Below are 72,089 nucleotides of genomic sequence, written 5' to 3'. Positions count from 1 at the left end.
AACAGGAGCTAGGTCCATCCACCTTGCTACCATTGACTCAAATTCATTCCTTTTTATGACTGAGTAATATTCCATTGTATAAATGTCCCACAGCTTCTTTATCCACCCATCTTTCAATGGACAATTAGGTTGCTTCCATGTCCTTGCTATTGTAAATAATGCTGAAGAACATTGAGGCACATGTGTCTTTTTGAACTATGGTTTTCTCAGGGTATATGCTCAGCAGTGGGATTGCTGGGTCATATGGTATTTTATTCCCAGGTTTTTAAGAACTGTCCATACAGTTCTCCATAGTGGCTTTATCAATATACATTGCCACCAACTGTGTAAGAGGATTCTCTTTTTCCCACATCGTCTATAGCATTTATTGTTTGTAAATTTTTTGATGATGGCCATTCTGCCCAGTGTGAGGTGATTCCTCGTTGTAGCTTTGATTTTCATTTCTCTAACCACAGGAAATGTTGAACATTTTTTCCATGTGTTTATTGGCCATCTTTATGTCTTCTTTGGAGAAGTGTCTGTTTAGGTCTTCTACCCATTTTTTGATTGGGTTGTTTGTTTTTGTAATATTGAGCTGCATGAACTCTTTGTATATTTTGGAGATTAATCCTTTGTCAGTTGCTTTATTTGCAATTATTTCCTCCCATTTTGAAGATTTTCTTTTCATCTTGTTTATGGTTTCCTTTGCTATGCAAAAGCTTTTACGTTTACCTGGAAATAAAGCTACCTAAGGAGACAAAAGATCTGCATACAGAAAACTAAAGGACACTCATGAAAGAAAGTAAATGTGACACAGACAGGTAGAGAAATGTATCATGTTCTTGGATTGGAAGAAGCAACATTGTGCAAATGACTATATTACAAAACACAATCTACAGATTCAATGGAATCCCTGCAAAATTACCAATGACACTTTTCACAGAACTAGAACAAAAAACTTCACAATTTGTATGGAAACAGAAAAGATCCCAAATAGCCAAAGCAATCTTGAGAAAGAAAAATGGAGCTAGAGGAATCAAACTTCCTGACTTCAGACTATACTACAGTGCTATGGTCATCAAGACAGCATAGTACTGGCACAGAAACAGAAATATAGACCAAAGGAACAAGCTAGAAAGCCCAGAGATTAATCCACACATCTATGGGTACCTTATCTTTAATTAAGCAGGAAAGAATACACAATGGAGAAAAGACAATAAGTGGGAAAACTGGATAGCTATGTATAAAAGAATGAAATTAGAACACTTCATAACATCATATACAAAAATAAACTTAAAATGGATTAAAGACCTAAATGTAAGACCAGAAACTTTAAAACTCTTGGATGAAACTCTGTTCATAGACAGAACATTCTTTGACATAAATTGCAGCAACATCATCTATGACCCACCTCCTAGAGTAATGGCAACAAAAACAAAAATAAGCAAATGGAGACTAATTAAATTCATTAACTTTTAAAACATTTTATTGCACACAGACAGGGGACTATGCTTGTCTATTGCATGAAGACAAAGAACTAGGCAGGAGTAGAGGATGAGATGGTTGGATGGCATCACCAACTCAAGTTCCAGAAAGCTCCAGGAGATGGTGAAGGACACTTTGACATCAAAATTATTATTATATCTATACAGAAATCTGTTGCATTTCTGTATGCTAACAATAATCATAAGGAGAAATTAAGGAAATAATCCCATTTACCACTGCATCAAAAAGAATTAAAATACCTAGGAAAATAAACCTACATAAGGAAGCAAAAGATCTGTATTCTGAAAACTGTAAGACACTGATGAAAAAAATTAAGCAACACAAACAGATGGATGGAAAGATACACCGTGTTCTTGGATTGAAAGAATTAATAGTGTTAAAATAACCATACTACCCAAGGTAATCTACAGATTGTGTGCAATCACTATCAAATTACCAGTGGAGTGGGGTATTTCACAGAACTAAAACAAATAATTTTTAAATTTGAATGGAAACAGAAAAAAACCCAAAGAGAAAAAATAATTCTGAGAAAGGACAGAACTGGAGAAATCATGTTCCTTGACTTCAAACTATACCACAAATCTATAGCAATAAAAACAGTATGGACTGGCACAAAAAATAACACATAGATCAACAGAACAGAATAAAGAGCCCAGAAATAAGCACATACACTTATGGTCAATTAATCTATGACAAAGGAAGCAAGAATATACAATGGGGAAAAAAACAGTCTCCTAGACAAGTGGGGCTGAGAAATTGAACAACCACATGGAAAAAACATTACAACATTCTGTAACATGGTATACAAAAAAATCTCAAAATGGATCAATGCAATTCTCATCAAAATGTCAACTGCCTTTTTTGAAAAATTTGGAAGACAATCTTAAATTCCCATGGATGTAAGGAACCAAGAATAGCCAAAGCAATCTCTAAAAGGAAGGAAAAAGGAGTACTCACACTAATACAGTGGCATAAAGAGAGACATATCGATCAATGGAATAGAATTGTGAATCCAGAAATATACCATTCCACTTATGGTCAACTAACTTTCACAGCCAAAGATGGAGAAGCTCTATACAGTCAACAAAAACAAGACCGGGAGCTGACTGTGGCTCAGATCATGAATTCCTTATTTCCAAATTCAGACTCAAATTGAAGAAAGTAGGGAAAACCGCTAGACCATTCAGGTATGACCTAAATCAAATCCCTTATGATTATACAGTGGAAGAGAGAAATAGATTTAAGGGCCTAGATCTGATTGATAGAGTGCCTGATGAACTATGCAATGAGGTTCGTGACATTATACAGGAGACAGGGATCAAGACCATCCCCATGGAAAAGAAAGGCAAAAAAGCAAAATGGCTGTCTGGGGAGGCCTTACAAATAGCTGTGAAAAGAGGAGAAGTGAAAAGCAAAGGAGAAAAGGAAAGATAGAAGCATCTGATGCAGAGTTCCAAAGAATAGCAAGGAGAGATAAGAAAGCCTTCTTAAGTGATCAATGCAAAGAAATAGTGGAGAACAACAGAATGGGAAAGACTAGAGATCTCTTCAACAAAATTAGAGATACCAAGGGAACATTTCATGCAAAAATGGGCTCGATAAAGGACAGAAATGGTAGGGACCTAACAGAAGCAGAAGATATTAAGAAGAGGTGGCAAGAATACACAGAAGAACTGTACAAAAAAGATCTTCACAACCCGGATAATCACGATGGTGTGATCACGCATCTAGAGCCAGACATCCTGGAATGTGAAGTCAAGTGGGCCTTAGAAAGCATCTCTATGAACAAAGCTAGTGGAGGTGATGGAATTCCAGTGGAGCTGTTTCAAACCCTGAAAGATGATGCTGTGAAAGTGCTGCACTCAATAGGCCAGCAAATTTGGAAAACTCAGCAGTGGCCACAGGACTAGAAAAGGTCAGTTTTCATTCCAATCCCAAAGAAAGGCAATGCCAAAGAAAGCTCAAACTACCACACAATTGCACTCATCTCACGTGCTAGTAATGTAATGCTCAAAATTCTCCAAGCCAGGCTTCAGCAATACATGAATCGTGAACTTCCAGATGTTCAAGCTGGTTTTAGAAAATGCAGAGGAACCAGAGATCAAATTGCCAACATCTGCCGGATCATGGAAAAACCAAGAGAGTTCCAGAAAAACATCTATTTCTGCTTTATTGACTATGCCAAAGCCTTTGACTGTGTGGATCATGTGGATCACAATAAACTGGAAAATTCTGAAAGAGATGGGAATATCAGACACCTGACCTGCCTCTTAAGAAATCTGTATGCAGGTCAGGAAGCAACAGTTAGAACTGGATATGGAACAACAGACTGGTTCCAAATAGGAAAAGGAGTGCGTCGAGGCTGTATATTGTCACCCTGCTTATTTAACTTATGTGCAGAGTACATCATGAGAAACGCTGGTCTGGATGAAGCACAAGCTGGAATCAAGATTGCTGGGAGAAATATCAATAACCTCAGATATGCAGATGACACCACCCTTATGGCAGAAAGTGAAGAGGAACTAAAAAGCCTCTTGATGAAAGTGAAAGAGGAGAGTGAGAAAGTTGGCTTAAAGCTCAACATTCAGAAAATGAAGATCATGGCATCTGGTCCCATCACTTCATGGGAAATAGATGGGGAAACAGTGGAAACAGTGGCTGACTTTATTTTTCTGGGCTCGAAAATCATTGCAGCCATGAAATTAAAAGACGTTTACTCCTTGGAAGAAAAGTTATAACTAACCTAGATAGTATGTTCAAAAGCAGAGACATTACTTTGCCGACTAAGGTCCATCTAGTCAAGGCTATGGTTTTTCCAGTGGTCATGTGTGGATGTGAGAGTTGGACTGTGAAGAAGGCTGAGTGCTGAAGAATTGATGATTCTAAACTGTGGTGTTGGAGAAGACTCTTGAGAGTCCCTTGGATTGCAAGGAGATCCAATCAGTCCATTCTGAAGGGGATCAGCCCTGGGATTTCTTTGGAAGGAATGATGCTAAAGTTGATACTCCAGTACTCTGGCCACTTCATGCGAAGAGTTGACTCATTGGAAAAGACTCTGATGCTGGGAGGGATTGGAGGCAGAAGGAGAAGGGGATGACAGAGGATGAGATGGCTGGATGGCATCACTGACTCGATGGGTGTGAATCTGAGTGAACTCCGGGAGTTGGTGATGAACAGGGAGGCCTGGCGTGCTGCGATTCATGGGGTCGCAAAGAGTCAGACACGATTGAGTGACTGAACTGAACTGAACTTTCACAAGGGTGCCACAGTAATTCAGTGCAAAAAAGAAAAAAAAAAAAAAACCTTGCTGGACTAATTTAATATCTACATGCATAAAAATTAAGTTTGACCCCTAGCTCATACTATTTATAGACATTGACTCAAAATAAGTCATGGAATTAAATGTAAGAACTGAAAGTAGAAAACCCTTAGAAGTAAACATAGGAATAAATCTGTAACCTTGGATTAGGCCATGATTTCCTACATAAGACTTCAAAAACCCAAGCAACAATAAATAGATAGACTGCACTTCATCACAATAAAACTTCCTTGATACAAAGGTCACCACTAAAATGGTAGAAAAAGCCACAGAATGAGAGTAATACTTAGAAACCATATATTTCCTAAGGGATGTGTTTTCAGAATATTTAAAGAATTCTTATAACTCAGCAGCAAAAAAACAACATAATTTAAAAATAGATGAAGAATTTCAAAAAATATTTCTCAACCTACAGATGACCAATAAGCACATGAAAAGATATTCAACATCATTAATCATAAGAGAAATGCAAATGAAAGCCACAGTGATATATCCATGTACACTAGGATAATTATAATAAAAAGGGCAGACAGTAACAAGGGTTAGTGGGGATTTGGAATAATTAGAATCTTCATAGGGTGCTGGTAGAAATTTAAAGTTATGCAACCACTTTGAAAAATAGTTAAGAAACTCTTCAAAAAAGTGGTACATAAAGTTACCACTTGACCCAGCAATTCCACTCCTAAGTATATAACCAAGAGACTTGAAAACATACGTCTACATGAAAATGTGCCCAAAAATGTCAAAGAAGCATTATTCATAATAACCAAAAAGTACAAACAGTCTAAATTTCCATCAATTGATACATGGATAAATGAAAATGTATCATGTCCACACAATGGAATAGTATTCAGCAACACAAAGGAATCAAATACTGATGTGGACCATCTTGAAAACTTTATGCTAAGGAAAATAAGTCAAGCACAGAAGGCCATGTATTGTATGATTCCATTTATATGAAATGCACAGAGTAGGTAAATCCATATAGATAGAAGGCAGATTGGTGATTCGCAAGGGCTGAAGGGACTCAGAATGGTAAAGAATCCACAGGCAATGTGGTAGACCAGGATTTGATCTCTGGGTTGGGAAGATCCGCTGCAGGAGGGCATGGCAACCCACTCCAATATTCTTGCCTGGAGAATCCCATGGAGAGAGGCGTCTGGCAGGCTATCCATGCAGTCACAAAGAGTCGAATATGACTGAGTGATTAAGATTGTACAGGGACTGCAGGATGAGAGAGAACAGAGGAAATAGCTATTGAGTATGGGCTTTTCCTCTTTTCCAGTATTCTTGCCTGGAAAATCCCATGGATGGAGGAACCTGGTAGGCTACAGTCCATGGGGTCGCAAAGAGTTGGACACGACTCAGCGACTTCACTCTCCTCTTTAGGGTGATGCAAATATTCTAAAATTAGTGACGATTGTTGCGCAACCCTATAAACTTAATTTAAACTTTAAAAGAATGAATTTTATTTGTGAATTATATCTCTAACAGTTCAGTTCAGTTCAGTTGCTCAAACGTGTCCAACTCTGCGACCCCATAAATCGCAGCACACCAGGCCTCCCTGTCCATCACCAACTCTGGGAGTTCACTTAAACTCATGTCCATCGAGTCAGTGATGCCATCCAGTCATCTCATCTTCTGTCGTCCCCTTCTCCTCCTGCCCCCAATCCCTCCCAGCATCAGGGTCTTTTCCAAGGAGTCAACTCTTCCCATGAAGTGAAAGTACTGGAGTTTCAGCTTTAGCATCATTCCTTCCAAAGAAATCCCAGGGCTGATCCCCTTCAGAATGGACTGGTTGGATCTCCATGCAGTCCAAGGGACTCTCAAGAGTCTTCTCCAACACCGCAGTTCAAAAGCATCAATACTTCAGCACTCAGCTTTCTTCACAGTCCAACTCTCATATCCAAACATGACTACTGGAAAAACCATAGCCTTGGCTAGACGGACCTTAGTCGGCAAAGTAATGCCTCTACTCTCCAATATGCTATCTAGGTTGGTTATAACTTTTCTTCCAAGGAGGAAGTGTCTTTTAATTTCATGGCTGCAGTCACCATCTGCAGTGATTTTCAAGCCCAGAAAAATAAATCAGCCACTATTTCCATTGTTTCCCCATCTATTTCCCATGAAGTGATGGGACCAGATGCCATGGTATTCATTTTCTGAATGTTGAGCTTTAAGCCAACTTTTTCACTCTCCTCTTTCACTTTCATCAAAAGGCTTTTTAGTTCCTCTTCACTTTCTGCCATAAGGGTGGTGTCATCTGCATATCTGAGGTTATTGATATTTCTCCCAGCAATCTTGATTCCAGCTTGTGCTTCTTCCAGACCAGCGTTTCTCATGATGTACTCTGTATATAAGTTAAATAAGCAGGGTGACAATATACAAACTTGACATACTCCTTTTCCTAATTTGGAACCAGTCTGTTGTTCCATATCCAGTTCTAACTGTTGCTTCCTGACCTGCATATAGGTTTCTCAAGAGGCAGGTCAGGTGGTCTGGTATTCCCATCTCTTTCAGAATTTTCCACAGTTTGTTGTGGTCCACACAGTCAAAGGCTTTGGCATAGTCAATAAAGCAGAAATAGATGTTTTCCTGGAACTCTCTTGGTTTTTCCATGATCCAGCAGATGTTGGCAATTTGATCTCTGGTTCCTCTGCCTTTTCTAAAACCAGCTTGAACATCTGAAAGTTCATGGTTCACATATTGCTGAAGCCTGGCTTGGAGAATTTTGAGCATTACTTTACCAGCATGTGAGATGAGTGCAATTGTGCAGTAGTTTGAGCATTATTTGGCACTGCCTTTCTTTGGGATTAGAATGAAAACTGATCTTTTCCAGTCCTGTGGCCACTGCTGAGTTTTCCAAATTTGCTGGCATATTGAGTGCAGCACTTTTACAGCATCATCTTTCAGGATTTGAAATAGCTCCACTGGAATTCCATCACTTCCACTAGCTTTGTTCGTAGTGATGCTTTCTAAGGCCCACTTGATTTTACATTCCAGGATGTCTGGCTCTAGGTGAGTGATCACACCATCGTGATTATCTTGATTGTGAAGATCTTGTTTGTACAGTTCTTCTGTGTATTCTTGCCACCTCTTCTTAATATCTTCTGGTTCTGTTAGGTCCATACCATTTCAAATAGAGCATTGTAAGAATATGTTTAATAAATAAAGACAGTAAAAAATAAGTGCCCTAAGTTATTAGATAAAGGACAAATAACTCAGAAATACAGTATGCTTATTCTTAGCCTACATTAATAACCATTCTATTGTGCATAGCCATTACTAAGTAGTAAATTGAAAAAGATCATGAAAAAGATGTGCTCCATCCCTAAGTTTCTTATATTTTATAATTTAGTGTAAGGAGACTCTGTAGGTTTATCCTTTATCATATAGAACAATTTGTGTATGAAGAAGAACAGACCGCAGGGACTTTAATGTGAAATTGCGGGGGGGGGGAGGGGAAGAGCTAACTCTCCGAATACTCAGCCTGAGGATGATGACTGCAGTGTGCATAAGCAAGCAGTTCTCAGCTTAAAATATATACATAGATATTCCCTCCAGTGTGCAAGATTGTTCTTGATTGACCCAGTCCTCTGTCCCTGCCTTACTCACCAAAACCCCACCTTTCAATACTCTGTATGTTAGCAGCCTTAGCAAACAAAATCTCCATCATCTAACCCTTCTACATCCTGCCTCATAAAAGTATCTCCAAGATTCTAAAGGGACTGATTGTGTCCCATAATCAAGTCAATCAACAGGTCAAGAAGTAGAAACGAGTGAGTTTTCTAATCAACGTTTCCCAGATGTTAAATTTGTAAGGCACAGATTTCTACAATTCTACAGAACAGAAAACACAGATAGGAATGATAGTGGTAAATAGGGAGATCATTCAAAGATGCAAAGGCCTTTGCCAGATATTTATTACATATTTATTCTACCCAGGATGCCGAAGAAGCACAGGTGTCCTTATAAATAAAGCAAACCTGCAAACATTCACTTTCAGAGCTTGGAGAGTTCTTATAAATCATCTAGATCAACCCCCTTATTTTATGACGTAGAATACTGCAGAGTTGAGAAGAAAACAGATATGATTAGTTCACACAGGGAACTGCAGATGTGGAACTTCTTGATTTATGGACCAGTCGTCTCTTGACAAATTTAGTTTCACTTCTTCAGAGCAACAGCAAATTGTTTGAAAAAGTTATCCCATCTCTTTTAACAAAGCAAAGTGTGAGCCCTTTATGTAAAGTCCACATGAAAAAGTTTAAATTACTCCTCTTGGGCCCTTAAATTGCTCAGAGACAACCGTAGCACCACAAAAATCTATTTTCTAGTTAGTCTCAGATTATCCTTTAATGTAATACGATGAGGATCATGTCATCTGGTCCCATCACTTCATGGGAAATAGATGGGAAAGCAGAGGAAACAGTGTCAGACTTTATTTTGGGGGGCTCCAAAATCACTGCAGATGGTGATTGCAGCCATGAAATTCAAAGACGCTTGCTCCTTGGAAGAAAAGTTATGACCAACCTAGATAGCATATTGAAAAGCAGAGACATTACTTTGCCAACAAAGGTCCATCTGGTCAAGGCTATAGTTTTTCCAGTGGCCATGTGTGGATGTGAGAGTTGGATTGTGAAGAAAGCTGGGCACCAAAGAACTGATGCTTTTGAACTGCGGTGTTGGAGAAGACTCTTGAGAGTCCCTTGGACTGCAAGGAGATCCAACCAGTCCATTCTGAAGGAGATCAGCCCTGGGATTTCTTTGGAGGGAATGATGCTGAAGCTAAAACTCCAGTACTTTGGCCACTTCATGTAAAGAGTTGACTCATTGGAAAAGACCCTGATGCTGGGAGGGATTGGGGGCAGGAGGAGAAGTGGACGACAGAGGAAGAGATGGCTGGATGGCTGGATGGACGTGAGTTTGAGTGAACTCTGGGATTTGGTGATGAACAGGGAGGCTTGGCATGCTGTGATTCATGGGGTCGCAGAGAGAGTCAGACACAACTGAGCAACTGAAGTGAACTGAACTGAACTGAACTGATGGAGGCAGGTTAACTGTCTCAAAGATTTGACTTACTAGAGAGTATCACAGAGTGAAGTAAGTCAAAGAGAAAAACAAATATTGGATGTTAATACATATATGTGGAATCTAGAAAAATGGTACCAATGAATCTATTTGCAGAGCAGGAGTAGAGGCTCAGAGAACAGACTTGTGGGCACAGTGAGGGGAAAGGCCGGGTGGGACGAGTTGAGAGAGAAGCACTGAAACATATATATTACCATATGTAAAACAGATAGCCAGTAGGAAGTTGCTGTATAACCCAAGGAGCTCAACACAGTGCTTTGTGACAAACTAGAGGAGTCAGATGGGGTAGGATATGAGAAAGAGGTTTAAGAAGGAAGGGACACAAATGTACTTATGGCTGATTCATGTCATTGTATGGCAGAAACCAACACAACATTGTAAAGCAATCATCCTCCAATTGAAACTAAATTTTAAAAAACTATTTAAAAAAGAAAGATGGCATAGATGATCTTATTTGCAAAGCAGAAATGCAGACACAGAGGTAGAGAACAAATATACAGATTTCAAGTGGAAAAGAGTGGGATGGGAGCAATTGGTATACTGGAATTGACACATATGCACTATTGATTGTGTTGTTGTTTAGTCACTTAGCCGTGTCTGACTCTTTGCAACCCTGTAGACTGCAGCCCTCTGTCCATTTCCCGGCAAGAACACTAAAGTGGGCTGCCACTTCCCCCTCCAGAGAATCTTCCTGACCCATGGATCGAACCCATGTTTCCTGCTCTGGCAGGCGGATTCTTTACCACTGAGCCACCAGGGAAGCCCACACTGTGATTCCAGTATAAAGTAGATAGCTAGTGAGAACCTGCTGTACAGCGTCGGAAGCTCTGCTCAGTGCACTGTCCAGAAGGGAGGGGATATGCGTATACGTGTGGCTGATTCATTTTGCTGTACAGTAGAAACTGACAAGACACTGTAAAGCAACTGTACCCTTTATCTAGAAACCAAAAATTCAACCATATAGGGAACCCAAGAGAATAGTTTTCTCATCAATATTCCCCCAGCTTTTCTCTTCTGCTCCTCTTTGATGTTTTAAAGGTCTTTGGACTTCCCTCTTGTCTGATTTCCATCTCTGCTCAGACATCCAAATACATAGCAGAAAGGGCAGGACTGAGACAGAGGGTAGAAGACTGAATGTTTTTCCCTTTGCCCATCTTGAAGACTCTCCCTATTTTCCATGCCCCAAATATATAAACAAGCTTCCCCACTGCCTGGTCTGTTAGCTCCATCCTCACTTATCTTAGGCTGTCAGCACACTGCAGGGAGATACGGTCCTCTCACAATTTTTCATGAAACAAAAGTCTGGTATTGGGAGTGGGCAGGACTGCATTCTGATCATCAATTGTAACAGTCGTTATTTTGGTTTTCTTTTTTAATTTCAAACAAACTGCAGTTTGGAAAAGCAATGTTTTTTGTTTATCATGTCAAGTTCTTATGAAAGTATTTGAGTTGGATTTCATCCAAAATCTATAACTCACCATGTAATGCATCATTTTGCTGTCATATGGCTGCAAATTTTGACACTTATTTTGCCAAAAATCATAGGTATGAATATGAAAGAGGCCCCCTCTGAGATTTATTGCTGAATGTCCCACTAGTTCCCTTTCCTTTCTTTCATTGTCAAAGCTCAACCATCCATTGTTTCATCAAGCAGATTTTCTTGCCCTTTGTTTGTGCACAGATTCACTTAACCACCTTTTTAAAAGTCCGTATGTTAATTTAATTGCTAATTTTTAAAATGTTACTTTTTGACTCCTTTAATACTAAGTGCCTTAAAATGTCTCAGAAAAATTTTCACAGCAAAAATAAATGTATACGATTTTACAGTTCCCTCAAAATGTCCAAAGTTGTGAATATTAACTGTGAAACTTTTATTATTATTTCAATTTTATGTTAATAAAACCTCCTTCCCATTGCGTTTTGCTTTACATTACTTTGTTTCAGGCATATGAGGCACTAATTAAAGAAAATGGATACTTTTTTAACCTGCGAATTATTAAAATTTAAGTAACTCCAAAATTCAGCATTTTCTGGGTTAAATTAGTGCACTGCTTCAGTATCTGCAATTCAAATAAGTTCTCTGAGAAATTGGCCTCCATAACCAGTGACGTGCTGCTGTACTGAACAGATCTCCAAAATATCCTAACAGATTTCTTTCTTTCATTGTAGAATTGTTTCCATCTGGTGCTTAGATATTAAACCTGGAATATGTAAAGTCTCTCCCCTCTCACCCTGTTTGACTTCCAAATGCTGGCAAATAATTTGCATTGTCAATGAATTGATGATTAAAATTGTGAATTTAACTGCTTCGTTGTAGGAGGCCAATTTAAAGTGACATAAAGCAGTAGATTTTTCTCTTAAATTTTGAGACATGGAGAAACTTAAAATGTTGTTTGTAAATATTCTCATTCAAAGCTGTTTAGCTTGAAAAGAATAAAACTTTTCTTAATTTTTCCAAGTTCAAGATAGATATTGAAAAACATTTATGAACAGTTTTAGAGGTTAGCTTTTATACGTATATACTTATAACTGAACGTGAACTTCTAAAAAGACGTGTGTACAATTAGGTAGATAAGTAAATAGATGTTTTACTGTGTGCATGTGTGTGTTAGAAGCTCAGTTGTGTCCAACTCTTTGCGACCCCATAGACTGTAGCCTGCCAGGCTCCTCTGTCCATGGAAATCTCCAGGCAAGAATATTGGAGTGAGTTGCCATTTCCTTCTCCTGTATGCATGTAGAAGTTTCCAAGATCCTAGTTCACTGACAATGATTTCTTCATGAGAAGTTTAAAGATCCTTCACGGTAATAGAAAATGTCTGACTTTTAAGACTGGCAACATTTTTCATAGCATCTTAATTGGAAAGCAGAGAGTTACTTCTAAGAAACATAATTGCTTCCAGAAATGTTTAAACCACTAGGGGAATGTTTATATGAAGTGAGCAATAGTAGAAAGGAGTGAATAAGCCAATTCTATGCACACTGCAATGTAAAAGCCTGGGAGCACACACGTAGAGATATATAAGAGAACCACATGCAGGGTGCAATCATTACGCTCAATCGCTTTCTTCTTTTCACGGGTCCTGAAACTTCAACCCACATCTCATAGCCTCGCAGTGAATCTCACATGCTTTCCAGAGCAAATAGGCATCCAGAAATCTTGTCCAAACCTTCACACGACATGTCTGTCCTCCTCGCACCATTCTTTTCTTTTTGATGTCCCATCATACTTTCTTCACATTGTCTCTTATTTAATTGCTTCTTTTGATCTTTCTCTTAAATTTGATCTGCCTTGATCTTCTGGAATACTCTCTAATGCTCTGAAGTTAAAAACTGCACATTTTTCCATTTCATGTCCATTTCATGGCTTGTTAAAAATGACTATGAGTTTCTACATAGCACATGAGACTCCTTACCATCTCTGTTCACTGTACTCACATTTAACCTAGAAAAAAAAAAAACTCTTAAAGACTCACAGGAAAGGAATTGGCACAACTTTCAGGAGGATAGCTAAGAATGTTTTGCTGATAAGCATGTAATCACTTAACTGATTCTAATGAACATTTGTGGGAATCTTTTAAAGCATGTTAGTTCAGCTAGATCTCAGCAGGACCCATCATCTTGACCCCCAAATCTCCAAAAGAAAAACTATTTATTAAAATGAGTGAGAATTTTCCATAAAGCTTCAAGAGGTCATGGAATGAATTTTTATAGTTGCCTGCCATGCAAAATATTATAGTATACATTTAAAGCTAATATTGGAATGAGACAAATCTCCCAGGACAAGCATTCTCAAAATATTGTATATGCCTTAAATTAAAAACTGAAAAAGACCCAAACACCCATTGCAGTTGGCAACATGTAAATATTGTAGAAAATCACAATGTGTTCTGGCTGAAAGCAGCAAAAACAAAATAGCTATGCTGAGAAGTGACTGATGTGATTGCCGTGTCTTTTCATCCATTCAGAAAACAGAACCGAAAACGTAATTTCATCTGATGAAATGTTACTCTGACTTTTGTCTCCTCTTTCCTTCCTCTCTCCTATCTGCCCTCCACTCCACCCCAATCCCCTGAAGTTCTTCCATTTGTATCAGAGCAGCACAAACTCAGAGAAGGGGTGGAGTCTGATATTTCGGGTGGTCTTAGCAAACTTAATCTTTGGCTAACCTCTCCTTAGATTGGTAAGCAGCCAAGAATTTCCAATATTAGGGAGAGCCACTTGGTAAAGCTGTATATGCCTGTTAGGGTGCTTGTCAATATATTTGCTCTGATATAATAAGCAAAACTGAACAACAACAGGGCCTCAGCAGCCAAAGTAACATTTCTCCCAAACTTAAAACATATCCTTGTGTAAGTTATGGTTCTTATTTGGTTTCAGTGTTCATTTATTTCAGTTTATTGTTTGACATCTCCCACTAGCTGAGCCAGGAAACCATGGCAGGGCCTCAAAAAAATAACTCCATCCCCACATTTATTTTTCTATTTGTTCTGATCCTTAACTCCCTTGCACTCACAAAGTCTCATAGAATAAGGGCTTAAAAAATATATAAATAAAAAAAGATAGTATTTGCCCTTTGTAATGAAGTATAGTTTTAGAAACCATATGTAAAATCTCCCTTGCAACTTCTCCTTTTTATTATAAAATTATATTAGATTCAGATTTGCTTTGAAAGGCCAGCTGTATTTTTTTAATTAAAAGGAGAAATAAAATGTCCTTTTTCCTAAATCAGATTTACAAAGAATGAAGGAGTTATTTCTCCCAGTAATGACTTAACAAAAGAGATTTAGGTTCCTCGAATTAGGGTGAAGATTAGGGGGAAAAAATCATTTACACAAGTAAGCATATAGCCTCATGGAATTTGGAAGGGCCTATCTTTTTGGTACTTGGCAGCACAGAGTAAAAATATCCACAAGGGAAAAAATGCCAACATCATTTCAACAAAAATAGCCAAGCTGCTGCCAGATGACAAAATAGCAAATTCATCTAGGCTCATTGATGCGTGTCTGGACTTTCCAAATGAAACCTTGCATCAAAGGAAACTTTGAGCACTTCCTATAAGATCAACCAAAACTAAACTACAGTTGATGCAACTTTTAAGAGTTACAAATTCCCACTATTCTAATCTCTCTATCTTTTAAAAGCAGTCTTAGTTTGTTTCATTGCAGTTGAGTTAGAAATGAGAAAAAGAGTATTTTAAATGGAGAATTTGTAACACATTACCGATTTCCTTTCTTAAGGGCTTTCCCTACAAAGAGTGCCAAAACTTTGTAAACTTGATTGGACTGGTACTGGAAAATGTAAACAACGCTGCAAAATAATGATGGGAACATTTTATCCAGGTTAACAGAAATGGATAAGACTTGTTTTTGAATGAAAAATTCCATGGAAACTGATGTACAAAAGAAGGGAGCAATTCAAGCTCACACTAGAAAGGTCATGGGCAGAAACCAACTACATAGTCTTTCGTGTATCTATTCTGGAAGAAAATAGGGCTAAATTGATTGAGCAGAGACTTAAGCTTACAAAGAATAAATCTAGGTATTACAGAGTAATGTTTAAAGAACTATAAGCTATTTTTTTCCAACATTCTCCATATATGTGTTGAGCTTTTGAAGAAGTTCTAGAAAAACTCCATAAACCCAGCCATCTTCAAAATGATAGTGCACAGGAAGTCCTCAAATAAATGTGCTTCCATTCCAGAAGAATGTGAGAATCAGGTTTCTCCAGAAAGTGAGAAACCTAATTTCAATGATGATGACTTTTCCTTATTTCCAGTTGAGAAAGGAACAAAGAGCTAACCTTTTATTTGAGGTTTCACAAGTCTACAATATGAATATCTTTTTATTCTGAGAATATTAAGAATGCTAATATTTAATAGTTATTAACATTGACTCCATAGATTGAGCACATGCCCGTAATTGCAATATTTTTTGAAAACTAAATAAAAATACAATAAAACATTTTTAAAAAACACTTTATTGAGGTATACTTTTTTATTTTTGATTGAGATGCAAAAAGCTGCACATATTTAATGTATACAACTTCATGAGTTTGAAGATGAGCACACACCCAAGAAACCATCACCATACTCAATCTCATAAACATACCCATTACCTCTGAGAGTTTCCTCCCAGTCTATTTATTTATTCAATATCTATTTGTCTCTCTATATATGTATGTTTGTGTGGTAAAGAAGACAATATCAGAGAAATGAATATTAAAACCAGAATGAGCTATCACCTTAAACCAATTTGAATGGCTATTATCAAAATTAAAGATAAACAAGTATTGATGAGGAGAAAAGGGAACACTTATACACTTGTTGATGGAACTCTAAGTTTGCACAGCCTCTATGTAAACAAGCACTGAATGTCCTCAGAAAAATTAAAAATAGGACTACCACATGATTCATCAATTTCACTTTTGTGCATATACCCAGTAGAAACATAAGCACTATCTTGTTGAGGTCCTTTAATGGACCAGAACCTGGTGGTCCAGAGTCGAAGATGAAAAAGTGAAAGAAGGAGAGAGGCTAATATTTCCTGGGTTACACAGCCGGCGTTCCAGGAAATTAGCCAGAAATAGAGATAGACAGAGAGAGAGAGAGAAAGAAAGAAAGACACAGGGACCAAAGCTCTGACGGAGCAAAGGTGTTTCAATCAACATGGTGTGGGCATATATACTGTAGTTATCCTCAGCAAAGATAAAGATTAAAATTCCAGACTTACAAAACATAGGTGATCCATATTAAAGAGAGAGAGAGTTGTAAACAATCACTTTTACCATACAGTTCATAAGAAGGAAGAGGGTACTTATCACTGTATTAAAAAACTAATGAAGGAAATGCCTGGATCCCTCAGCCCCAGGAGAGGCTTGCCTCTCCTCTTAATTTGTGAATATTCAGGAATTCATAAGGAACAGAGGATTCCTGACAGATCCGGGACAGCACACAAGAAGCCTCCTGTTAAACGCTTCCTGACACTATCTCTAAGAGTTCTCTGCACTCTCATGTTCATTGCAGCATTACCCACAGTAGCCAAGATATGGAAGGAGCTTCCCTGGTGGCTCAGTGATAAACAATCCACCTCCCAAGCAGGAGAAGTGAATTGGATCTTAAGTTGGGAAAATACTCTAGAGAAGGAAATGGCAAGCCACTCCAGTATTCTTACCTGGGAAATCCCATGGACAGAGGAGCCTGGCAGGCTGCAGTCCATGAGGTCGGAGACAACTTAGTGACTAAACAGCAGCAAGATACAGAAGCAATGCAAGTATCCACCAATATATGAATAAAGAAAAGGTGATATATTTATACAATGTATATTGTATAATTTATGCAATAAAATATACAATTGATTATTCTGCATTAGAACAGAGGGAAATCCTACCATTTGTGACAACATGGAGGAAACTTAAGGACATTATGCAAAGTGAAATAAGCCAGACAGAGGAAGACAAATACTGCCTGAGCTCACCCATATGTAGAATCTAAAATAGTCAAACTGGTAGATGCAGAGAACAGAATGGTGGTTACCAGTGGATATGGTTTTGAGGAAATGGAGAGATATTGGTCAGCACAAACTTTCAGCTATAAGATGAATAATTTCTGGAGACCTAATGCACAGCATGGAGACTACGGTTAGTAATAATGCTTTGTATATTTAAAGTTTACTGCGGTTCACAGAAAAAAAGTTTTATGGGTGCTACATGAGATGATGGATAAGTTAATTTCCTTGATGATGGAAATCATTTCACAGTGTATTTGTATGCCAGAGTATTAAATGTATACAATTTGTATCTGTCAATAATATCTCAATATGGCTGAAAAAAATTACCAGGCATGCAAAAAAAAAAAAGAGAAAATATGACTCATAGTGAGACAATGGATCATTCAAAATAATGACTCTGACCCATAACTGATACAGATGATGGAATTAGCAGACAATTACATTAAAAATGACATGAAAACTATATTCTATATGTGAGAAAAGTTAAAGACAAAGATATTTTTAACCCAAATCAAACTCTTAAAAGTCAAAAACTATATTGTCCAAGGTGAAACATTCTCTGAATGAGGTTAACGGTAATTATAAATTGAAGAAGAAAAAATAGTGAACTCAAAGATGTAATAATAGAAAACATCAAAATGAAACATGGAGAGAACAAGGAAATGAACCCCTCCCAAAATATGAACATAGCATCAGTGAGATAGGAGACAATACAGGCAACCCATGATATGTGTACCTACAATCTTCCATGGAGAGAAGAGGAAAGAAAACAAAACTATATGAAGAAATAAACTGCAAAGCTTTCTAAATTTTATAAAAACTATAAATCTGCAGTTCAAAAAGTTCAATAAACCCTAAGCACAGGAAACATAAAGAAAGCTATGCCAGGGCAGATCATAATAAAATTACTCAAAACCAGTGATAAGAAGAAAGTCTTAAAAGCAATCAAAGTTTAAAAAAAAAAGAAAGAAACACGTGATACACAGACTAAAAATTGTAAAAGTGACAGTAGATTTCCTGTTAGAAACAATGTAACTGGGAAGACACTGGAGCAATATGTCCAGAGTACTGAGGGGGAAATAAACCCATCTACCTGGAATGCTATGCCCCATAGGAAAAGTATTTGAAAAATGGTCAAAACAAAGATTTTTTTCCCCTGGTGGCTCAAACTGAAATGCAGGAGACCTGGGTTCAATCCTTGGGTTGGGAAGATCCCTTGGAAAAGGGAATGGCAACCCACTTCAATACTCTTGCCTGGAGAATTCCATGGAAACTGTGGCCTCGCAGGCTCCTGTCCATGAGGTTGCGAAGAGTCAGATACAACTGAGCAACTAACACACCCACAGACACTCAAAGACTATAAGAATTCAATCACAAAAAAAATAATTAAACTGAAAGTCCTCTAATATTTGAAAAGTAAAACAAAAATGCTTTTAAATAACCCATAGGTCAAAAACAGAGGTCAAAATACAATTACAATGTTTTTTTGAACAAAATGAAAATTAAAAAGCAATTTTTATGGGTTAAACTGTGCACTGTGCACTGTGCCCTATAAAAATTACATTCCAGTTCTAAATCCCCAATACCTCAGAAAGTGATCTTATTTGAAAATAGGGTCATTGCAGGTATGAATCAGTTCAGTCACTCAGTTGTGTCTGACTCTTTGCAACACCATGGACTGCAACACACCAGGCTTCCCTGTCCATCACTAACTGCCAGAGTTTACTCAAACTCATGTCCATCTAGTCAGTGACTCAATTCAACCATCTCACCCTCTATCGTCCCCTTCTCCTCACACCTTCCATCTTTCTCAGCATGAGAGTCTTTTCGAGAGAGTCAGTTCTTCACATCATGTGGCCAAAATATTGGAGTTTTAGCTTCAGGATCAGTCCTTCCAATGAATATTCAGGACTAATCTCCTTCAGAATGGACTGGTTGGATCTCCTTGCAGTCCAAGGGACTCTCAAGAGTCTTCTCCAACACCACAGTTCAAAAGCATCAATTCTTCAGTGCTCAGCTTTTTTTTATAGTCCAACTCTCACATCCATACATGACTACAGGAAAAACAATAGCTTTGACCAGATGGACCTTTATTGGCAGAGTAATGTCTCTGCTTTTTAATATGATGTCTAGGTTGGTCATAACTTTCCTTCCAAGGAGCAAGTGTCTTTTAATTTCATGGCTGCAGTCACCATCTGCAGTGATTCTGGAGCCCAAGAAAATAAACTCTGTCACTGTTTCCATTGTTTCCCCATCTATTTCCCACGAAGTGATGGGACCAGATGCCATGATCTCAGTTTTCTGAACGTTGAGCTTTAAGCCAACTTTTTCACTCTCTTCTTTCACTTTCATCAAGAGGCTCTTCAGTTCTTCTTTGCTTTCTGCCATAAGGGTGGAGTCATCTGCAAATCTGCGGTTATTGATATTTCTCCCAGCAATCTTGATTCCAGCTTGTGATTCATCCAGCCTGACATTTCACATGATGTGCACTGCATATAAGTTAAATAAGCAAGGTAACAATATACAGTCTTAATGTACTCTTTTCCCAATTTGGAACCAGTGTGTTGTTCCATGTCCAGTTCTAACTGTTGCTTCCTGACCTGCATACAGTTTTCTCAGGAGGCAGGTCAGGTGGTCTGGTATACCCATCTCTTTAAGAATTTTCCACAGTTTATTGTGATCCATGCAGTCAAAGGCTTTGGCATAGTCAATAAAGCAGAAGTAGATGTTTTTCTGGAACTCTATTGCTTTTTCGATGATCCAGCGGATGTTTGCAATTTGATCTCTTGTTCCTCTGCCTTTTCTAAATTCAGCTTGAACATCTGGGAGTTCATGGTTTAAGTACTGTTGAAGCCTGGGTTGGAAAATTTTGAGCATTACTTTGCTAGCGTGTGAGATGAATGCAAGTGTGTGTTAGTTTGAGCATTCTTTGGCATTGCCGTTTTTGGGGACTGGAATGAAAACTGACCTTTTCCAGTCCCATGGCCACTGCTGAGTTTTCCATATTTGCTGGCATAATGAGTGCAGCACTTTCACAGCATCATCTTTTAGGATCTTATTTGAAAATAGGGTCATTACAGGTATGATTAATTAAATTAATATGAGGTAATACTGGATAAAATGGGCCCTTAATCCAATATAACTGATGTCCTTACAAGAAGAAAGGAGACACAGAGGAAGATCAGATGATGAAACTATATACAAAGTCACTATATGCAAAGTATTATACACTATGATCAAGCATGGTTCATCCAAGAAATTGAGTTTAACATCTGAAGATCAATCTATGTAATTCACCATATTAACAAACTAAAAAGGACAAAACATGTGCATTTCAATACGTTAAAAAATCATTCTACTCAATCCAATTTCTATTCCTAATAAAAACTTGCAGTAAACAAATAATAGAAAGTGTTTCTCAACTGAATAAGAATTGCCTATGAAAAATCCACAACTAACATCATACTTAATGATGGTAAATTGAATGCTATCCCCCTAAAATTAGGAACAAGGTAAGGATCACACTCTCATCTCTTCTATTCAATAGTATTAGGGCTTCTCTCCATGACAATTAGGCAAGAAAAAGAAATAAAAGCCACCGTTACTGGAAAGGAGCAAGAAAAACAATCTTTGTTCATAGAATATGTGGTCATCTATCTAGAAAATCCTTTGGAATACATGCATGAAAACTTCCAAAACTATTAAGTGAGTTCAGAAAATTATTAGGATATAAGCTTAATATAAAATACCAATTGTATTTCTGGGGCCTATCAACCAAAAAAAAAAAAAAAAGTCTTTTCCTTTGGAGAAGAATACCAGAAAATAAATATGACAATCATAAAAATTATCATTTTGCAACCCCTGTATAATTTAATCAAGTGAGAATCAGCAGTAGGTGTTAAAACATGGTTTACATGCTTATGTACATTTCATACATCACACTTTATTAAAGCTACTAGCCTTCTTGGTCTCATAATTTTATGCTTGATGATATTTATCACCCATTTCCTTCACGTAAACTCAACGTGGTAAGCTTTTCTCGTAATGAGCAGGAATCCTGATAAAGGCATGTGTGTTCATTCAGTCATGTCTGACTCTTTGAAGACCCATGGCCCCCCTCTGTCCATGGGATTCTCCAGGCAAGAATACTGGAGTGGGTGGCCATTTCCTCCTCTAGGTGATCTTACCGACGCAGAGATGGAACCCCAGTCTCTTATATCTCCTGTGCTGGCAGACAGATTCTACAGACTTTTTACCAGTAGTGCCACCTGGGGAAGACCTCATAAAGGTATGGTAAACTATAAAGTCACGGCAGCCTCCTCCAGGGAAGATTTTCTTTAATACCAAGGAATAACTCCAATGATAGTACACAGGTTATTTTCAAGCCCCATTTTATCTGTAAAATAACTTAGATCTCTATTTTGAGTCATTTTCACAAACAGTAGAGATGCAATTCACAAGAGTCAATAAGAAAGATGCTTTCTTACTGTGTTTTCTAAGCTTTTCATGGTAATGACAAGGATAAGTATAAAATGTTTTTCAGCTTCTATACATTTTATGAGATGAGATTGAAGCAGAGAATTGGTTATGTTTATTTTCAATGCTTTTTGCTATAATAGCTGGTTTCTCTTTTCTAAAGGAGTAAAAATAAAATATAAAAAAATCTCAAATGTTACTGATATGTTTTCAGCAGTAAAGTACTCAAGTTGAACATTTCATCTCTAGCAATTTCAGTATTATTTTATTTAAATTAGCTAGGGAATGACTGCTTTATATAGCTGCAGGTGTAAAAGGAATAAAATCACTCCAGTGATTGAAACTGCTGTGAATATTCTGGTAGGAATTTTAAATATACATCTTCTGCTTCTCCCCTCTTCTGTCTTCCTTTAAAGCATCAAAATACCAGGGGAAATTAAGTCAATTATGAAGTCCTCTGTTATACTCAGAATACTTTCTTTGTTTAAAAAAATGTTTAAGCTTTACACCACTAGAAAGGTGTATTTGTTGCTATGAAAAGGCTAAAACTATTTGAAAAGCAAAACCACACGCACACACACACAGGAAAAAAAAAGATCATATTAAGTATTTCTGAATTTGAAAGTGGTGTGATAATTCTTAAGGAGATACGACAGACTTGAATTTTTAAAGAAAACTATGATAACAAGAAAAAAAATGTATTTCTCTTTCCTTAATGTTTCTTAGCTTTACTAGGAATATATTTCTCACTTCCTGCTTTCCATGTGCTGTACTTCATGCTAAGTCACTTTAATTGTGTCCAACTCTTCGTGACCCCACGGACTGTAGCCCACCAGGCTCCTCGGTCCATGGGATTCTCCAGCCAAGAATAATGGACTGGGTTGCGATTTCCTCCTCCAGGATATCTTCCTGACCCAGGGATCGAACCTGCATCTCTTATGTCTCCTGCATTACCAGGTGGGTTCTTTACCACTAGCACAACCTGGGAAGCCAGCTTAAAATTTCTTTACTTAAATCTAGGGAAATGTTGATTTATTCAGTGGTGTACCACCTCGTTTCCACTTCAAGTGGTCTAACACCTATTGGGTGCACACTGAAATCCAATTCTGGCCGCAAGTTAGCATCAGACTCCATATTTAACCACTCAGTCTTCCACAAGAATGCTCTCCCTTTAAGAGGCCATTTGTAAGTCTCAGAGGGTCTTCCAGGCCACACACACCGCTGACCAACTGGCTATGAATCCAGGAAGTCCCATGATCCTCTTCAGATTCAATAATTCACCAGAACAACTCACAGAACTCAGAAAAGTGCTATACTATGGAGTATAGTTTTATTATAAAGGGTACCTCCCAGTTCATTTATGTGTTCACCAATCAGGAAACTCCACTGGACTCAGTATCCAGAGTTGTTATTGGGTTTCTTTACATAGGTGTGATCGATTAAATATTGGCCACATGATTGACACCAACCTCCAGACCTCCTCTCCTTCCGAGGTCAGGCTGGCCTGAATTCACAAACTTCTAATCACCTGGTTGGTCTTTCTGGTGACCAGCCCCCATCTGGAAGCTATTTAGGGGTCTACCATGAATCAGTCACCTGGTTAGCATAACAAAGATTCCTGTGACTCAAGAGTTTCAAGAGGTTTTAGGGAGCTCCATGCCAGGAGCACAGGACAAAGACCAGGCAAATTCTTTATTATGCCACATATGCCTGGCTGCCCCTGGTGCCTCTCAGCAGCCATGCAAGCTACTCCCACATTGCCTGCTGTCTAGGGTTCAAAACCCAGAACTCTCCTATCCCACCTGTTTGATGCTCAGTCCATTTGGTCACTTCCTTCCTGTTATAATAGGTTCACCCTTCTATCATCTTCCCCAGCCTCCACCTCTCAGCCCTTAGCAAATATTCTATGATTCTTCCAGATGGCATCTTCATCTCGCCTATCCACAAATTTTCTTCTGTTTAATGAATTAAATAATGTCCTTGGATTAGCAAATTAATGTCTTCAGAGAACAAACTGCCTAAAAGCAAACACCTTAGTAGGATTAATAACTAAGACTGTGTAGACAAAGGGCTCCATGATAGACTTGTGGTTGCCAGGGCAGAGGGGAATGGGAGAGGGACAGAATGGGAGATTGGGAATGGCAGGTGGAAGCTATTACATTTATTTTTAACTGAACCATCTTGCTGTACACCAGAAATTAACACAACATTGTAGATCAACTTAGTTATACTTCAATAATATAAATTTTAAAAAAACAAAGAACTAAGGCTGTGTATATGAACATGACTACAACTGCAGAAAATGCTTGCCCAGTAAGATAAAGTTGCAGAAATAGTGAAAATTTTCTTGTCCAAATAATCAACTCTTCAACTGGCCTCCTCTCAGAACAATAGATTGCTCATCAGAGTAAATAGTTCCTGTGGGCAATATATAACTCAAAGAGGCAAATCATTTGCTTATCAAATAACTGTTTAAGTTTTAAAACTTAATTCATAACCCTCAGCTTGCTATGTTCACTAATTCTAAACTACTAGAGGACTCTCCAATCCCAATTACCCCGTGTTATTGAAAGACTCCATAAAACTAGATCCCAAATTCCTATAAATATCTGCCCTTGATCTCTGCTTTTCCAAGATACTCAAAGTCCATTGAGAAGATGGTCTCCCTTACCGGAGAATAATAAACTTCACTTTGCTTAATCAACCTATTATCTCTGTGGTCTTGCCAGGAAGTTGGCTACCAATGGTAGCCATTGAGAGTTTTCTTCCTGTAAGATTCAGATAAGGATAGCTTTTCATCTAAGTAGTTTGATCTAGTCTCACAGAAATGATTCAGATATGGGATACTGAGGATCCTCTGGCTACTGCTATTTCTGGGAGTAATAAATTTTGACTCTGACCCTGGAGTCCTGCCTTTTCTGACAGGATCCACAAAACTGTGGCAGGCTAACAGCTTCTTACCTTACAAGCAAGGTACAGTCTTAGAATCTTCACATCTCTTGACAACCTGTTATATTAGAAAATAGAAATAAAGCATTTCTAGATAATAACTTGTGAATGATAATACTCTTAGGTGGCTCTTTTATATGAAAGGACAAAATAGAAAATGAAATTGACCAAAAGACATTAAGCTTTCTTCTAGTGGAATTGGATATTTATTTTAACTGCCCTCAGAATGTCAAAGAATGAGTTGGTGACATAAATTGGACTTTTTAAAATTTTTATACGACTATGGTTGATTTACCATGTTGTGTTAGTTTCAGGAATTAAGCGAATAAAATCAGTTATACATATACATATATATATACTCTATTTTTTAGATCATTTTCCCATATAGGCCATTACAGAGTATTGAGTTAAGTTCCCTGTGCTATTCAACAGGTTCTTATTACTTATCTGTTTTATACATAGCAGTGTAAGTGTGGCTTAGATGGTAAGGAGTCAGCCTGCAATTCAGGAGACCTGGGTTCAATTCCTGGATTGGGAAGATCACCTGGAGAAGGAAATGGCAACCCAATCCAGTATGCTTGCCTGGAAAATCCCATGGATGGACAATCCTGGTTGGGTACAGTCCATGGGGTTGCAAAAGAGTGGGACACAACTTATGGACTAAACCACAATAATTTAAAACTATATTAGATTGACTTGGTGTTTAAAAGCAAAGAGTCGGACACAATTGAGCGACTTCACTTTCAGTCTCCCAATTTATCCCTCCCCTGTCCATTCCCTGGTAACCCCAAGTTTGCTTTCTACATCTGTGACTCTACTCCTGCTTTGTAAATAAGTTCATTTGTACCTTTTTTAGATTCCAAATATAAGCTAAATCATATATTTATCTTTCTACATCCCTAGTGGCTCAGTCGGATAAGAATCTGCCTGCAATGCGGGAGACCTAAGTTCAATCCCTGGGCTGGGAGGATCCCCTGGAGTAAGAAATGGCAACCCACTCCAGTATCCTAGTCTGGAGATTCCCCTTGGACAGAGAAGCCTAGCAGGCTACAGTCCATGGGGTTTCAAAGAGTTGGACACGACTGAGTGACTTAGCACAGAGCATAATCCATGCGCATGTGGAGATATAATACAAAATGAACACAGATGAATTTGTTTTTCTATAAAATATCTAGCATTATTCTAAATAATATTATTTATTATCTGGGTATAAATGCCATAAATTTTTGTTTGACTTAATTTTAAATTATTGCAATTTTTAGGAAAAGGACTATTAAGAAATTTTATATTTCAAAAAATGACTGTTGAGGATAATAACCCTTTCTAATTATCTTTGTGTTCTTACAATACAGTGTCCTGAGTATGCTCAGTTCAGCTCAGTTCAGTCACTCAGTTGTGTGTAACTCTTTGCAACCCCATGAATCGCAGCACGCCAGCCTCCCTGTCACCAACTCTCAGAGTTCACTCAAACTCACGTCCATGGAGTCGAGGATGCCATCCAGCCATCTCATCCTCTGTCGTCCCCTTCTCCTCCTGCCCCCAATCCCACTCACCATCAGAATCTTTACCAATGAGTCAACTCTTCACATGAGGTGGCCAAAGTATTGGAGTTTCAGCTTTAGCATCAGTCCTTCCAAAGAACACCCAAGACTGATCTCCTTTAGAATGGAATGGTTGGATCACCTTGCAGTCCAAGACATTCTCAAGAGTCTTCTCCAACACCGCAGTTCAAAAGCATCAATTCTTCAGTGCTCAGCTTTCTTCACAGTCCATCTCTCATATCCATACATGACCACTGGAAAAACCATAGCCTTGACTAGACGAACCTTTGTTGGCAAAGTAATGTCTCTGCTTTTGAATGTACTATCTAGGTTAGTCATAACTTTCCTTCCAAGGAGTAAGCGTCTTTTAATTTCATGATTGCAGTCACCATCTGCAGTGATTTTGGAGCCCACAAAATAAAGTCTAACACTGTTTCCACTGTTTCCCCATCTATTTCCCATGAAGTGATGGGACCAGATGCCATGATCTTCATTTTCTGAATGTTGAGCTTTAAGCCAACTTTTTCACTCTCCTCTTTCACTTTCATCAAGAGGCTCTTTAGTTCCTCTTCACTTTCTGCCATAAGGGTGGTGTCATCTGCATATCTGAGATTATTGATATTTCTCCTAGCAATCTTGATTCCAGCTTGTGCTTCTTCCAGCCCAGAGTTTCTCATGATGTACTCTGCACATAAGTTAAATAAGCAGGGTGACAATATACAGCCTTGACGTACTCCTTTTCCTATTTGGAACCAGTCTGTTGTTCCATATCCAGTTCTAACTGTTGCTTCCTGACCTGCATACAGGTTTCTCAAGAGGCAGGTCAGGTGGTCTGGTATTCCCATCTCTTTCAGAATTTTCCACAGTTTGTTGTGATCCACACAGTCAAAGGCTTTGGCATAGTCAATAAAGCAGAAATAGATGTTTTTCTGGAACTCTCTTGTTTTTTCCATGATCCAGTGGATGTTGGCAATTTGATTTCTGGTTCCTCTGCCTTTTCTAAAACCAGCTTGAACATCTGGAAATGCTCGGTTCATATATTGCTGAAGCCTGGCTTGAAGAATTTTTAGCATTACTTTACTAGTGTGTGAGATGAGTGAAATTGTGTACTAGTCTGAGCATTCTTTGGCATTGCCTTTCTTTGGGATTGGAATGAAAACTGATATTTTCCAGTCCTGTGGCCACTGCTGAATTTTCCAAATTTGCTGGCTTATTGAGTGCAGCACTTTCAAAGCATCATCTTTCAGGATTTGAAATAGTTCAACTGGAATTCCATCACCTCTACTAGCTTTGTTCATAGTGATGCTTTCTAAGGCCCACTTGACTTCACATTCCAAGATGTCTGGCTCTAGGAGAGTGATCACACCATCGTGATTAGCTGGGTCATGAAGATCTTTTTTTGTACAGTTCTTCCATGTATTCTTGCCACCTCTTCTTAATGTCTTCTGCTTCTGTTAGGTCTATACCATTTCTGTCCTTTATCGAGCCCATCTTTGCATGAAATGTTCCCTTGGTATCTCTAATTTCCTGAAGAGATCTCTAGTCTTTCCCTTTCTGTTGTTTTCCTCTATTGCTTTGCACTGATTGCTAAGGAAGGCTTTCTTATCTCTCCTTGCTATTCTTTGGAACTCTGCATCAGATGCTTCTATCTTTCCTTTTCTCCTTTGCTTTTCACTTCTCCTCTTTTCACAGCCATTTGTAAGGCCTCCCCAGACAGCCATTTTGCTTTTTTGCATTTCTTTTTCTTGGAGATGGTCTTGATCCCTGTCTCCTGTACAATGTCATGAACCTCCATCCATAGTTCATCAGGCACTCTGATGAACTTTAAATCTATTTCTCACTTCCACTGTATAATCGTAAGGGATTTGCCTTAGGTCATACCAGAATGGTCTAGTGGTTTTCCCCACTTTCTTCAATTTAAGTCTGAATTTGGCATAAGGAGTCCATGATTTCAGCCACAGTTAGCTCCCGGTCTTGTTTTTGCTGACCGTTTAGAGCTTCTCCATCTTTGGCTGCAAAAAACATAATCAATCTGATTTCAGGGTTGACCATCTGGTGATGTTCACCTGAAGAGTCTTCTCTTGTGCTGTTGGAAGAGAGTATTTGCTATGACAAGATCATTCTCTTGGCAAAACTCTATTAGTCTTTGCCCTGCTTCATTCTGCATTCCAAGGCCAAATTTTCCTGTTACTCCAGGTGTTTCTTGACTTCCTACTTTTGCATTCCAGTCCCCTATAATGAAAAGGACATCTTTTTTGGATGTTAGTTCTAAAAGGTCTTGTAGGTCTTCATAGAACCATTCAACCAATGGACATGAGTCTGAGTGAACTCTGGGAGTTGGTGATGGACCGGAAGACCTGGCATGCTGCGATTCATGGGGTCGCAAAGAGTCGGACATGACTGAGCGACTGAACTGAACTGAACTGAACTGAATGTAAACATACCATTATAGACAACTCACTAACTTCCCTGGCCTCCCCTGCAGTGAGGGCCCTACCGAAATTGCTATTGGATCCATTGATTGGAAACTTGTTTAACATTCCTACTTTACCTCATACGATACTGGTTGGTCTTGCTTAACATGGAATAATAACTGGCCACGACTGTCATTGTCAATGTCTGTCTCTGTCTTCTGGATTCCCTGCTTCTGGATCCCATTCATGGAAGTGGATGCATTAGCAGTGTATGAAAGGTACAAGGAGTGTGATGCTCTCATTTGTTCAGTACCCTGATGGGCCTCTGAATGTTTGCTTTACTATCAGCTGGCCATCTCCCAGCTCTGACCCTGCTGCAGTGAGCTTGTTTCTTTGGGGCCTTAACTCCCCCAGCCTGAAACAGTATCCAGACTCATCCTGACTTAGCCTTAGTCTTCTTTCTCAACATTTAAACAATGGACATATCCTATACATTGAGCATCTCACCCTCTGCCGTCCCCTTCTCCTCCTGCCTTCAATCTTTCCCAGCAGCAGGTGTTTTCCAGAGTTGCTCTTCACATCAGGTAGCCAAAGTGTTAGAGCTTCAGCTTCAGCATCAGTCCTTCCAATGAATATTCAGGATTGATTTCCTTTAGGATGGACTTGTTTGATCTCCTTACTGTCCAAGGGACTTTCAAGAGTCTTCTCCAGCACAATTCAAAAGCATCAGTTCTTCAGCACTCAGCCTTCTTTATGGTCCAAATCTCACATCCATATGTGAGTACTGGAAAAACCATAACTTTGACTAGACCAACCTTTACCAGCAAAGTGATGTCTCTGCTTTTGATACACTGTCTAGGTTTGTCATAGTTTTTCTTCCAAGGAGAGAGCTTCTTTGAATTTCATGACTGCAGTCACCATCCCCAGTGATTTTGGAGCCCAAGAGAATAAAATCTGTCACTGGTTCCACTTCTTAAATTCTCCTAATCCTGCTTCCCTCCCACCTCCCATGGTGTTTTTTAAAGCACTTCTGCGGGCTATCAAGTCACTCTTTGAGGAGGTTTACTGTAGCATATTCATGCATTTTTCCTTTCTTTCCTAGCTTCTCTCCTACCTCCCTTTGTTCCTTCAAATGATACAAATCCACAGCAGCAATGAAGCACAAGCTGAAACCAAGATTGCTAGGAGAAATATTAAGAACCTCAGATATGCAGATGATACCACCCTTATGGCAGAAAGTGAAGAGGAACTAAAGAGCCTCTTGATGAAAGTGAAAGAGAGGAGTGAAAAAGTTGACTTAAAAGTCAACATTCAAAAAAACCAAGATCATGGCATCCAGTCCCATCACTTCATGGCAAATAGATAGGGAAACAATGGAAACAGTGACAGACTTTATTTTCTTGGGCTCCATAATGACTGCAGATGGTGACTGCAGCCATGAAATTAAAAGACACTTGTTCCTGGGAAGAAAAGCTATGACAAACCTTTACAGCATATTAAAAAACAGAAACCTTTGCCGACAAAGGTCCATATAGTCAAAGCTATGGCTTTATCAATAGTCATGTATGGATGTGAGAGTTGGACTATAAAGAAAGCTGAACACTGAAGAATTGATGCTTTTGAACTATAATATTGGAGAAGACTCTTGAGAGTCCCTTGAACTGCAAGGATATCCAACCAGTCCATCCTAAAGGAAATCAGTCCTGAATATTCATTGGAAGGACTGATGCTGAAGTTGAGACTCCAATAGTTTGGGCACCTGATGTGAAGAACTGACTCACTGGAAAAGACCCTGATGCTGGGAAAGATTGAAGGCAGGAGAAAGGTACAACAGAGGATGAGATGGTTGGATGGCTTCACCGACTTCTTGATGGACATGAGTTTGAGCAAGCTCCAGGAATTGGTGATTGACAGGGAGCCTGGCATGCTGCAGTCCATGGTGTTGCAAAGAGTCAGACATGACTGAGTGACTGAACCAAACTGAACTGATGGCTTCAATTTGCCATATAGGAAAATATTAATAGTTAGCCTTACCTTACTTGCATTGTTCTCTTTATTTAGGATAGTTCTATTCTGAAGCAAAAATATAAACTCTATTTAGCTTTAGTCATTCAAAATATTGTATCTGTAATTGATATTGTCTCCACCTGTAATGTGGGAGACCTGGATTCAACCCCTGGGTTGGGAAGATCCCCTAGAGAAGGGAAAGGCTGCCCACTCCAGTATTCTGGCCTGGAGAATTCCATGGACCAGTCCATGGGGTCACAAAGAACTGGACACGACTGAGTGACTTTAACTTTAACATGAACAGGAACTTTCACATGGTAGCTGGACTCAGAATTTTAGCTTAAAAAGTTTCCATTAGCTCAAGAGTATCAGCCTAATTTCTAAGAAAAATTTGAATATTCTATTAGAATGCAACTTTTCCTCCATTTTAAATTGAGATAAACTGAAATCTCTTAAGATTTCAAATTCACAAAACTTCTTAAAGTGAATTTTAAAGAGTAAAAACTGGATTATTTCAATAAATCAATTATTATTTATAAATAGTATATTATATAGAAGAGATGAAAGGATAGATTCATGAGGAAAATATATCTAATTAATATGATAAAAGCAACTAAGCAAATTCATACTCCCAGTTGAAAGATGGATTCTGTATAAAAATAATATGATATAGCCATTTGTACTTTTTTAAAAAATGCTACTAATAGTTGCACAAAATAAGGTTTATAAATCAAATACAGTTAAAATTATTCTGACACCTTTGACGATAACTCTTATCATAAAAAAATGTAATTGAACACAACTTTGAACTAGAAATTTTATAGCTTGCCATTCATCTTCCAAAATAAATTAGTTAATGGCTGTTTACATGGGTATATGACAGAAGAAAGAAATCTATTATCACTGCAGTTATAATTCATGTTTATTAAAAAGATTGTACAGATAAAATAATGAGTAAGATTGAGTAACTGATAAGTTATATGAATGTAGGTAAAGTATCAGGTTCTTCAGATTTCATATAAACCTCATGCCATTCACTAGAGGCAATTTTACCTAAATTATCTCAATAATGAATTTATCAATGATTAAACTATAAAATTAAACATAGTGCCAAATTAACAATTTTGTTTGATTAGTAGTAAAAACAATTTGTCAACTAGGTGTATTTAGAGATATGATCAATCATTTTCACTGATTTTGCTAACATTTCTGATCCTTTTTGATCAATCCAAGAATTTTTTGTCAAAGTCACCAAGAGTTGACCCATACACATGGTAGAATTACTTTTTCACTCTGAAGATAATCAGCAAAATATGTAACAAATTACAGAGACAGAAGTAAGTCTACATGTGCAGGAATGCATCCTGAAAATACCAAAATAGTGCTCATATATGCCATTTTAAAACTTGTTTCCATTATAGAGAAAATTTAAGGTGGCTTAAGCACACAACTGGAGTTAAGAGGCATGGGTTCTATTTTTAAGCACAACAGACTAATAAGCGATTTAGGTTTGTGTTAAGTCCCTCCGGGGTGGCTTATTTGCTTCATGTTATTAAACAAGCTGTTAAACTGTTGGAAAATCTATTATCTCATCTTTACAATGGAAAAACTAACATCCACGTTGAAGAGTTATGAAAATAAGAGAGAACGTATAGAAAATAACTAGAACAACACCCGGTGCCCAGAATACACTCTCTATACCAACTTCCTTCCCTCTACTAGCCCCAGCCCTGTGACCGGTGTACCAGGAGGTTTTAAGTTTCTCTTTAGGTCTCAGTTCCCTGGTGGCTCTGGGAACTGAGCCTGGAATGTGGGAGACCGGGGTTTGATCCCTGGGTCGGGAAGATCCCCTGGAGAAGGAAATGGCAACCCACTCCAGTACTCTTGCCTGGAGAATCCCATGGAGGGAGGAGCCTGGTAGGCTACAGTACATGGGGTTGCAGAGTCGGACACGACTAAGCGACTTCACTTTAGGTCTCAGTTTTACTCTCTGTAAAAATACAAAGCTGAACTAGTGCAACAATACACAACTCCAGTGTCATGACACACTGCTGTGTCATGAAGAGTTGCATGATGCGTCACAAGTAGGTTAACCTATTAATAGTTAAACTGTCAAGATTTACAGGTATTTTCTTCTAAAAACGCACATTTGTTCCAAGGTTATCGCGTTGTAACCTCAGAATCAGTCCCTGGCACTTCCGCTTACTTTTCAGTCAGTTCAGTTCAGTCGCTCAGTCGTGTCTGACTCTTTGCGACCCCATGAATCGCAGCACGCCAGGCCTCCCTGTCCATCACCAACTCCCGGAGGTCACGCAGACTCGCGTCCCTCGAGTCAGTGATGCCATCCAGCCATCTCATCCTCTGTTGTCCCCTTCTCCTCCTGCCCCCAATCCCTCCCAGCATCAGAGTCTTTTCCAATGAGTCAACTCTTCACATGAGGTAGCCAAAGTACTGGAATTTCAGCTTCAGCATCATTCCCTCCAAAGAAATCCCAGGGCTGATCTCCTTCAGAATGGACTGGTTGGATCTCCTTGCAGTCCAAGGGACTCTCAAGAGTCTTCTCCAACACCACAGTTCAAACGCATCAATTCTTCGGCACTCAGCCTTCTTCACAGTCCAACTCTCACATCCATACATGACCACTGGAAAAACCATAGCCTTGACTAGATGGACCTTAGTTGGCAAAGTAATGTCTCTGCTTTTGAATATGCTGTCTAGGTTGGTCATAACTTTTTTCCCAAGGAGTAAGCTTACTTTTAAGATGAGTAAATGATGACAAAGATGGAATTGCTCATGATGCACAGGCTGCTTTATCTCCTGTAAAACTTTTATGGGACTTCCCTGTTCGTCCAGTGCTTAGGAATCTACCCTGCAATGCAGGAGACACAGGTTCAGTCTCTAGTCGGGGAACTAAGATCCCACATGCTGCGAAGAAACCAGGCCCATGCACCGAAACTATTGAGCCCCCCATGCCGCAACTAGGGAGTCTGTGCACCACAAGGAAGATCCCACGTGCTGCAATTAAGACCCAACACAGCCAACCAATAAATAAATTTAAAAATAATAAAGCTGATCATGAATTATTACAATCATAAATGATACTGAGCTTAACTGAAATTTTCTTAGTGATTTTATCTATCCATACACTTTTTAAAGGGAAAAAAGATGACCCAGAGGGATGGTACAGGGAGGGAGGTGGGAGGGGGCTTCAGGATGGGGAGCACGTGTACACCCGTGGCAGATTCATGTTGATGTATGGCGAAACCAATACAATATTATAAAGTAATTATCCTCCAATTAAAATAAATAAATTTTTTAAAAAATAAATAAAATAAATAAAAGATTAGCATTGGAAAAAAAAAAAAAAGAAAGCTACTTGGGGTAAGTAAGAAACGCAAGTCTGTATTTCTTTATGCTTTACTTCCCTGAAAACTCTGGCATTTCTCAAATCAGTGGACGCTGAGGAGAGTGTTCTGTAGTACAAATGTGATCGTCTTTGACATTTGTTCCAGTGGAGAAAATGTTGCAAATCCCAGGATTATGTCATCTGTGAAAATCTCTTCAGCTGCAAACCTCTGTGATTGTTTACTGTCCCGAGTGTTTTTGCAAGTAAAAACCCATTGGCAAAAGAAACACTTTCAGAAGCTCTTGGGAAAACTTTGTCATAATAGTAAACATTACAAAGTACTATATAATCTGTGTGTATTATAGGTGAGATTAGACACAATGAAATTCTCAGTTCAAATAACAAAACCTACTTTAAAAAAGGACACGTCTAAAACATGTCTGAGGCACAACTGGTGGTTCATAAACAAAGGGAAGAATCATCAAGGACTCTGACTTGGTTTTGCAGTTCCTCTGATTAGCTACCTAACGACTACTCTTTAATACTTTATGTTTCTTATAATATGAAAAGTATAGTACTCCTGGTAAACTAAGGCAATATTTAATTCCATGCTCAATCTATTTAAAATGTCAATTCAAAAATATAATAGTATATACTTTGGGAGCAAAATACAAGTATTTTATCTTTCTGGAATATATATTAATTTCCTAGGATTGTATAACAAATGTCATTATATGGCTTAAAATGACAGAAATGGCTTGGTGCCCTGTAGGGACCGAGAGAAGTGGGATGGAGGGAAGGCTCAAGAGAGGGGATATATGTATGCTGCTGCTGCTGCTGCTGCTGCTGCTGCTGCTGCTGCTGCTAAGTCACTTTAGTCTTGTCTGACTCTGTGCGACCCCATAGACGGCAGCCCGCCAGGCTCCCCCATCCCTGGGATTTTCCAGGCAAGAACACTGGAGTGGGTTACCATTTCCTTCTCCAATGCATGAAGGTGAAAAGAAAAAGTGAAGTCGCTCAGTCGTGTCCGACTCTTAGTAACCCCATGGACTGTAGCCTACCAGGCTCCTCTGTCCATGGAATTTTCCAGGCAAGAGTACTGGAGTGGGATGCCATTGCCTTCTCTACATATAGCTTATTCACATTGTTCTACAGCAGAAATGAACACAATATTGTAAAGCAATTACCCTCTAGTTAAAAAAAAAAAAAAAAAACCAGAAATGTATTCTCTCACAATTTTGGAGGCCAGCAGTCAGAAACAGAGATGTGAGGTGGCTGGTTCCTTCTGATGGCTCTGAGGGAGAATGTTTCACACCCCAGCCCCAGTTTCTTGTGGCTGTGGGAGTCCTTACTGCTCCTTGGCTTGTAGACACATTACTACAATCTTCGCTCCATCTTCACATGATCGTCCCCTCTGTGTGTTCCCCTCAGTGTCTCTGTAGTCTCAAATCTTCCTCTCCTTTCTCTCATTAGAGCACTCGTCATTTGGTTCTGGGTCCATTCTATTCTAAATCCAGAATAATCTCATCCTGACGGGGGAGCCTGGTGGGCTGCCGTCTCGGGTCGCACAGAGTCAGACAGGACTGAAGTGACTTAGCAGCAGCAGCAGCAAGGTCATTAATTATCGGGTTGGCTAAAAAGTTTGTTCAGATTTTCCTGTAAGATGTTATGGAAAAACCAGAATGAACTTTTTACCGGAATGAACCCAATACATCCACAAAGAACCTATTCCCAAATAAGGTCACAATCAGATATACCAAGAACATATCCTTCTGAAGGACACATTTCAACCACTAAAGTCTGTCCTATACCCCCCTCCCCCGCCAAATTCATGTCAGTCCCACATGCAAAATACATTCACTCGATCCCATCCCAGCATGCATCCAGTTCTCATCCATTACAGCATCAACAATAAATCTAAAATTTTACCTAAATATCATTGACTCAAAAGAGCCCCAAATCTCACCTTCTAAATCACTTAAATTGGGTATGGGTGAGACTCTCTGATGAAATAACAAATTACCTGCTTCTAAAATACAATAGAGAGGCACACCTAAGGTAGAAATTCCCTTTCCAAAAGGGAGAAAATGAAGAATATAAAGGGATCATTGGGTCCCAAGTTAGTTTGAAATCAAACAGGAAAATTTTCATCAGGCTTCAAGGCCTGAGAAAATACTCTGCAGCTCAAAATTCTGCCCTCTGGATGCACAAACGCTCCTCTGGCCCATGCATCTGGGTCTGTAGAGGTTTTGTCTATTTCCATCTCTGCATTTGCACCACTGTCCTTGGAGTCATCCTTCCTTTCTCTTGAAGGGTGGCATATGTTTGCAGTTGATTAGCTCTATCAGCCTCTTCTTGTTTGTACAACTCTGAGAATCTTATATTCTTTCATTTTGTCCAATCTCAGTCCAAGCTAGTAGCATCTTTGCTGGTATAAAATTCTAAAAACCATGTCAGTCTCCGATGTAATTCATGGGGATCCACACAACTAGACAAGAGGATTTTTAGCATAACCTTCCTGGATAATCCCATCTCCATGCCTAGCTTCTGCTAAAAAGGTTAAATCATAGCAACAGGCATTGTGCTATACACTTGCTTCATAATAATCCAGGAGGCGAGAATCGTTTCATGCCACATATGAAGAAATTCAAGGCTTAGCAATATTACATTAATTACTGCTTATAAAAGTCAAGATTCAAACATGTTTTACTTGGAATCTACTTGATTTCGTACTCCATCCATTAACTGTTGCTCCCAATGGCTTCTCCTAAGAATGCTCACAATGTTTATGGGAATGGGCAGCCAGTGTACAGTGTACACAGAAGGAAACCTCTTTCTGATGCGCAGCTCAACACATAACGAAATAGACTTTGTCATAATCTAGTTGGCTTTTTTTTTTCCCCAAAATAACAGCTTTGTAGAATGCAAGCACACACACATACAGACACACACATCACACCATAAGAAAGGCTTTATATACTGAAAAGTGAGCTTTATTTCCAAGCCAGATATATGTCTTAATCCCCATGGATAACTATCATCAACATTTCCTAGGTGTATTTTCAGAAATTGCCCAGGCCCATATATTCTTCTACATCTTTTTAAAGACAAAAATGAGAACCATATTTGATACCCTGTGCAGAGCCTTGTTTTCATTTTCTTTTTTTTTTCCCCTAACAAACAGAATGTTTTTCCTCAGTACGTAAAGATTCACTCATTCATTTTAATAAGTAGCTTTGCTTATCTTATTTCATGACTGTGCATTAATTTACAATTAATCAGTTCTCTGTCAATTAGCTTCTAGATTTTTTCATTTTTTGATATTCAAGCAAAGTTAATTGCACCTTTTTCACACATGTGAGTTTTGGTTCCTTTTGCTGTAATTCTTCCCCAGTCTGGCTTCCCACACCTGAATGGTACGTAGACCACAGTGTTTGCTGTCTACCACTCCTGTGCAAATCAGCAACTCTTTGACATAAGAAAACATCTCTGAAGAGAGTTGCTTTCTCTTGACAAAGCTTTAAGAACAAATGTGAGTAAGCAAGTGTCTTGTGGTTTAGATGTTTGAGTGGCGCTAGTGTTAAAGAAAATGGCAACCCACTCCAGTGTTCTTGCCTGGAGAATCCCAGGGACGGGGGAGGCTGGCGGGCTGCTGTCTCTGGGGTCGCACAGAGTCAGACACGACTGAAGCAACTTAGCAGCAGCAGCAGCAGTGTTAAAGAACAGAGGAGCCTGGTGAGTTATATAGTTCGTAGGGTCATGACTGAAGCTACTTAGAACACACATACATACTTATTGAAAATAGACTGTTTACAAGGTTAACTTCCAGCTCCAACCACTTATACAATGTTGTAATAAATAACAGGGAAAGGAGACTGAGAAATGCTCAACAAAGTTAAAAGAAAGCAATCACCTTTCATTATACTTCTTAAAATTTCATTTACCTCCATTTGGAAGCCCCTACCAGTCTAAAGATTCATACATTATTTTCTTAGTGATTCCCTAACCCTTATGCCCTTTCTCAGTTATCAGGCAAACACCTAATGTCATTTTATGAAATGGACATTCAACAATAGTCAATAATATCTCCTTTTTTATTTATATTTTTTGGAACACTAATCATTTATCACCTGAACTTGCCTTCTAGTAACACTTGGGCACAACTAATTGTTATTTATAACACTATGTGTCATCTTTGCAACTACATTTCATGAGGTCATATGTATAACAGATGGGAGTCAAATCATTTCAAAAGCAAAGATTCAACTGAACTTCTTTAATAAAAAGTTAATTGAGTGGCAGAATGAACTGGTTAAATGCTCAATTAAGTGTCTGCTAACAGCAGAACCAGAGGAAAGAATTAAAGTGGACTATGGCTTAGGCCAGGATAGCCCAAGTACACTTGGATGACAATAACTTCATTTTTCAAGAACTATATTGTTATAGGACAGATCATGTGAGTGTGTGTATACTCAGCCTTCTCCACCTCTCTGTAACTCCATGGATTGTAGCCTTCCAGGTTTCTCTGTCCATGAGATTCTCCAGGCAAGAATACTGGAGCGGGCTGCCATTTCTTTCTCCAGGTGATCTTCCTGACCCAGGGATAGAACCCTCATCTCCTGCGGCTCCAGTATTGCAGGTAGATTCTCTACCACTGAGCCACCAGGGAAGACCAAATATGCATTACGAAACTCCATAAAGGTATACAGGATGATTACTTCACTTTTTCCCCTTAGCCCACTAGTTAGCATTTCCTGGTATTCCAGAAGAAGGAAAAAGAAAATAGTACTTAACCTTAACTATGAATCCCTATGGGCTTCCCAATTGACACTAGTGGAAAAGAACATGCCTGCCACTACAGGAGACACAAGTTAGATCCCTGGGTCTGAAAGATCTCCTGGAGAAGGGCATGGCAACCCACTACAGTAGTCTCACCTGGATAATCTGATGGACAGAGGAGCCTGGTGGGCTAGAGTCCATTGGGGCACAGAGTCAGACATAGCTGAAGCAACTTAGCATGCACACACACATGAATCACTATGGAACAATTTTTTTTTTCAATTTTTCTCTTAAGTTTTATTTTACTTACATTTTTGTTTTATATTGGAGTATAGATGATTAACACTATTGTGATAGTTTCAGGTGTACAGCAATGTGCTTCAGTTATACATACACATGTACCAATTTTTTTTCTAATTCTTTTCCCACTTAGAATAACAATTCTCTTTTTAAGAAATCCTTCAAATAATGTAACCTAGAGTGAACTATTCCCAGCATTATGAGAAATACTTTTTAAAAAAATTTACCAACCTTAATGAATGTAGCAATAGTTTCTAAACATATATATCCTTGATTAGCTGACTTTCAAAATCTGTTCCCTGTCAACTAAACTATCCCTTTCCACATGCTCAAGTCCAGTCATTTATTTTTTAAGATTTACGGTAGAGATTAGCTATCCTATTAAGCACTGAGTCCTCAACTGGCACCTATCCCTTCTTCTAAGTTCCCAAGCCCTGTGAAAACCCACCATTTCAATGTATTAATCATATAGTTCCATAATTAGTCTTTTGTGTGTGTGTGTGTGCTTGTTTTACTGGATTCAAGGAACCTGAGAGTTAGGGATAAATTCTCAGTGTTAGTATGAGTATTAGTATTTAGACACCCAGAATTCTCCAGCGTCCAGCAAATGTTTGTTAAATGAATAAATGAGCAAAAGTGTCAATACAGCCTCCATTTTATTAATGTTTTTGTCAGTGATTTAAAACAAGGACTAAATCAGGCATGTATATAATTTTAAAATTGATTTTTGCCAAAGAAATATTTTTAAGTGAATTTTTAATACCTTTAGACAGAGCATGCACTCCTCTTTCTAAAGTGCCAGCATCACTCTATTTTCTCATTTCTGGTAGCTTCACACACAATTGTTCCCTGACTGACCCTTAAAGTAATTGAGTTTGGTGCTCCTTGACTACATGTCACATAAGAAATGATATTCATTGTGTTTACAAGTGTAAAATAAGTTGTACGTACAGATTGAAACAAGATGTATTTTAATAGAAGATTTAGACACTTACATGGGGAAAGAAATGAGAAAAGTAGATTAGAAATAATATGACATGATAGGTTTTTAAAGAAAGTTCTATAATACAATAGCTACATAGTAGCCATTAGAGTGTTTAATCACCCCACATCCTTAAGATCCATCTAAACCAAAAGCAGAGGCTGATGGAAAATGTGGAGAGGGTTCCCAGGATAGTCACCAGGATGATGATGGTTAGAGGAAAAAGCCTTTCAGTGGAGCTTATCCCCAAGGAAGACTAGAGAATCACATCACATGACTGTCTAAAGGTGGAATAGGATGAGCAGAAGCAGAGTTACCATTCATTACAGTAAGCTGGCCAGAACTCTGAAAAGACTGGAGGAGGAAAACTTAAAAACAAAATCATTAAGAAAAGAAAAAGAGTTGGGGGCTTCCCTGGCAGTCCACTGGTTAAGACTCCATGCTTCCAGTGCAGGGAATATGGGCTCAATCTCTGGTTGGGCAAATAAGATCCCACAGGCCATGTTCAGTTCAGTTCAGTTCAGTCGCTCAATCATATCCAACTCTGCAACCCCATGAACCGCAGCACTCCAGGCTTCCCTGTCCATCACCGACTCCCGGACTTTACCCAAACTCATGTCCATTGAGTCAGTGATGCCATCTAATCATCTCATCCTCTGTAATCCCCTTCTCCTCCCACCTTCAATCTTTCCCAGCATCAAGGTCTTTTCAAATTAGTCAGCTCCTCTCATCAGGTGGCCAAAGTACTGGAGTTTCAGCTTCAACATCAGTCCTTCCAATGAACACCCAGGACTTATTTCCTTTAGGATGGACTGGTTGGATCTCATTGCAGTCCAAGGGACTCTCAAGAGTCTTCTCCAACACCACAGTTCAAAACCATCAATTCTTCTGCACTCAGCTTTCTTTATAGTCCAATTCTCACATCCATACATGACTACTGGAAAAAAACCATAGCCTTGACTAGACAGACCTTCTTTGACAAAGTAATGTCTCTGCTATTTAATATGCGTCTAGGTTGGTCATAACTTTCTTTCCAAGGAGTAAGTGTCTTTTAATTTCATGGCTGCAGTCACCATCTGCAGTGATTTTGGAGCCCAGAAAAATAAAGTCATGCCATGTAGTTCAGCCAATAATTTAAAAAAGAATTGTAAATAGACAAATTCCACTGAAGAAAGAAGAAAAAAGCAAAGTTTCTGACAATCATTCTGAGAATTGCTTCTTCTCTGATTAAATAAGCAATCAGTTTCTCTGAGCAAGAATAACCACTGCCAAGAGAGGAATTTCAATAGTCATCAATTCAACTGAGAGAACATGCTCAGCTAAGGTGTATTAGAATTCTCCAACAGGATGTATAGAGATATACATAAGATGAGACATTATAGGAAGTGACTCACATGGTTATAGAGGCCTGAAGTCCTACAATTTGCCATCTGTGAGCTAGAAAAGCAAGAACATCAGTGGTAAAATTCAGTCCAAGGCCAAAAGACTTGGGAGCAGGGGAGATGCTGGTTTAAGTCCCATCATCAGAAGGCTTGAGAACCAGAAGCTCCTATGTCAGAGCACAGAAGAAGGCAGACAGACCTCAGCTTAAGAAGGAGAGAATTCATTCTTCCACCTTTCTACACAGGCTGGTTGCGCCCTCATATTGGTAAAGGCAGATCTTCACTCAGTCTGATTCAGATGCTAATTTCTTCCAGAAACACCATCACACAGATGCAGAAATAATATTTACCAGTTATATGGGGATTGCTTAGCAAGTCGACACATAAAATTAACCATCACACTGTGTAAACACATTCTTACTTCAGACTTGTTTCCCGAGTACAAAAATAGATCCAAAGATGAATAAATACTTATTGAATATTTCCTGTGTGGTAGGTTCCACAATTGGTGCTGAGAAAAAGAGCCGTATGATCTCTTGTTTTCTTTCATCTCTTGGCCTTTTCTTCCTGAAAATGTATAATTTAAGTGTAAGATAACTGTTCCATCAGCAACATGTTTTTTTATACTCAATGATTTCTCTGAGCATTCCCCTATTCTTCGAGGGTATATATCAGAATCTTTGAAAAATCACAGTATTTGAAGTATTTTAAAAAGTCTCCATTTTGAGGTCTTGACACATGCTGCCCACCAATGACATGTTATTCCTCAGTTGAAGACAGTCGGTTTAGTGGGGCTTGGGAACTGGAAAATAAAGAAGAGGAAGCTAACATCAACTTTAGACTACATTTACTAATTCTAAAGTCAGAGCACAAATCAAAATTGTGTACTACAAAGTGACCCATAAAAATCCTTAAATTTGCTGTAAAATACAGTCTACATTTGACCCTTGAACACCATAGGGGGTAGGGGTGTCAACTCTCCACACAGTTGAAAATCCATGTATAAGTCAGAGCTCAACCTCTGTCCTCACAGTCTCCTGATATTTATAATTCCACATCTGAGATCAACCAACCGTGGACCATATATTACTGTACTATAGTACTTATTGCTGAAAAAATCCACATATAAGTGTACCTATGCAGTTCAAATCTGTGTTGTTCAGGGGTCAACTGTACATGGTTTTATATATACAACTTTATTCTGTAACATATATATAAATGTGCTATGTATTTCATCAGAAATTTCACAATTTGATGACTGACATGGTTTAGTGACTAAAAGAAACTGTGATTAAGCTTTATTAATGACTACAGTCTATGACAGAAGATTGCACCTAAATATACCAGAAGATGAGTTAGCAATATTTTTAACCAATTTTCAATTACTTTTTGAATTTTAAAATTTTATTGAAATACAGTTGATTTACAATATTATATTAATTTCTGCTGTAAAGCAAAGTGACTCAGTTATACATATATATGTATATATATGTTCTCTTTCATATTATTTTCCTTTATGGTTTATCACAGAATATTAAATATAGTTCCCTGTTCTGTACAGTAGGACCTTGTTATTTTCAGTTAGTAATATTAATCACACAATAAGTGGAAATAATTGGTTTCATATTTGATATACTGGCTCATGATCTAATCTTCCATTGAAATTAAAGAGTCAAAATTATTTTTCCAGAGAGATATTATGGTTGTAGTGATAATCTAATGGGGATGAAATGTATCTATCTCTGTAAGTACACTATACTGTGTCCTTAAGTCATTTATGTACAATTATTATATTGAATGGGCTTCCCAGATGGCACCAGAGGTAAAGAACCTGGGATCAATTCCTGGGTCGGAAGATGCCTTGCGGGAAGAAATGGCAACATGGACAGAGAGGCCTGACTGGCCACACTGCATGGGGTCACAAGAGTTGAACCCAACTGAGCAACTAAACCACTGCCACCGTTAGAATGAATGGGATGCCTGCTGTGGAAGACTTCTCTTTTCTGAGTGATGCTCCCACCATAAATTTTGAACCTAAGCTGAATACTTAGTTTCCCCTGAGATATTTTCACCAGCTATTGACAAAAATATCAATGATTGCCCACTGGCTCAGCAAGAACTAGGCCAGCCTTTAAGAATTGTAATGAGAGTTACAGCCCATCAGGTCATGAAAATGCAAATTTGCAGAAACATAATTTCCCTTCTGATTTGAAGAGAATATTATTCATTGATAGGGAATTTCACCCTTAACATCTAGCTTGGGGAAAGGGATGCAAGACACAAAATCTGAGACTTAAATTTTCAGATGTTACTTCCAGGAGTTTCTTTCCCTTTCCTTGAGAAAAAGAACTGAAAATGATGCTGTTAAATGGGGTCACTAGGAGTCGGATACGACTGAGCGACTTCACTTTCACTTTTCATTTTCATACATTGGAGAAGGAAATGGCAACCCACTCCAGTGTTCTTGCCTGGAGAATCCAAGGGACGGGGAGCCTGGTGGGCTGCCGTCTATGGGGTCGCAGAGAGTCGGACACGACTGAAGTGACTTAGCAGCAAAGTGCTATATTCAATATGCCAGTACATTTGGAAAACTCAGCAGTAGCCACAGGACTGGAAAAGGTCAGTTTTCAATCCAATCCCAAAGAAGAGCAATGCCAAAGAATGTTCAAATTATCACACAACTGCACGCATTTGACATGCTAGTAAAGTAATGCTCAAAATTCTCCAAACTAGGCTTCAACAGTATGTGAACCGAGAAATTCTAGATATTCAAGCTGGATTTAGAAAAGGCAGAGGAACCGGAGATCAAATTGCCAACATCCGTTGGATCATAGAAAAAGCAAGAAAATTCCAGAAAGCATCTATTTCTACTTCATTGACTATGGTAAAGCCTGTGATTGTGTGGATCACAACTAACTGTGGAAAATTCTTCAAAAGATGGGAATACCAGACCCCCTTACATGCCTCCTGAGACATCTGTATGCAGGTCAAGAAGCAACAGTTAGAACTGGACATGGAATAATGGACTGGTTCAAAATTGGGAAAGGAGTACATCAAGGCTGTATATTGTCACCCTGCTTGTTTAACTTCTATGCAGAGTACATCATGCAAAATGCGGGGTTGGATGAAGCACAAGCTAGAATCAAGACTGCCGGGAAAAATGTCAATAACCTCAGATATGCAGATGACACCACCCTTATGGCAGAAAGTGAAGAGGAACTAAAAGGCCTCTTGATGAAAGTGAAAGAGGAGAGTGAAAAAGTTGGCTTAAAGCTCAACATTCAGAAAACTAAGATCATAGCATCCGGTCCCATCACTTCATGGAAAATAGATAGGGAAAGAGTGGAAACAGTGTCAGACTTTATTTTTGGGGGCTCCAAAATCACTGCAGATGGTGACTGCAGCCATGAAATTAAAGAATGCTTGCTCCTTGGAAGAAAAGCTATGACAAACCAAGATAGCATATTCAAAAGCAGAGACATTACTTTGCCAACAAGGTCCATCTAGTCAAAGCTATGGTTTTTCCAGTAGTCATGTATGGATGTGAGAGCTGGACCATAAAAAAAGGTGAGCACTGAAGAACGGATGCTTTTTAACTGTTGTACTGGAGGAGACTCTTGAGAGTCCTTTGGTGTGCAAGGAGATCAAACCAATTAGTCCTAAAGGAAATCAACCCTGAAAATTCATTGGAGGGACTAATGCTGAGGCTGAAGCTCCAATACTTTTGCCACCTGATGTGAAGAGTTGACTCACTGGAAAAGACCCTGATGCCGGGAGAGACTGAAGGCAGAAGGAGAAGGTGATGACAGAGGATGAAATGGTTGGATGGCATCACCAACTCAATAGACATGAGTTGAGCAAGCCTTGGGAGATAGTGAAGGACAGGGAAGCCTGGTGTGCTGCAGTCCATGGGGTCGCAAAGAGTCAGACACAGCCGAGTGACTGAACCACAAAGAGCTCATAGTTGAGTTCCTCTTCTGGAATCTGAGGGTCACCTATTCCATGGCTGGCCTCTCCCCAAGGGCCGTCCACATCAATCATTGGTTGCCTAAAGGGGGAAGGGAAGAAAGGAAGGACCAGCCCCCATGTCTTAATTAAGGACAATTCTAAAGAGCTATATATAGCCAGAGCTACTTTATTGCAACTGTAAGAGAGTTTCAATCTCTCCCTCTGCCTAATCCTACTTCTTTCAATGCCTTGTCATACTAAATGAAGTAAATGAGACAAAGAAAAATATCATATGATATCTTTTATATGCAGAATCTGAAAAAAATGATATAAATAAACTTTCATATACAAAGCAGAAACAGACTCACAGATTTAGAGAACAATCTTACTGTTACCAGGGGGTAGAGTGGGAGGGCAGAGGAAATATATAGATGGGGAGTTAGGGATTGACATGTACACACTGTTATATATAGAATAGATAACCGACAAGGACCTACTGTACAGCACAAGGAACTCTGCTCAAAACTCTGTAATAACCTAAATTGGGAAATAATTTGGAAAAGAATAGATATATATGAAAAGAATGGGGTTCCCTGATGGCTTAGACTGTAAAAGAATCCACCTGCAATGTAGGAGATCCAGGTTGGATCCCTAGATTGGGAAGATTCCTTGGAGAAGGGAATGGCAACCTACTCCAGTATTCTTGGCTGAAGAATTCTATAGACAGAGGAGCCTGGTGCACTATAGTCCATGGGTTCACAAAATATCTAACATGACTGAGCAACTAACATTTTCACCTTTTTTCATGGAAGGAATGACTGTCACTGAGGGCTATCAATTCACTGGAGAAAAACAATTAAAACTGGAGATACTTAATTACCAATTTAAGGTAAAATGTGAAAGTCACAGAGATTCTTTGGCAGCACATGAAGAATCTCTGCTCTACTATAACTAAAAGGCAAAGAAAGCTAGAACTGAATTATAAAATTAACCTTTCAGAGAAGAGTGAACTTGTGAAGTGCCAAGACCAATACCTGGATTACTAAACCTGGAATGGGAATGTCTAGGTCTTTACACTCAAAACTTTTAAATACCCATATTCTCTTGGCCTTTCTGGGCCCATCAGAAGCGGTCTATTCCTCTTTGTTAAAAATCAGCATTCCCCTCTTACTGGAAGACAATGGGAAGACTCCTGTCTTTCAATACAGCACATGTTCCTCTCAAGATCTATCCCATAGGGGCCTCCAGGAATTGAAGAAAAGGTCAAGAATCCATGAGGAATCGCCATGAAATATGAAAGCAACATTATGCAGTAATGATTCAACCAGTCCTTCATAGAAACCTATGGTTATTCACTCAGGTAATCATACCCTAGGGAAAGAAAATACCTGGAAATTAAAAAGTCACTTTTATTATTCAGGAACTCAAGGTATTCCAGTTATCCATGTTAAAGTAGGAACACATAGTAATAAATAGTTTCACTTACTCATTGGAAAAGACCTTGATGCTGGGAAAGATTGAAGGCAGGAAAAGAAGGGGACAACAAAGGATGAGATGGTTGGACGGCATCACTGACTTGGTGGACATGAGTTTGAGTAAGCTTTGGGCGTTGGTGATGGACAGGGAAGCCTGGCATGCTGCAGTCCATGGGGTTGCCAAGACTCAGACACAACTGAGCAACTGAACTGAACTAAACTGAACTGAGGTCCAGTTTACAAAATGGGGCGTGAGGCCTAGAAAAATCCAGTAATCATGTCCTCTCTCCTGCTTTATTGGAATAAACATACTTGATAGTTAACAGACTCCATCTCTTACCCCAGGTTGCTGGCTTGACCTTTGAAGACAAGAGCCATCGATAGGGAAGACCAAGCAGATGTCTCTGTTCAGATTTGACAGTAAGTAACTAGGCTACTGGGTGGCCTGAGAAGAATTTGGACAGGACCAGCCACTAAAAATCCCATGGAGGGAGGAGCCTGGTAGGCTGCAGTCCATGGGGTCGCCAAGAGTCAGACACGACTGAGTGACTTCACTTTCACTTTTCACTTTCATGCATTGGGGAAGGAAATGGCAACCCACTCCAGTGTTCTTGCCTGGAGAATCTCAGGGACGGGGGAGCCTGGTGGGCTGCAGTCTATGGGGTTGCACAGAATCGGACATGACTGAAGTGACTTAGCAGCAGCAGCAGCAGCAGCCACTAAACAAGCCACTTAGACTAGCAAAAATGTTACAGGTGAAGAGAATCTAGAATAGGCGGAAGAGAACTAGGACAATAGGTATCAGTTGTAGTCTCCAGACCTGTTGCATCACCTGAGCTGTTTTTTAATACATATTTGAATGATAATACTTTGGATGTATCACATTAAAGAAATTATACCATTAAATTGATATTAACTCTTTAAAAACGTGACTGCTTGAAAATTTTAAATAAAATATGTAGCTTATATTTGTGGCTTGTGGTATGTTTCTGTTGCACAGGTTTGATTTATAGTATCTGCAGCAAAAAATTTCACCTCTAACTAATAGGATACTATCAGCTGCCAAATGCATGTGATTTAGCCAATAGAATAGGAGCTATTTTAGGTAGTTATGGCCTGCAGAGGGGATGTTCATAATACACTCTATTGAGAAACTGAAAAAGGAAAGCATTCTTCCATCTGACTCCTTTCTCCATCTTTACAGGCATATCATAATCACCAGCCATGAAGCAAGAGAGGATGTTGCAGAAATCTGATTATTCCATAATTTTAAAACATTATGGGAGTCTTCCCTAAATGTTTTGTGAACTCAAAATCTGTATCTATATCATTACATCAAACAAGTATCCTTGCAGCAGTTTGACCTGTATTGATTGTAGAAGGTCCCACAATAGAAGCTCCTACAATAGAAGCTCCTACAGATCTGCAGGCATGGAGGAAGTGCATCTTAAAACTGAAAATTCTAAAAAAAAGTACAGTCATTGTATTCTGGCAACAGAGTTTAAAATAAAGCAGTAACCACAATATTCAGTCATCCACCATACAATTATCTGTTCTAATCTCCACTTCCAGACCTGGATAGTTAAATAGCAATATATAAACAAACAACATCAAAGTGCCTTTTTGGCTAACTGCCACCCTGCCACTTCTGAACTGAAGCCAATTATAATGACATCATCCTAGTTTCATGTCCTTTACTGACCTTCCTACTTACGTTGCCAAAATGTATTAAATTTCTCTTCTACAATCTGTGTTTTCCTTTTGCCTTTGTTTCTTTAAATAATAACTTGACATCATTTGACCTCAACCTACAATTTTGGCTGATAATATCACTGAGCAATTCACTTACATAAATGGGCTCTCATAATTATCTGTTGTGTCACAGAAAAAAATCATGCAAAAAAGAATGAATTTTTATGATATGGAACTATAGAAACTTCTCATACCCCCATTAGGCAGTTAAGATAAGATGTTCTATCAAGTTGTAGCTATGTAGCTTCTATGCTACTATAAATATTAAAATATATACTTAGTGAATTCACCTGCACATGTTTATCTTAGAATTCTCTAAGTAAAAGTCACTCTGACCACTAAATTGAAAATGGTATCCAATTGGCTGATATCTTCAAATATGATTGAGTCTTGAATATGTTTGAAAATCTGCAAATTCTAAGAAGGAAAACTAAAGTCACTATTTATATATTTGAAAGAGAATTAATATCTTTGGAATGTCAAAATGGGAAGTTACTTTTCTGGAAAAAATATGGCTCAGTTAATAAAGAATATTTACTGATGATATGTAATAAAATGTGTGCTAGTCTATATTATGATATTGACTTATCTGTGAATTCATATATGCTAATTAAGTCTAGAGCTATTACCATTGTTCAACCATGAGGCTTCTAATTTGATTAAAGAAAAAAAATTCTTCACTTTCACAGATGTTTAAAAGACTGTGAATTAAAAGACTGTGAATAACCTTGCCCTTTCTTTATCATATCCTCAGTATTTAGCACAATGTTTGGCATACATTTTGTATTAATACATATGCTGTAAATAATTTAATAGTCTCAAATTTAAAGAGTACTAGCAGATCATAATCATTCAAATCAGGGAATGTACTGTTCAATTATGGGTTCAAGTCCTATCATTTACTGAGCATGTGACTTTTGATGAATTATTTCATCTCTCTTTTATCTTCTTATCTGAAAAATAGGTATAGGTATAAGAATAGCTCTAGCCTCATCAGAAAACCATGAGGAATAAACAGTTAGTACATGTAAAACTTTAAGAACAGTATACATAGCATAGTTAAAAGCTAAATATTTTATTAAATAGAAGCACTTATCTGTATTTTAGAATTTGTGAGTTCTTTTTACACATAACTTACAATATCTTGTGACCTAGGGAAGACTGTATTATTAGACTGGTTTACAGTTGAAGAAACAAAGGTCCAAGGTCCCACTATCAGAAAGGAGCAAAACCAGGACTTGAATCCAAGTTCTCTGAATATGAATTCTAAATATTTTCTACTATATGCAGTTAAAAGGGTTTCTTTGGAATTTTTTCCCTAATAGTGTCTGAAATGTGTTGTTATTTACTCAGTAAATCATGTCTGACTCTTTTGCAACCCGAGGCTCCTCTGTCCATCGGACTTCCCAGGCAAGAGTACTAGAATGGGTGGCCAATTCCTCCAGGGTATCTTCCCAACCCAGATATCAAAATCACATCTCCTGCACTACAGGTAGATTCTTTACCACTGAGCCACCAGGGAAGCCCTGTCAGAAATATGAGTATAGACATTAAATAATCTTCATAGAATTGTTGGGACTCATTACTCTCAGTAATAGTAAAAAATAAACATGATGAATGATCAGCTTCTTTTTTCAGTGATCTGTCCATGTGATCATGGATGATTCTTAAGCAACAGCTGGATGTCACACTGTTGAGAGGGTTAATGCTTAAATTAGTTGATAAAGGGCCCCAGGGAGTTGAGGAGGAGAAGGGGACAAACTTTTTTTTCTACATTCCTTCCTCTTAGTCACATAGACTTTTTTTCCTTAAGCTATGAGTTGTTATGGCAACAATCTATTTCTTCTATGACTAAATTTCTTTAAGCCCAGAACTAATGATTATAAAACAAAACAACACATCTTGCTCAAGGGTATGTTTTTCCTTAAGCTCTGTACTAATGACTATATAACAACAATGTATCTTGCTCAACAACATGTTTCTCCTTCTTACAGAGCCTTCTGAATAATCTTGTGATCTTAAGACATATGCCATGGGACTGGCTTTGGTAAGACCTTTCTATTGTTGATAACCAACTGAAAAAGTATCAATCATGTGCTAGCAAAATAATGCTCAAAATTCTCCAAGCCAGGCTTCAACAGTACATCAACAGTGAAATGCCAGATGTTCAAGTTGGATTTAGAACAGGCAGAGGAACCAGAGATCAAAGAGCCAACATCTGTTGGATCATACAAAAAGCAAGAAAATGCCAGAAAAACATCTACTTCTGCTTTATTGATTATGCCAAAGCCTTCGACTGTGTAGATCACAATAAACTGTGGAAAATTCTGAAAGAGATGGGAATACCAGACCATCTGACCTACCTCCTGAGAAATCTGCATCCAGGTAAAGAAGCAACAGTTAAAACCAGACATGGAACATGGACTGGTTTCAAATTGGGAAAGGAGTACGTCAAGGCTGCATATTGTCACCCTGCTTATTTAACTTATTTGCAGTGTACATCATGTGAGATGCTGGACTAGATGAAGCACAAGCTGGGAACAAGATTACTGGGAGAAATAGCAATAATCTCAGATACACAGATGACACCACCCTTTACTGCAGAAAGTGAAGAGGAACTAAAGAGCTTACTGGTGAAAGTGAAAAAGGACAGTGAAAAAACTTGGCTAGAAGCCCAACATTCAGAAAACTAAGATCATGGCATCCAATCCTATCACTTCATGGCAAATAGATGGGGAAACAGTGGAAACAGTGGGAGACTTTGTGTGTGTGTGTGGGCAGGGTGGGGGGTGCTCTAAAATCACTGCAGATGGTGACAGCAGCCATGAAATTAAAAGACAGTTGTTCCTTGGAAGAAAAGCTATGACAAACCTAGACAGCACATTAAAAAGCAGAGACATTACTTTGCCGGAAAAGGTCCGTCTAGTCAAAGCTATGGTTTATCCAGTAGTCATGTATGGATGTATAGAGTTGGACTATAAAGAAAGCTGAGCACTGAAAAATTGATGCTTTTGAATTGTGGTGTTGGAGAAGATTCATGAGAGCCCCTTGGACTGCAAGGAGATCCAACCAGTCCTTCCTAAAGGAAATCAGTCCTGAATATTCATTGGAAGTACTGATACTGAAGCTGAAAGTCCAAAACTTTGGCCACCTGATATGAAGAGCTGACTCATTGGAAAAGACCCTGATGCTGAGAAAGACTGAAGGCAGGAGGAGAAGGGGATGACAGAGGTTGAGATGGTTGGATGGCATCACCAACTCATGGACGTGAGTCTGAGTAAACTCCGGGAGTTGGTGATGGACAGGGAGGCCTGGCGTGCTGCAGTCCATGTGGTCGCAAAGAGTCGGACATGACTGAGTGACTGAACTGAACTGAACTGAAAATGTATATAAAGCCCCACCCACCTAGTGGGTGGGCCACTCTCTGCCCCCTTGTGAGGTCTATGTCAGAAGCTTTCTCTATCCCTTTTATACTGTAATAAAACTTTTCCCCATAAATTCTGAGCCCCTGAAGCCATGCTACTTGTCCCAAACCAAATTCTCTCCTTCTGAGATCACAAATCTGACACCATTCACTGTAAGCTGTCACTATTGCATAGGTTGACAGTTTCTATCTGGCCTCAAAGTTCATAATCTAAAAGAAGAAATACAGGAGAGGTGGATGAATGGCAGAGTAGGAAGACCATGAACTCACCTCCTCCCACTGACACACCAAAATTATAACCACTTACAGAGTAACTATCTATGAAAACAACCAGAAGGCTGGCAGAAAATTTTTTCCACAACTGAACATATGAAGAAGGAACCACAACAAGACAGGTAGGAGGGGCAAAGACTCATTTAGGATCCATACACCTGGGCTGGTGACCCCCAAACAGGAAAACTATCACAAATATAGGGATACTCCTCAAGTAGTGAGGGATCCAAGCCCCACATCAGGTTCTGTACTCTAAGTTTTCTAAACTGGGAAGATGAACTCCCAGAACCTGGCTTTGAAAATCAGTAGGGGTTCATGTTGAGGAGGGCAGAGGGCTATAGGAAACCGACACTTCACTCATATAGGACATGCACAAAATCTCACATCCTCCAAGTCCCAGCACAGAGAAAGTACTTTGAATGAAGCCGGGGTCAGACCCACTTGGCTCTTATCTTGGAGAGCCTCCAGGAGATGCAGGATGTCACTGGGACTTCCCCTGAGGAGGCACATGCTGGCAGCAGCTATTTTTGAAAGCTTATTTTACCATGATAATACTGCACTAACAAGAGCCTTTTTGGAATCCTCCCTCCAGCATATTAGTGCTGGGGACCCAGCCAGCCCACTGGTAGACCAGAAGCAACCCTGAGCCTGCCAAGTCCAAGCACACATCATTCAAAGACCCTGCCACAAGTTCCCTCAGATATGCAGAAAGTCACACATGGACAGAGCCCCACCTACCAGTGGGCCAGCACCAGCCCTGAGTTTCCTGGGCCATTTAGCCAACCACACAGGAAGCCTACTCCTCCCTCTAGAGGGCCACAGTCATAACACAAAGCAGGACTCACAGGCAACAACACACACATACCAAAAGTAAGAAGGAAAAATAATTTCCAGGCAAATGAAAACGTAAAGAAAACTGAAGTAGCAATACTTTTTTCAGACAAAATACACTTTAAAATAGATACTGTAATAAGAGACAAAGAAGGACATTACATAATAATAGAGAGATAAATCCAACAAGAAGGTATAGTAATTATAAATATACATATTTTTTATATAGCATATAGTATATATATAGTATGTAGTATATATATAGTATATTTGTATATATAGTAATTATAAGCATATATATTTATATAATTATAAATATATATATTGAACACAGGAGCACCTATATACATAAAGCAAATACTAATAAACATAAAATGAGAGACTGACAGTCATACAATAATAACAGAGGACTTTAACACCCCCTTTACATCAATGGACAGGTCATCCAGAAAGCAAATCAGTAAAAAACCAATAACTTTAAATGACAAATTGTATCAATAGAGTTATTAGATGTATAAAGAATATTTTATCCAAAAATAGTAGAATATACATTCTTTTCAAATGTACATGGAAAATTCTCCAGAATAGATCACAAGCTAGACCACAAAACAAGTCTCAATAAATTTAAGAAGACTAAAAACATATAAAAACATCATTGTTAACCATAACAACTTCAGCATGACAATCAACTTTAAGATTAAAAAAAAAAAAAAACTACACGAACACATAAAATCTAAGCATCCCATGGGTCACTGATGAAATCAAAGAGGAAATGAAAAAAAAATACATGGAGACAAAAATTGAAATACAACAATCCAAAATCTATGGAATGCAGCAAATGCAGTTCAAAGAGGGAAGTGTAGAGTGATACAAAACTACCTCAAGACGCAAACAAAAATCTCAACAATTTGACCTTAAAGCTAAGGGAACTAGAGAAAGGAAACAATTAAAAAAGAAAAAAGTCAGCAGGGTGAAAAATAATATAGATTAGAGTGGAAATAAATAAAACAAATACTAAAAATACAATAGAAAAATCAATAAAACTAACAGCCAGTTCTTTCAAAAGATAAACAAAATTTTTCAGTTCAGATCATTCAGTTCAGTTCAGTCACTCAGTCATGTCCAACTCTTTGTGACCCCATGAACTGCAGCACGCCAGGCTTCCCTGTCCATCACCAACTCCCAGAGTTCACCCAAACTCATGTCCATCAAGTCGGTGATGACATCCAGCCATCTCATCCTGGGTCATCCCCTTCTCCTCCTGCCCCCAATCCCTCCCAGCATCAGGGTCTTTCCCAGTGAGTCAACTCTTCACATGAGGTGGCCAAAGTACTGGAGTTTCAGCTTCAGCATCATTCCTTCCAAAGAAATCCTAGGGCTGATCTTCAGAATGGACTGGTTGGATCTCCTTGCAGTCCAAGGGATTCTCAAGGGTCTTCAACACCACAGTCCAAAACTATCAGCTCTTCAGTGCTCAGCTTTCTTTATAGTCCAACTCTCACATCCATACATGACCACTGGAAAAACCATAGCCTTGACTAGATGGATCTTCTTTGACAAAATAGTGTCTCTGCTTTTTAATATGCTATCTAGGTTGGTCATAACTTTTCTTCCAAAGGAACAAGCGTTTTTTAATTTCATGGCTGCAGCCACCACATGCAGTGATTTTGGAGCCCAGAAAAATAAAATCAGCCACTGTTTCCACTGTTTCCCCATCTATTTGCCATGAAGTGATAAGACCGGATGCCATGATCTTAGTTTTCTGAATGTTGAACTTTAAGCCAACTTTTTCACTCTCCTTTTTCACTTTCATCAAGAGCCTCTAGTTCTTCTTCACTTTCTTCCATAAGGGTTGGTGTCATCTGCATATCTGAGGTTATTGATATTTCTCCCAGCAATCTTGATCCCAGCTTGTGCTTCATCCAGCCCAGCATTTCTCATGATGTACTCTGCATAGTCTCGCTAAAGACAGATCAGACTCATCACAGAGAAAAAGGATCAAGGGATCAAATCAACAAAATTAGAAATGAAAAAGAAGTTATAATTAATATCACAAAAACACAGTCATGAGAGATTACTGTGAACAATTATACATCAATAAAATGAATAGCCTATGAGACATGTATAAATTCCTTAAAATGTACAATCTCTCAAGATGGAACCAGGAAGAAATAGAAAATGTAAACAGACTGATTATCAGTAATAAAATCAATTCAGTAATCCAAAAAAAAATCCCAAAAAACAAAAGCCCAGGACTAGATGTCTTCACAGGTAAATTCTACAAAATATATAAAGAAAAATTAACATCTATTCTTCTCAAACTATTCCCAATAATTGCAGAAGGAATGCTTCCAAACTCATTCTCATCAAAGACATTACCCTGATACCAAAACCAGACAAAAATATCACATACAAAAAAGAAAATTACAAGGCAATATTAATGATGAACATAGATGCAAAAAATCTCAACAAAATATTAGCAAACTGAATTTTTTGGTGCATGGGGATGACCCAGAGAGATGTTGTTTGGAGGGAGGTGGGAGGGGGGTTCATGTTTGGGAACGCATGTAAGAATTAAAGATTTAAAAAAAAAAAAATCACTCTAAAAAAATAAAATAAAATAAAATAAAATAAAATATTAAAAGAATCATAAACCAATATCAAGTGGGATTTATCCCAGGAATGTGCAGATGGCATAATATCCACAAAACAGACAACGTGATACACTGTATCAGCAAACTGAAGAATAAAAATCAAATGACCATCTCAACAAATGCAGAATAACTTTTTGACAAAATTCAACATACATTTATGATATTTTTTTAAAAAGCCTCTCAACAAAGTCAGCAAAGAGGGAACATACTTCAACATGATAAATGTCATATACAGCAAACTCGTAGCCAACATCATAGTCAACAGTGAAAAGCTGAAAGCATTTCTTCTAAAATGAGAAACAAGATGAGGATGCTGTCTCTCTTCACTTTTATTCAAGATAATGTTGGAAGTCCTAGACACACAGGCTGTCAGAAAAGAAAAAATAAATAAAAGAAATCCAAATTGGAGAAGAAATAAAACTGTCACTGTCTGCAGGTGACATGATACAATATAGAGAAAATCCTAAAAACACTATTAAAAAAGACATGAGAACTACTAAATGAATTCAGTGAAGTTTCAGGATAACAGATTAATATATAGGCATTTGTTGTGCTTCTATACACTAACTAGGAACTATTAGAAAAATTAAGAAAATAATCCCTTTTACAATTACATCAAAAAGAAAAAAATAACAAGGAATAAATCAAAGGAAAGAGGTAAAAGTCTTGTAATCAGAAAACTACAAGATGATGGTTAAAGAAATTGAAGGTGACACAAATGGAAAGATATACCATGCTCATAAATTGAAAGAATTAATATTGTTAAAATGACAATGCTACCCAAGATAATCTACAGATTCAGTGGAATTCTGATCAAAATATCATAGGTATTTTTCATAAAACTATAACAAGTAATTCTAAAATTTGTAGAGAAACACAAAATATCCCAAATAGCCAAAGCAATCTTGAGAAAGAACAAAGCTGGAAGCATCTAGTTCCCTGATTTCAAATGATACTACAAAGTTATGGTAATAAAAAGAGTATGGTACTGACAAAAAGACAGGCACATTGATCAATGCACTAGAATAGAGAGCCCAGATATAAATCTATAATTAAATGGTCAATTAATCTTCAACAAAAAAAGATAATAACATAAAATGGGGAATAGGAAACCTCTTCATAACTGGTGTTAATAAAAATTACATAGCTACATGCAAAAAAACTCAAACTGAGCTACTTTCTCATACCATGTACAAAAATAAACACAAAATAGATTAAAGACCTAAATATAAGACCTGAAACCATAAAACACCTAGAAGAAAACTCAGGCAGTATGCTCTTTGACATCAGTCTTAGCAATAGATTTTGGGATCTGTCTCTAAGGCAAGGGAAATAAAAGCAAAATTAAATAAATGGGACTACATCACACTATAAAACCTTCTGCACAGCAAAGGAAACTATCAACAAAGTGAAAAGGTGGCCTACTGAATAGGAGAAGATATTGGCAATTAATGTATCTGATGAGGGGTTAATACCCCAAATATACAAAGAACTCATACAACTCAACATCAAACAACCCAGGTGAAAAACAGAGGATCTAATTATCAGAGAAATGCAAATCAAACCACAATGAGACATCACCTGACAGGTGTAAATCTGTCAAAATGGTTGTCATCAAAAAAAAAAAAAGACAAGAAATAATAAATATTGAAGAGGATACAGAGTAAAGGGAAACTTTTGTGCCCTGTTGGTGGGAATGCAAATTGGCATAACCACTATGAAAAACAATATGAATGTTACTCACAGAAATTTTTAAAGAACTACATTAGAATCCAGCAATTCTACTTCTGGCCATTCTTTGAAGAAAAATACTAATTCAAAATTTTATATGCATCCATATGTTCATTACAGCATTATTTACAAAATCCAAGATACAGAAGCAACATAAATGTCCAGCAATGGATGAACAGATAAAGAATACATGGTCTAGATATATAATAGAATATTACTCAGCCATAAAAAATGAAATCCTGCTATTTGCTACAGCATGGATAGACCTAGAGGATATTATGCTACATGAAGTAAGTCAGAGAGAGAAAGGAAAATACCATATGATTTCACTTGTATGTGAAATTTTAAAAATGAAACAAACAAAATGAAAACAGACTCATAGATACAGAGATCAAACAAGTATTTGCCAAAATGGAGGAAAGTTGAGTTAGGAGGCAAAATAAGTGAAGGGGATTAAGAGGTTCAAACCTCTAGTTATAAAGTAAATAAATTATGGAGATATAATTTACAGTATAAGGAATATTGCCTATAGTATTATAATAATTTTGTATGGGGACAGATGGTTACTAGACTTACAGGGTCATCATTTCATAATGTATGCAATGTCAAATCCCTGTGCAATAAAACTGAAACTAACAAAATACTGTATATCAACTATATTTTAATAAAAATATAAATAGTAGGTATATAAAAGAAGAAAGGGAATATATACACATGCATATATAACATGAAGAGTTGCTGCAGAGAGAGGTCAAACAAAAGAGCATATAGCATACAGAAAAATGCTGAGACCTTGTGGTATATAATAAATTGCCCAGTCTTGAGACACATGGAGCTCCTTCCTAGGAAAGGAAGCTATCTTAAACCAATGTATGTAAGATCATGTTTTCATCTTATATAAAACTGAAGTGTGGACAATTTCTACTTTGCATTATTACTCTCACAAACCAATAGAGGAGTGCAAATTAATTAAAAAAAAAAAAACCTTAGGAAACAACTTGCAAAAATTGAAAAACTGCAATCACATTGACTCTAATTTCACTGGATCCTTTTATTTTCACCTCTACTACTAGCATTGATCAAAGCCAACATCACATCTTGCCTGGACTTTCACAATGGCCTTCTTGCTGATCCCTCTGCTTCCATTCTGGCTCCAATACAATCCATGCTTCATACAGAGACTGGAGCCATTATCCTAAAATACGAATCAGATTGCCCCTTTTATGCTTCTTAAATTCCCCAATGGCTGCTCATGATCCTTGGAAGGAAATCCAAATTCTTTTCATGGCTTAAAAAACCCTAGGGATTTGCTTATGTTTCTGATCTCAATCATACCACTTTCTCACACACTAGACTTTGACCATTCTGGCCTTTTTTTCTGTTCCTATCTCAGGACTTTGCATAAGCTCTTCCATCTGCCTCAAATACTCTTTATCTCTTCATCCATACAGATTTCAACTTAAATGTCACTTTTTTAAATAGGCTTGACTTGACAACCCAATCAAAAGTGACTGCTTAACCACACCACTGGTATTTTAACTCTCTGTACAACACTATCAAGATATGCTGCCTTCTTACTTACCTATTCAATCTTTTTTTCATCACATATTTTTGAACATATATATTCATGTTGGTATACATTTAGTACTATTTGTTTGCTTATTTTTCCCCTCCCTCCACCCATTGCATGGAGTAGGCAATGGCACCCCACTCCAGTACTCTTGCCTCGAAAATCCCATGGACAGAGGAGCCTGGTAGGCTCCAGTCCATGGGGTCGCTAAGAGTCGGGCACGACTGAGCAACTTCACTTTCAGTTTTCACTTTCATGCATTGGAGAAGGAAATGGCAACCCACCACAGTATTCTTGCCTGGAGAATCCCAGGGACAGAGGAGCCTAGTGGGCTGCCATCTATGGGGTCGCAGAGTCGGACACAACTGAAGTGACTTAGCAGCAGCAGCAGCCACCACTGAAAAAAATTTAAGTTCCTAAGAATAGGGAGCTTGCTTGTTCTGTTCACCAGTATATCTCCAGCTCCAATAACAATGCCCAGCACATAATGGGCATTTTAACAAATGAATATTTAATTCAAGCAAATAGAACCAATGAGCATTTGGCATATACTCCAAAAGTGGATCATGCTGGACCTGAAGATGTTGAAGTCTTTTATTCCACATGATCAATATTGCGGAAATCAGAGGCTGAGAGTAAGTTCCTGCCAGATGCAAAAGCTGAACAGACTATTAAGAAGCTCATCCTTTGGCAACTATAGTACCCAAAGGCTTTCGCATTTTTTCCATCCCAGTTTTGTCATATGATTTGTATTTAGATGGAGAATAAAGATAGTTGATTGCTGTAGTAACTTTACTGACTGCTTTAAAGTTAATGCCATTTTCAATTTTTTTTTAAATAGAGTAAAATTATTTCTGACTGCAAAAGGAAGGTGCTATTTAGTAATCTAAATCCATCTCTGTACTTAAAATGAGTCTCTGTCCCTAGCATTAGTTATACAACTGCCCACTCTGCATTTTAAGTGAATCGTAGCCACAAGGGCTTACTCAGCTGAGTTGCTTCTTAATCCTATCAACTCAACTGAGAACCATCCTTTTCCACCCACATACACTTAACTCTCAAGTCTAAAATCCAAAGAAATATTTAAATTATTAAAGTCAATCTTGTGAGACAGGATTTGTCGCACTGAAGGCAAAAAATTTAAAGAAATTCCAATGTAAATTTGAACTAACATTGGCTAACCAAGGCTTCTTCCAAAATTAAACCAGTAAAATAATACTGGTTACGTTTTGATGTCTTGTTTTAGTGACCAATTTTGAGCATTACTTTTATGTCTTAGTATTTTTATTGTTCCTATAATATGGAGTTCATAACAGTAAAACAGTTAAATATCTATTGAGTATCTGCTATGCTTACACCACTACACTTTATGCTCTAGGCTTAAAAAGTAGGAAGTCAAAATTCATGCTGTATAGGTTCTAAATCCCCTGATTCAGGACAATCAAGTATACAAGTAGACCTTACAACAGTAGTCGAAATAAGAAGAAGCAGTATTAAACTGTGAACCAAAGCAATGATAGGCAGAATTTTCAGAATTTTTAAATGGGAAGGAAGGAGATAATTTATTAGGCAGAGATGGAGGATTCCAACAAATCGCCTCATTTTTCAGGCTGACTCAAAGAGAGAAAAGTATTACACTTTTTTGGCAAAGATTATAAATTTAGGAATAATGAGTTGTTTTGTGGAGGAAAGTGATAAATCTGGTTTGAGAAATTTTTAGCACAAGGAAACCACAAAACATGCAAATAATGATGTCTAGTAGACAGTTGGAAATGTGTAGTTAGAGCTTTGTAGCGAAGTCAGGGAGAAGAGCTGTTGAACTGGGAGTCATTTTCAAGAAGCCATAAAAAGTTGCTACAATCTTGAATGGTAAGAACTGAATTATGGGTGTTGGGGGTGTAATGAGATAAATTTGCAGTATTCTGGGAAGAATAAAAAGACACAGCAAAAGGAGACAACGGGAAACAGCCAAGCAAAGAGAAACTAAAGAGCCTCTTGATGAAAGTGAAAGAGGAGAGTGAAAAAGCTGGATTAAAACTCAACATTCCAAAACAACAAAGATCATCACATCCAGTCCCATCACTTTATGGCAACTGGATGGAGAAACAATGAAAACAGTGACAGACTTTATTTTCTCAGGCTCTAAAATCACTGCAGATGGTGACTACAGCCATGAAATTAAAAGACACTTGCCCCTTGGAGGAAAAGCTATGACCAACCTAGACAGCATATTGAAAAGCAGAGACATTACTTTGCTGACAAAGGTCCGTCTAGTCAAAGCTATGGTTTTTCCAGCAGTCATGTATGGACGTGAGAGTTGTACCATAAAGAAAGCTAAGCACCAAAGAACTGATGCTTTTGAACTGTGGTATTGGAGAAGACTCTTGCTAGTCCCTTGGACTGTAAGGAGATCAAACCAGTCAGTCCTAAAGGAAACCAATCCTGAAAATTCATTGGAAGGATTGATGTTGAAGGTGAAGCTCCAATACTCTGGCCACCTGATGTGAAGAGCTGACTCATTAGAAAAGACCCTGACACTGGGAAAAATTGAAGACAGGAGAAGAAGGGGACAACAGATGAGATGGTTGGATGGCGTCACCACCTCAAAGGACATGAGTTTGAGCAAGCTCCAGGAGTTGGTGATAAACAGGGAAACCTGGCGTGCTGCAGTCCATGGGGGTCGCAAAGAGTCAGATATGGCTGAGCAACTGAACTGAACTGAAAGAACCAAGATAACATCAGAGAAATCAGAAGAGAAAAAATTTCTCATTATGAATAATGTGATCAACCCTATCAAATGCTGTAGAGATTTAAATGATTTATTTCCAAAATCACTCAGCATTGCTCATCTTGGGAATATAGAGCATGTTACTTCTAATAAGAGCTACCAGCATTAATTAATTTTCAAACTAATAATTACATTTTAATTATCTTTTCTCATTTGAGACAGGAACATATCCATAAAAATGATGCACCTGAGCTTGTCTGCATGGAGTTTCTCCTTTACTAACTCATAGGCATTTGCAGACACCCTCAGTGGTGATGCTTCCTATTGCCATGGGAATTGCATACGCTTCTGCAACCACTGTTTCCAAATAGATGTCACTGGTCTCAAAGCAGGAAGGCTCCTTCCTTCATTTCAGTGTCCACTAGAACTCTGCTCTGTTTTCCATCTTCAATCCCTAAATGCCCCCATAACAGTTGGAGAAAGGGTTGAGAGCCAGTGTTAACATTCTGAGGAGCATTTGCACTGAACATTCAAATCACTGGAAAAGAAAACTGAAATTCATAGGAATGAGTTTCTAAAGATCCCAGCTTTTCCCTGAGATATTTAGGGAGAAGCACCCTTTAAAATGACCTCATGTAGGCAACTTCTAATTATACATATCCTAAAACTGCAATGGACGAGTTTAAGATTATTCTGTAAATTGTTTAAAGCCATATAATGACGCCGATATTTCAGTCCATGATCACCTATCCTAAGAGGGCATCACAGACTTAGAAAGTGATGGAGTAGCCTCTTCTGGTCTTGGCCTTTTGCATTTAAAGAAACTTTCATTTGAGATTGGCAAGGAAATCTCTGTTTTCTAATTTCTGTTAGAAAAATCCCAGTTTTTCTAGTACCTACTTTCACTGATAGTAGCAAAGAGAAAACTTAGCATCGTGGACACAGCTGGCTAACTTACTTATAAGCCTCTCCATATACATTAAATTTTCTTCTTGACCATCTTCTCCCTTCTCAAATGCTGGGTTTTTTTCCTGAAATATAAAGATAGTTGTTACTGGGTTGACCAAAAATTTCATTTGGGTTTTTCTACAACATTGTACAGAACAAAACTCAAATGAACTTTCGGCCAACCCAATACTTAAATTCAAATTCAAATTTGCCAAGATAATTTTTAAAATATTGGTTAAATAATTGGGGCCTGGAAGAGAAGCCAAGTCAGCCAGGAATGTGGGAAGTATCTTGGTAGGGTGTGGGGTGGTTGGAAGAGGCCTCAAAACATGACCATTTGACAACTGGAAAAAAGACAGGCATATCAGTATCTTTTAAACAATACAAGTATGACCAATAGTATGGTCATAGGGGTTCCTACTAGAGGAATTTCTACCCTGAGCAAACTTTTGCTTTAAAAATGTTTTCTCTGATATTCCAATTCTTATTTGTTGAAACACAAGAAAAGCATTCCATATGCTCCTCTCTACTTGCCAGGTTAAACCTACTAAAAAATAACATATTTATAAACCATGACTCAGCTCTGGCCAGTTTGAAAAAGAAGCATGAAGTAAGCACATGGAGCTGTTTTCCATTACTCATGACTTTGCCATCCCTCAACCTTCTCTCTCCCCTACCACTCACCTTGAAAATGCACCCAAGCCAAAAGGCCAGAAATTTGTCCTCAGAAACTCTTGACTTAAATAACTCAGAAATTTCTTGTGAACATAAGTTGAAGGTATAGAGGTAAAGAATTGGTATGGAAAGGAAGAACAGTTTCTTTTTAATTATGGTCGGCATGAGCATACATCCTGGATGCCATAATTTCAAATTACTTATATCATTTATTTTAATATTATGTTCACTATTTTTTGGTTTAGTCAATATTGCCTGTAACTATGATGCATATAAGAAATCTTACTTATGGTCTGAGAAAATCAGAAAGTCAAATATAAGAATAAATGCATGGTGAAAGGTAAAGAGGCTTGGTATCTACTTGGTTAAGATACTTCCTTTGTGCTTTGTAAATTAATCAGGAAATTCTGACTGAAATAAGGGACTTAGAGATCATCTTTTAACTTTAAATGACAAGTCCTTCAAGAAGACCATATAAGAGAACATATATTTTCCGGAGAGAAGTCAGCTGAGGCAAAGTCAATGTATGTGTGACCACTTCTCAGTTGCAGACTGAGGCATTGACACTTGAAGATACAAAATTTTAATACATTTCCATCCACAGGTTTCTCTTTACTTGATGTCTGCAAACTCAACCTATGTTTTTAAAACCCAAATAAAATTAGTTACTTTTTATTGATAATATTTAGACCTACATTCTTTTTTTTTTCAAGGAAAACACCCCACCCTTGATCTATAAAATTACAAAATATAAGGCTGCAAGTAACTCTTCCACTAACACAGAGAATATGTTTTCCTGTCTACTGAAGGCTCAGCTTTTTATTCTGCACCTTCATTTCACAGATGAGAAAACTAAAACCCAGAGATTTAAAAGGTCTTAACCGAGTTCACCAATAAGAACAAATTTGTTTAAAAGACAAGTAGGATGAGTCTATAAAAACTAATTCAGTTTAAATCCAGTTATTAATATAGTTGGTTTTCTTTTTCGGAGACTTTAAGGAAATATTCAGGTAGAAAAAAAAAATGCTATTACAATCAGGCAGTGCGTATCCTGACACACACAAAGAGCTTTTAAAAAAGATCATTTCGAGAATAACTATACTTAGATGTTTTAGATTCCTGTAATTAAAAATAAGGTCCTTAGATCAGCAGCACCTGGAAGCATGTTAGAACTGCAGACTCTGAGGCCCCACCCTATAGTACTTACACAGTTTAACAATATCCACAGGTGATGTGTATACACATTAAACTTTAAAAAGCACCATTTTAGATAATCTTGGAAATGACTTCTAATATTAAAAATGTATGCGTTAAAATGTGTGTGTTTAAATGATATCAAAACTGTTTTATTATTCAAAGTAATTCTGGGATTAATATCTTCATAAAGTAAAGAATCCCTTCAAACATAGACTCTCTCCAATTTACCTTAGGTATCAATAGGTAATTTTTATATGTGGACTTTGTATTGCATAAGTTGAGGTCACGCAAAGATTCACAGAAGTAGAGGTATGAAGAAATAAAACGCCCTCAAAAGAAAATATCAAACTAGCAACACATAGGTTGTTATTTGAAAATGCACTGGCTCTACAATTTGCTAGTTCAAAGCTATAAATAGAATTTATTTTAATTTAGTCAGAAGTTGGATGAAATTACTTTTTCACTATTTATGGACAAGAACGTTTGTAAGTTAATTCTGAAGGGGAAAAATTCTTTCTAAAGAAAAACATTATTTTACAAATTTACAAGTCTATTTTCATGCATATAATTGCTACATAAGCAAGGGTGTGTATTGTTATGTTTGCACACTTGACTAATTACAAATGATTCTTGGCTGGTAATTAAAGTAACTTTTAAAAGGCAACATTTAGTTTACTTGGTTTGCTTGCCTCTGCACATGAAAATAATAAAACTTTTTAAAGACTATAGACTATTCACAAATTTAGACAAGTCCAATTAGGCTGTGTTATTAAATTTTAATCAATTCCCTCTTAATACCTGAATCCTTTCTGCCCCCAACTAAGATCCTTTGAAAGTGCTTAAGGACAATGCTACCATTTCTATTTTATGAGCTTATAAATATCTAAACTAAATAGAGAGTATAACATGCCTCCAAACTAATCAATCTCCTGCATGTAAATAAGACCAATGTCTTAACCCATAGGTTCAACATTTTTTTTTTGTAAAGCAAAAATCTTTCAAGGATTTTTTTTAAGTCTTTACAGGTTTAAATGTACAATTTTATTACTTTTCGGTACGTGTTGTCTTATAAGGGCCCTTAAACAAGAACTGCATTTTTAGCAGCTGTTTGCTGTCTGCAATGATAGGCTTTGGTGAATATTTTGAGAACTTTGCATAAAATAAAGATATTCCATGTAAAATAAAAACTAGTTGTAGTAGTGTGATGCAGATCTTTTTTGAGCATAACAACAAAAGGACTATATTACATCCCTGAAACTTCCCCAGGATTTTTTCCCACTACACTCCTTTAAAAAGACATCAATTTAGAAAATGCATGTATACCCTAGCAAATATGATTTTTCCTGACTTTTTAGGCTATCTCTGAACTTTAAGGTTTCTAAACAGCATGACATACAACTTTGGTGGTGCATACAGCATGAGCTCTTATTGCACTTAAGTCTAAACTTTTATATTTATTTCATGTATTTAAAACTGTTCACTAAATAGAGAATCCTAAGGTCATTAACAACAAACATCTGCTGGCCATTTGCTTTTTATCTGTGACACAGCTAATAGAGTATACTCTATCATTCATTCAGTGGCAGTATGTAACATCATCCTTCTAAATTTCTAAAAGAAAGTTATGTCCAGAATTAACGTGAAAAAAAGTGTTAAAGAGTGCATTACTTGCTTCTGTGAATATGTTATTTATAGCAATCTGAATGAAAATGACAGCGAAATATTTTCTGACCTTGTCCGAAGTGCTACGCAGTGTTGAAGAGTGGGTTAAGAAGGAAGAGAGTTGAAAGTAAACAGTGCTTGTACAGAGTTGTCTCCCAGGACACTCTTTTATGAAGATCCTACGGAAAAGAAATTTTCTTCTGACTGCTTGTGCTGTGTAAATATTACCTCAGATAAATGCCGCATTTTAACTAAATAAGTCTGCAAAAACATAAGACTGTTTCATGTTGGTTTCCTTAGTTTTTCTGCATTAATTCAAAATTCAAGCCACGAATAAAACACTCTATAAAACAGTATTCATGACTTCATACAGTGAGGATGATATTTTCCTTTATAAATGCCACATAAAGTCTGTGGTAAATTTTTAAATAGAAAAATCGTGAAAATCCCAACATAACCACGGATTGCCCTCCATCGCCTGTCCAGTAAATTCTAACTTTAGGTTTGTACTATTTGACATAAATCCTTCACAGTATTGAGGGGGAAAGTAGCTTTTTGTTTCTTATACATTTGTCTCCGTCACTTTCTCTTTTTCCATTGAGAATGCATTGAGAATAAACATTACAATTCATATCTGCATAGAAAACATTTGAAGAGTATGTTTTCTTTAGAAGTGATACTAAGAAAATCTAAAAAAGAATTCACCATTCAAGAAGAAAAGAAACAAATGAAGATAAATTTTTAATGTATATGTAGTTATCAAGAATATATTGGAGCCTAGTATGTATAACTGATTCACTTTGCTGTACAGCAAAAGTAACACAACATTGTAAAGCAACTATACACCAATTTAAAACATTTTAAATATATATATACACACAAATATATATATAGATATATACTGGTGTCTAATCTTTTACAAAAATAATCATAACAATAAAGAACAAAAATGATATCTACTTTAAATTATTGTTAAATGTTAGTCATAAATGAGGATCTATTTATTAAACCTAGAAGGTTAAAACCTGACTTGTATATGCTATATGCTAGAGTATAAGTTATTCAATTACCAAAAGTAGCAATTGCTAGAAAAATGTAAAAAATTCTTTCAAATTAGTTACAAAAATATTGCATTTAACTTGACATTAAGGTATTAGAAATAGTAAGAATTCATGCTTGGAACTTATAAGAAAAGGAAAACCCTCTTGTTGAGTATTATGTGTGCTGTGCTTAGTCACTCAGTCATGTCCAACTCTGTGACCCCATGACTGACAAGAAAATATCAGTGGGAAATTTTCAGCCTAAAAAAAGATAACAAGAACAGGTAGCTATTATTATAACTGTTATGTATTCTGAGTATATAAAGGCAATAGCTCCTTTGGCTAAGTAACATGCTGAAATGCAATCACTGAGAGAGACCAGTCCCTCTGTTGTATGTAACATGAAATACTAACATTTCTTCTTCATTAACTGAAGCGAATTATCACGTTTGTATTTCATGATATTATTGCTCCTCACACAGCAAGCTTCTAGATCTTTCCATGTCACATACTCAGTACTATTTCTCCTTTTTTCTTACTTTTGCAGTTATTTGGATAAAGATTTTGAGAGGAAGAAACATTTCATGCACATGCAATATTTCCTATTCATGTTTGAGAGACTGAGTCTGTGGTTTTCCTGTTCCCAAGAGAGCTAAGAAAATTAATACAAAATAATGTATTAACATACTGATACTAAAAAATCCTTATTTCTATGTCCTGGATGAAACATCTCATTTCCAGACAGTGAATACAGGAAACACGAAAAAGCAAAATACTGTGTTCAAGAGTGAAAGAAAAGATATGTCACACGGCAGGTATTTCCCCGTTGACCAATTAAAATAAGAAACCCCATCTTTCCTTCTTTAACTGGAGGATGGCCACAACAAAGGATTTTTGAGCAGGAGATAAAATAGAAGCAAACTGATGAGCATCTTCAAGACTTCTCAGGGACATTAAACGGCCCCCTATCAAAGACCAGACGAAGAAACACTCGGATACGCTTCATGGTTTTTGGACGACATGGCATGTTGGGGAGGAACTAGCAATTCTGTCCTTTGAGACCAGAGTAAAAAGCCAGATATTCAACCATTTCAAATCCACTTCAGGAAAGCAAAAAAAAGAGTATACAAAATGCATAGTTCATTAAAGCTGTCATTTCCCTTCTTTTAAATGTCTCACATGACCCCCATGATAAAAAATAATTACAAAAGTAATATTTACAGCTAAAAATGAGTATGAATTATATTTTGACATCTGGTTTTGATGCTGTCAGAGCTCATTATCTCTCAGTCTCACCCTTTATTTTGCTATTGAATTGGGCAGTTTATTGGCTTTTTAAATGCAATTTATTTTATCTTTATTTGCACATTAATTATGTAAAAAAAAAAAAGAATGTTAAACAGTACCAACACAGAGAGAGAGGTTTTCTGAGGTAGCTTGCTTTCTCTAACAATTAAAATGTGAGGAAAATGGACATGTATCACTTTCAAGAATATGAGGCAATAAACAAGAGAGAAGAAGAAAGTTAAAAATACAAAGTGATGTGAGCTATCAATGCTGCATACTGAATTCTCATTACAACTACTAAAGGTTATTCATTGCAAATGTATTATAGCCCATAGCTTAAGTAAACACTGATTACCCCTGAATCAGCCAAAGGACAAACTGAAAGCAAGGTATCTGTGGACACCTCCTCTCTTTAAAAAATCGGCCAATTGTAAACATAGTCTAGTTACAAAGCATGTTTTCAAAAATTTTCCACAGTCTTTGCTTATTAAAAAGTGAGGGTCTATTGACAACACGGATGATATAGATTGAGCCAGCAACCATGAAAATGTTCCAGTGTCCCTAATGTCTAAAATTGTAATTTAATTATCATTTCTCAGCTTTATTAAATAATTTTCTATACAGGTAATCACGTGTTTTATTTCTTTTTCAACGTGGGAAACTTGAACTCATAGAATTGGAACTAATAAAATCTGGGGAAGGGAAATCTAAATTATAAACCATTCTTTTACCGATTCCATGACTTATCCTTGGCAAAATTAAGCCCATCCTCCCCCCATAAGCCACAAGAAAATTATTTATAATTTGTAGGTGTTAGTGACTTAATAGAGCACATATTCTCCTTGGATGTTTGCATTTTAAAAGAAAAGTTAAAGACAAAAAATCCAGTGTAAAATAATAAACTGTTAATAAGATTCTTCGAGAACATGGTGAAAGGAAATTGTTTCTCCTGAGAGACTGGCATAATTTATCTCTATGGATGATCAAAAGTAATTTGCTTTGATGTAAGCCTTTACATAGAGACTGGATAAATAACAAGGTTCTACTGGATAGCACAGAGAACTATATTCAATACCCTGTGATAAACAATAATGGGAAAGAATATTTTTAAATTAATACATATATGTATAAAAGTAACGTTGTACAGCAGTAATCAACACATTGTAAATCGACTACATTTCAATAAAAAGTTTTAAAAAATAATAATAATTTGCTTCGAGTATCAAAAATAACACAGCTAAATGTGCAGACCACCTTTATTCATTTTTTAAGCTCCTATCCTATATTTTTCCTGTTCCCGACCTCCTATTATAATTTATATTTTCTCGGGCCCTGAACGTTTGTAAGTTGCCCTACTTTCTGGAGATTAAAGCAACATACATAACACCAGCATTACTCGTCTCTTCCAAAATTTGGTCTCTACAATCACCACCACCCAATCCCAGCAGTCCACAATCTGGCCGCTTTCCCTTTTCAGGTTTCCTCTTTCCACACTTTAGCTTCCATATGTAAACCATAGATTCTCCTTCTGCTTGAAGAAAAATTAACTCAGAGTGATTCTTACAAAATTGTGAAAGAAGATCAGTCTGTGGTCTTTCCCTCTGTCCTCTTTAGATTCCTGGTGTCAGGTTATAGGACCCCCATTCAGGAGCTTCGGCCCCTGCCTCCTCTTAGCTCCTCTGCCTCCATTCACCAAACCTCCCCATTCCTGCTCCAAAATGTGTTGAGAATTGCTCATTTCAATAATAAAATAGCTCTGTAGCAAAGCTTGAAGTGACTTTACATAGTTTGCTCTATTAGGGTGATCTTGACATTGAACCAAGTCAAATTTCTCTTCAAATGCAGATGGTTAGTGTTTTAGAATTTACACAGGGCTTGCGCTTTATCTGGAGAAGGAAATGGCAACCCACTCCAATATTCTTACCTGGAAAATCCCATGGACGGAGGAACCTGGTGGGGTCTCAAAGAGTCGAACACGACTGAGTGACTTCATTTTTCACTTTGCACTTTATCCCGTTTACTCAAGTAAAAAATAATTATAATAACAAAATTTATAGTAAGATGGACATGTTTCTTAAAACACATTTTGTATAGAATTCACATTACTTGTACTTTATTTTAAATATTTTCTGGAAAAACACTCCAAAGGAACACTAGTCAGTCTCTCTTCTTATCAAATAGGAATGGGGTTGGTTTTCTTTAATTTTTTTTTCATATGAAATAAGAGCATTAATTGGTCTAAATATTCCTGGAGGAGTTTTCGTATTTCTAATTAAATCTCAAACAGGCCCAACTTCTTAGAAAACACGTGTACCAATGCCCTAAGTCTAAACTAAAACAGAGGAGATGCTGTTTCTCAATGAAAGTCAAGCACTGTTGACAAGCCTTCCTAAATTTCAAGTCAGTCCACCCTCAGGTAACACAGCGGTTTTCCATTCAGTGTGAGCTGCTGGCTTTCCAAATGTTGAAGATTCTCATTTTGCCCTTTGTATCGTTTTAACAAGTAAGTAGTATGTTTAGGCACCTTTCTGCATGATCCTAATTTCCTCTCATTAGCTTTTTAACTCTCTGATACTCAAAATTCATTCCTCTTTGTTTTCAGAAAATATTTTTAAACAACTTGAAGTTAACATCAAAAGGTTCTACTTGTTTAATAGTTGTGTTATGTTGAAAAATAATTTCTCCAAAGTTCTATTTTGGGAAATAAACTACTTCTTTCTACTTCTCGATATATTCAGAGTGGGTTTAATGAATTTTGTTCCCTTATTTAAAGTTTTAGGAAATAGTAATTAATCACCATTATTTAGCAAGCAACAATTATGGGGACAACTGTTTCAATAAATCAACTCAAAAGATCTCACAAGTGAAAGGGTTTTCTGGGTTAACACTGAAAACTTTACAATCTTGAATTGCTTCCTGATTATTCTATTAATTATTTAAATGACAAACCTCAGCAAAAGTACAGATGACATTTCACATTTGTCCAAGTCACTAACTTAATAACCAGATAAGAAGGCAGTAGAATGACAAAACATGTCATTTTCCTCAACATTGAAACGATATCTTTCAGAAACTCATGTATACATGAAAAATCACTTACTTGATTATGCACTCAACCATTATTTTGAAAATTCATCAAAACAATTTGAGTCTTACAAAAATATTTTTTTTAATATTATGAAATTTGTTCTGGGTTTGGAAGGCACTATTATATGATAATACAAACTATGGAACTATAATCATAGTTTCTATCAATAAAGAAATTTTATTTTGGTGGAAAGCTTGCAGTTAGGCCCACCAAAAACTGTTACTTTTAGA

This window comes from Capra hircus, chromosome 1 (assembly GCF_001704415.2).
Source record: "Capra hircus breed San Clemente chromosome 1, ASM170441v1, whole genome shotgun sequence".
NCBI classification, from domain to species: Eukaryota; Metazoa; Chordata; class Mammalia; order Artiodactyla; family Bovidae; genus Capra; species Capra hircus.
Note: the sequence above shows the minus strand (reverse complement) of the source record.